Genomic DNA, 60,948 nt, shown 5'->3' on the forward strand with positions numbered 1-60,948 from the left:
GAGCAGTGTCGTTGAGCTTTCGATAAAATTGCTTCTCTGAGCGTTGAAAAAGTAAATTATCTTGTTTCCTTTTATTACTGGATTTCAAGGCCTTTGTCATCATTATTCAAAGATTGTAACCAATCATTGTACCAAACTCAAAAACACCCTGACAAGCCCACCCCCTTATTGTATCTTTAAAAGCAGGCTCAGCAAATACTTTTGATATTTCAAGAGAACCCTGGTATATTATTATTATATACAGGGTGTTCCGTTGATCATGTTACAAACTTCTAGGGCAGATAGAAAACGTCAAAAGAAAAACAAAAGTTCATATAAACATGGGTCCAGAAAAGCTTCAGGGAGCTAGAGCTCTTTGAAAATAACCTTTAAAAACTAGTTTTTTTTTAATAGCTCCGGAACTACTTTAGCTACCGCAACCAATTTTGGGAGGTAAATTATTGTTAGTACGTTTATTCTTTTGAACCTACTAAATAAAAAAAAAATTTACCAGGGGCTTCAGAATCAGGGGGGTATTTGGTAAATTTAGGCCCATTTCTTTAAGACTTTAATTTCTGCCCGTTTGGGCATTAGATTATGATGTTCCTATGCTTTTTACATAAAAAGGTGCTCTTAGTAAAAGTCGGTAAATATCACCGTTTTTGTGGAAATTGACTAAAACCAAACTAAGATACAGCACCTGAATTAATTATTTTAATAATAATAATGATGCTAATTCATTGCCACTGTCAGTATTTTTTACATGATATTAATTCCCTTTTTATTACGGTTAAGTAATGGAAGATTACACTTTTGCTGAATACGCCGATATGCTTTTAATTTATGAGGAAGTTCGATGTAATGGTAGAGCTGCTTCTCGACTATATGAAGAGCAGTTCCCGAAAGGCGAATCCCAGCTCACACACTTTTGAAAGGGTCAATCAACGGCTCAGGGAGACTGGCTCCGTTAAAATAAAACGCCAAGATAATGGCGCGCAATCGGATGTTCCTCCGAATCCCGGATTTTGAGGAAGAAGTGCTTCAGCGATTTGAAGATAACCCATCAGTAAGTACTCGAGCAGTAGCTGATGCGATGCATGTAAATCATGTTAGGGTATGGAACGTTGTTAAGGAACAGCTTCTTCGGCCCTACCACCTGCAAAAGGTGCAATTATTAGGACCCAATGATTTTATGCCCCGCGTGAATTTTTGCCAGTGGTTTTTTGACCGGTGTACAGAAGAACCTCAATTTCCAAAATATGTCCTTTTTACTGACGAGACTTTATTTACAAAAGAAGGCATTTTTAATTCTAAGAATAATCATGTGTGGAGTGAGGAAAACTCTTATGGTATTCATTTTAGGAGCTATCAACATAAGTTTTCGGTCAATATGTGGCCCGGCATTGTTGGAGAACGCTTAATTGGTCCATTTATGTTGCCTCCTCGTTTAACGGGAAATATTTACAATTTAAATTTTTTAAGAAATGTACTGCCAGAACTATTAGATGATCTGCCCCTTAATATACGACAGAACTTATGGCCACAACACGATGCAGCGCCAGCTCATTTTTCACTTATTGTCCGCGAGTTTATAAATGAAAATTTTGGAAGGCGCTGGATTGGCCGCGGAGGCCCTGTCACCTGGCCAGCGCGCTCACCAGATTTGACACCCTTAGATTTTTTTCTTTGGGGGCATATGAAAAGTCTCGTATATGAAACTCCAGTCAAGTCAGAAGAAGACCTGGTGTCCAGAATTTCCGCAGCTGCTGAAGTAATCCAAACCACGCCTGATATTTTTAACCACGTCAACCTTAATATGGTGCGTAGATACAATAAATATATCGATCGTGGCGGCCGGCATTTTGGGCAATTAATATTTTAAGTTTATTTTTGTAATACCAATTTTTAATAAAATTTGTTTACGTTTCTAAAATTGTTAATTTGTTGGTTTTTTATTACACTTAAAATCATTTAAACATTTTATGCCTCAAGGTAATTAAAGTGACAGTTAATTAATTTGAGTACCAATTTAATAAAGTGGCTACCTTAACTTTTTTTAAACATTTATTTTTTATTTACGCCAGATTTTTTTTTAATTGTTTATTAATAATAATAGGTAATTCATTTTTGTATCTCATAACTTACTGCTTTTCGTCAATTTTCACAAAAACGGTGATATTTACCATTTACCGACTTTTACTAAGAGCACCCTTTTTATGTAAAAAGCATAGGAACATCATAATCTAATGCCCAAACGGGCAGAAATTAAAGTCTTAAAGAAATGGGCCTAAATTTACCAAATACCCGCCTGATTCTGAAGCCCCTGGTAAATTTTTTTTTATTTAGTAGCTAAAGTAGTTCCGGAGCTATTAAAAAAAACTAGTTTTTACAGGTTATTTTCAAAGAGCTCTAGCTCCCTGAAGCTTTTCCGGACCCATGTTTATATGAACTTTTGTTTTTCTTTTGACGTTTTCTATCTGCCCTAGAAGTTTGTAACATGATCAACGGAACACCCTGTATATATTATTAAAATTCATTTCTCCAGGAATACCATTTTTTGATTTAGATTTTATGTGACTCGAAAATTTATAAGAATTAATGTTAATGTCAAGTTCAGTTTTTCTTTGAAAGCTGTTCATTGTCAGAGTTTGATGTTTCACTTTATTTTCTAGATAAAAACTATACTATGTTATACTGAGAAGCATTAATTGTTGCTGCTTTAATTAATTTATGGAGTTTATTTTTTAGGTTAATTTTATTTATAAGATCTTTGATAAAATAATTAGGGTATTTAACCTTTTGACTGATTGACATTATCCCTGTCCTAAAATGTTTAAGGAACAGAAAAATATTATATTACAATATTAGGATTGTCATCTCAGATTTCAAGGAAGAAGGCGCTGACACCCATGGTGTGAGATATACATATTACGTACCCGGTGCCTTAAAAAATACACGGGCTCTTAAAACTTATACCTTGTAATTGTGTTTTAAATATAAATTAATAACGTGCCGAAGTGACTTTCTACAAGTTCATGACATTACCAATGGTTTCATTACCAACCGCGTGTGCGCGTCCTCGCTTGGGAATTTCCGATTTATTCAATACATCAGATCTATAGTATCGTGACCACAGGAAAATAAACATGTTGTAATTTTGCATAGTGATTCTCTTATTGTTTTCACAGTCGTGCCTATTTGTGAGAAGTTCAATTATTTTTTGTTATCAGTGACTTGTAATTTGTTTGCCTTGGCTACATAATATTATGTTCATATTCTCCCATTTAAGCTAAGAACAGTATGCTATTAAAGTGCCTCGCATTGGTGGTAGGGCTTAAATTGATATTCTGCCAAGAAGGTACGTATTCATTTAAAATATACAGTACAGAATACCAATTTTTATATAATCCAAAGTATCGAACTTGTGTATTAAAAGACAGGAAGAACAGTATTGAATTTTCATTAGCCTTCTAAGATTTTTTTAATATTTATAAGATGTTGAAAGTCCAGATTGAACGAAAAAAAACTTATGACATAGGGTGTAATTCTATAGGGTGTAATAGAATTTTCAAGTAATTTTTTATTTTTTGAATTATACAATAAGAAAATTTGTTTTTGCTACAAAAAAAACTAAAAAATCTAAGCACATCTTATTAGTGATTATATAGAAGTAAACAGCATGATTGTTGATCTTTTCTTTGAAGTTTGTTTAGAATTCGATAGTTCTGAGAAAATCGAAGAGACAATTTTTTTTTTAAATTTCTGTTCTTTTAAAATTTGGCGGTAAAGTACATCATGGACATTTTTATACTAATCACAATATAATACTATATCAATTCCTTTACAGCAAAAGTATTCCAGCTCTTTAGAACATACAATTTCTTTTGGCACCCATGATGGATCAATATTTAGTAAAATTTACAAATTTTTTAAAGATGCAAAACTATCAATTAATAAAACCTCAATCAATTAAAGACACAAAGTGTAAGGTTATTGTTACCGAAAAAAAACAATATAATACGCTAGGTTCAAAAAAGCGTGTCTGCTATAAGTTTTGATATATTAAATATACCTGTTTCTTTAACCCTTTCAGTCACAACTTTTTCTTGATGATCAAAAAATTCTGAAATTAAGTACAAGGAATAATAGGCCAATTTGAAACTCCTTTTATCTATATATTTTATCTATGACTTAGTATAGAAATTTTACCAGAGAAAACAGATGTGTGCAAAAAAACTTTAATTTAAAAAAAAAGGTATTTTTTAGTAAAGTTTATATTTTTAATACTTATATATTAATAAAAATTAGGAACATGCGAATGATGGGCCTAATTAGTGAGTATGAAAATTATGAAAACAGTTTCTGCCACTTACAAAACACAAGTGAACGTTACAATTTACGCAATAAATCCTAGATTTTCCTTTACAACTTTCAAATTTACATCTTGTACTGTTTTTATTATTATCTATTTCAGGAAAATGCCCATAATTATCATACCTTTGCCATGAGTATAGCTGTTTTCTTATTGGGTCTTTGGGGTATATTATCACTTTCACTTGGTCTCTCACTCACTCTCTTAATAAGATCTTTGTGGAGAATTAAATGTTGCGCAATATTCATTCTAAATGCCCATAAATCCAATATTTTGTTTGTTCCTAGTTGGAGAGCTTGTTTTTTATATTCAAGCCACGAATTTGCTGCCGCCATATCCAAAGCATAGTTAATCATGCTTACTGTAGCATTTTCTGGAGCGTCGATAAGACCTATATATACTCAGTAAAAAATATAATTTGTTAACCCCCCCCCCATATTTGCATTGTAGAGTTTTATAGACTCTGGGCGTGGGACATCATTATAATTTTTAGATGCCTTATCCCACCTCTTGCAAATACATATGTAATTTTCCTTCTGCAACTAAATTTGAAGCAACCAATACCACTTTGTTGTCAACTATATTATCAGTACTAACTGCAACATCAAAACTGCTTCTACCTTTGAGTTTTAATTCCTTATCGCTTTCCAGTTTTACCCCAGCAAATTTGTTATTTGTTACGCGTATTACAGCCATTATAGATTTGCTGTAAACAAATTGTAGTTGCTTAAGTAATTATCGAAATGAAGACCATATATACACTCGCCGGCACAAAATTCCGCCACCCTGAAATATTGGCCAAGTTTGACGTTTTATAAATTTTTTATTTTTTATCAGATTCTCACGATTTTGCCATCAGTTTTTAGATACATTTGTTGTGATTTTTTAAAATCATTTTGTAAAGTAGCATTTTTCGATTAGGCTATATTATACAGAAATAAAACAAACTGTTGTTTTTTCTCGTAATTTCAAAAGACCCTGTAGGAAAATAAAGGTGGATAATTCGTTTTACATACTGTTCCTTGTAATCTTTGATGTATTCTAAACATTTCGATTTTTGATTCATTCCATTATCTCATTTCTGCTGCGAGCTGCAAATTTTTTATTAAAACGCTGATTTAAAGCGTATTTTTATTAGGAGAAACAAACACTAGGTATATCATAAAGTTAATAAAAAAAAAACAATTTTAATAGCGTGTATTTCCTCCTCTCGCAGCAATAACAGCTTGCAGTCTTCGCGGCATCGAATGAATTAGGTTCCTTATTCTTTCTTGAGGAATAGTCTCATATTCTTCGATCAGCGCTAGTCGTAAGTCTTGCAAGGTTTGTGGTTCTACAGGACGACGACGAACGGCGCTTTTAAGTTGATCCCAAAAATATTCTATTGGGTTGAGATCCGGTCTACATGCGGGTCATTTCAATCTTGGGAGTCCAACTTCATCCAGATATTCGCTCACTACATGTGCAACGTGAGGTCTAGCAATATCATGCATTAATGTAAATTGGTTCCCAATGAATGGAGCAAATGGGACAACAACTTCTTGAAGGATTTCCTCAATGTAACGGTAGGCGGTTAGAGCTCCATTTTCAATAAATACAAGATTGGTGCGTGCTTCGGTAGAAATACCCGCCCAAATCATGACTGAACCGCCACGATATGAGATTTGTTCTGAAATGGTGCAGTCCACATATCTTTCATTTCTACATCTGTATACCCGCTCACGACCATCCGGCGTCCTTAAACAAATCCTGGATTCATCTGTGAATAGTACGTTTGCCCACTGTTCTAGAGTCCAGTCAAAATGCGATCTTGCAAACCTTAGTCGGTGTTGTCGATGCCGAGAAAGTAATTGTGGACATCTTGCTGACCTTCGTGAATAAAGTCTAGCTTCTGCTAATCTTCTACGTATCGTTCTTTCACTTACACTTACTCCATGAAGTATTCGCAAGTCATTTTTTAGACACACAGCAGTAGATCTTCGATCTCTTAAAGAACTAATGGTGACAAAGTGATCATCAGCTGCAGTGGTCATTCTCTTTCTGCCAGAGCCTTGTCGTCTAGTAAAAATTCCCGTCTGTAAATACCTTCCAGGCATCTCGAACTGTAGACCGCGGAAATCTCAGAGTACGGGCGATATAACCTTTTCTACGGCCATCCTCTATTAACGCAACAATTCTACCCACGTCTGCTGGAGTTAATACCATATTAAAACACAACAAATTATAATAGTGACACTGTCAAACTTTATGTCACATTAATTGCGTCCTTAGCCAACGTCGATAATTTTTAACCGAAAACTCTTATCTAAAAATAAGCTTCAAATCAGCGTTTTAATAAAAAATTTGCAGCTCGCAGCAGAAATGAGATAATGGAATGAATCAAAAATCGAAATGTTTAGAATACATAAAAGATTACAAGGAGCAGTATGTAAACAGAATCATACACCTTAATTTTCCTACAGGGTCTTTTGAAATTACGAGAAAAAACAACAGTTTGTTTTACTCCTAATTGAAAAATGCTACTTTACAAAATGATTTAAAAAAATCTCAACAAATGTATCTAAAAACTGATGGCAAAATCGTGAGAATCTTTTATTTCAGTTTCTGACCCTTGGTATATGATAAAGTCGTAAATTATCCCACTTTGGCGCTTGCCAAAATCCATAAATCACTTTTTAGGCTTATTTGGAAAATATTGTTTGATATTTAGTTGTCCTTTGAAAGGAATAATTTGTTCGTCCAGACAAACATTTGTTTCTAGTTCAAGTTCCAAACAACGGTTTCTAATCGCATTAGTTAATATTCCTGACTTTCCATAAACCACCTGGATTGTCATCTCTTGCTGTAATATCAGCTGAATGTATTGTACTGTGCAATTCGCAACACGAGAACCGGTTAAAAGTCACGTTATCTCTTATTATGGAAATGTCAGTAATTTGATTCGTAACAATATGAATAAATCATTTCATTTCTTCTTTGCATGTTGGAGAAAATAGAGCAACGGTTTTTTGGTTTGCATACAAATTGGTTTTTTCTGACAATTGTTGAAAAAAAAATTATGGGAGCAAGTAATTCATGTATAGGCTCGGGTATAAATCTTTTGACTGATCGTACTTGATTATGGATGCCGTTATTCCATATGATATTCTTTTTGTCGGTAAAACTACGAAATTTATAAAATTCTTTTCTCCTATTCGCAATCTCTTTCACATTTATATTTTCGTTTTCTTCATGTCCTGTTTTGTCGTCATTTTCATTCTCTTCTGGTTGTCTTATTTGATCGTAATTTTGTTCTCTGTTATTTCTAAATCGTGTATAATATCATCATCAAGTTCTCTTAAAACTCGAGTAAAATTAGTTTCCTCATCCCATTCTTTCAAAATTATCGTCATTCATTAGACAATCTAAAGGTTTTTTTTCTGTCATAGGCTGGTTCCATTTCTTTGGTTTACTGGTTGAAGGTACATCCATTGCGTATTATAATATTATTTAAAAAGAAAACTAAACGTAAGCCTACTGCGAAAACCGTTAAAATTTGAAATTGGTTTTTTGACGTAGGTATTATGTCCATTATGATAAACACACTAATTCAAAGGTCTAAAAGAATATTTTGCAAAAAATATTTCCACATTAATATTTTAGATTAAATATTAATATATATAATAATATTTTAAAGTAATGTTAGACTAAATATATATTTTTTTATTGAGATTTTGCTTTCTTACTACTAATATAGACTGCTCAAGCAGAATCATTTTCTAGCGAAATTAATATCTTAGAAAGAAAGTTTTTTTACGCAATAATAGCAAAGTATTAAGGTTGTATTAATTTATGATCAAATTAATAAAATCTTACGCGTAGGTGGGTGGTTACACAATTCAGATTTTCTATATTCGAAGAAATACCCCATTATGCTAACTAACCCCTAATCGACTAACTCTTTGCAATATTCGTGAGGTGTTTTGTCCTATAATAGATAGGAATCTCGCCCAAAAAATGGTAAAAAACTGTCAAATGTGTTTTAGATATAGTCACAAGAAAATGAATCCTATCATGGGGGATTTACCTGCGATGCGTCTGCGGCCAATGACACCATTCTCAGTTGTGGCAATTTATTACGCGGGACCGTTTGTCATGAAACAGAGGCCGGGTAAAGATTTCAAAGCCGTCAAGTGTTGGGTGACTCTGGTTATTTGTTTTATTACACGAGCGATTCATTTGGAACTTATTTTATCATTAACATACGCGGATTTCCTTTAAGCTTTCAATCGATTTATAAGTAGGCCATCCAAAATATTTTCTGATAATGGCACTAATTTTATCGGAGCACACAAAGAGCTGAAGGATATAAACGAATTTTTTACGAATAGCCAAAATATTGTTGCCTTTGCGGCAAATCTAAGTATTAAATGGCATTTCTTTCCTGCCAACTCCTCTTATTTTGGAGGAATTTGGGAAGAGGGAGTTTCATTTCAGACATCACATAAGGCGAGTTTTGGGAAGTCATTCTATTTATCATTTTGATTTTCAAACGCTGTTGATTAGTATTAAATCAATACTCATTCGCATATATATCCCTAAAGAATTCGAGTCAAAATGATCTGATGGCCCTCATACGTAAATTTACTCTTCCTTGAGATTAAATCCTAAAAATTTGATGCTTCACTTTCTGTTTTGAGATCGGAGTTCTGTTTTGAGATCAGGACTAACTTTTGACCTTATATATAGTTTTGGCTGTGTTTTGGCTTGTCCGGCGATTGGTCGGATATTCTTTGTCGGATATCGGATGATGCCTAAGAAGACTTACACTGTTGATTGAATAATAGGCTAGACTATTATTCAATCAGTGCTTACACTTTTTATAATTTGAATTTTGAAACGTATCTGCGTTGTCGGGTTGATAGCTTCCGAGCGTTAATTCGCTAGAGGTTGCTGGGTATTGGACATTGCGTCTCTGTTTGATTTAGTTTTAACATCTTTAATAGTATAAGCTTGCCTGTTTACGTAAAAGGTGTTTTTCTTAATATAAGCCGTTTGGTTATTTTCTCGTGATAGCTTTAAATGAGGTTTTAGACGCTTATTTCTTTAGTTTTCTTCGGAAATATAACCCTGAGATTTACATATATTTGTCTCATTTTTACGAATGTCGGTTCTGACAGTGTTTAGAAGCGAACTGACAAGTTTTACGGAGATTGGAGGAGTTTTCTTTTTCTTGACGACCAAATTTGTAAATATTCCTTATGTCAGAAAAGCCACAATTCGCTCTGACTCTGGAGTTATTAATTATACTATTAGAATCTTTATATAAAATTATTTATTTGCTTTCACATGCTGAAACGAATCCTCGTCAATTTTATATCTCGACCAAAACCCGATTTTGTTCATGTTATTTTTCGGTGTCTGATTCCGCATCTCTTTATTCATAAATTATCAATAATATATATTAAACAGTTTATATTATTAATAAACAGTTTTTTTAATTTTATATTTGGATTTTTACTATCCGTATCGTTATTTAAAGATTTTCACGTGCCTTCAACCTTTTTCAAATATATATTATTACGTCGTACTTCCTCTCCAGTATTATCATTCTTTAGCCCTACATCTCCTTCTTCGTCATCTATCATTGTCTGAGTTACTGGATAATATAAAGGTATTACTTTATTCTCTACTTAGTTCCTTCTTTAAGCCTTAATTTTTTATCAGCGTAATTTATTTATTTCTCTTTTTTTCCCTTTGATCCTTGTCTTTAACCTCCTTGCTTATTATAGAATGTTTACTGTCTCTAATATGGGCAATCTTACTTGTAGAAGTAACAAAAAACAAAAAAAAGACACCACACGACTGAAGAAAAAACTTCTTTAGCTCCATTCATATGTATATACGTATAATATATGCATATGTATAATATAGCAATTTTCCTGTGATGGTATGTGGTGTACTATTATACATCATTAAATAATCCATTAGTTCTTATTTCCAATCTTTCTTTAATACTTAATTAATTTTCAAGCGTTTTAGAATGTCTTGGCTCTTAACGTCCCCATTTTGCTGGGGCTGATAAGGAATACAACGGGATAAATTTATGCATCTTTCTTTGCAGAACTTCTTAAATTCAGCACTTGTAAATTGCCTCCCATGATCTGTGGCTATAGACAATGGATTTTCTAAACGAGAAAATATATCTTGCAATGTTTTTACAGTATAACTGGTTGATATGTCCCGTGTGATTTTGATTTCATCGTAGACTAAAATAGTCTATAAATAAGTACTCTCCAGTTGGGTATTCTCAGTACTCTCCAGTACTGAGAATGGTCTTATGAAATTAATCGCTACATCAATCCAAGCTTCTTGTGGAAGTTCTCTTTTTTTAATCGGATTTGATAATAAGACAGTCGAAACTAACGTGTAACGTATAGTTTTCTAGGTATGATAATTCCCATTCATCTAAGTAGCATATTGTCTTGAAACAAGTTAGGTTTATAGGATCTTATATTACTTAATGCTCTCATCCCAAATATTTGTAATCAACCCGTCCCATACTTTACGAATTCCATAATCCATTTTGGAATGTGCCCTAATATCTTTTAATGGAACTGCTACTGGTCGAGATTATTTGATAATTTGTTAAAGTGTTCTTCCTCGAATTCTTAAATAGGTCTTTATTGCACACAAAACCTAGGAATAGCTTGTGCAATATTATGCAACTCTAAAGTTAGGATTGCAACCAAAACACCCATCTTTCAATTGTTGCACATGGTCTTGATTTTGGGTGAAAAATTATTTCTAACGGCGTATGATCAGTAATTAATTCGAATGAGTCGTTTCCGTATAGATAAACTGTAAAGTGTTCTACCGCTCAGACTAATGCGAGTGTCCCTTAATATTTATTTATATCATCCGACTGGGCTAGCATCTGCATCTTTCTGCTAGCATCTTTCATTTTAATTGAAATATCCCAATGTTCTTATGTGGACTATCCTTGAATTGTCGAAACAGTGGGCTGCCAAGGCAGTTGTGCATATAGGTCTCCTAATGGACCCGTCATGCCTCACCGGGGGTTACCAGAGCCCAACGGCCTTAGAGAAACCGATAAGGCTCTCTGGTCTGAAGGACTTAAAGTCACTCGGTACACTAAAAGTGTTACCCAAGTATTTGAACTGAGTGCTGGGCACTCCCCGACTACATGTCAACGGTTTCATCCTCCTCACAGCACCATCAGCATTCCGGGTTGTCTACAATACCGATAGTATGGAGATGGCTTCTTAAGTGCCAGTAACTGGTTAAAAGACCTGTCACTAGCCGAATTTTGCGTCTTTTTAGGCGTAGTAGATTTTTGGTGAGACAGGCAGAGGGCCCACCTATGTGCGCTTTGGCCTGTCTCATACCAGGGGACTCAGTCCATCTTCGGTGGGTCCACTTGTCCAGCAGACCCTTCATTGACGCGACCGCAACGCATTTGGCGATACCAACTATGGGTTCCGGCCCCATCGGCACATTCGCGGATCCCAGTCTGGCAAGAGAGTCCGCTTCCTCATTACCTGCATGGCCTGCGTGGCCAGGTATCCAGACGAGCTGGATCCTGCAGCCAACCTGCATCAGTTTTTTCAGGACTTTTATGCACTCTAGTACAAGCTTGGAGCTTACCTTTGCGGCCGTGATAGCCTTAATGGCAGCTCTGCTGTCCGAGCATATTGATACAGTTGTATTCCGGTGTCCGCAGCTTAGGATTTTCTGTCCGCCTTTTAACTATCATTGTGGAGTATCCTTTTAGTTTTTTAAATGAGCTCCCTTATTTTGTCGTCCCATATTTTTGAATTTTTTCTTGTTTTGTTAATGGTAGTCACAAAAACGTTCTAAACGACTCTGTCAGTGTAGGGAGATTTGGAATCCATTTACCAACATGATTTATTAGTCCCCTCAGAAGACTTTCAATTTCTTCTATAGTGTTTCACTTCCGAAACGATAATATTACTAGAGCTGTAACACTCTGTGAATTTAGTGTATCACCCAGACAAATTATTTTCGAAATCCGTATTAAATTATTTTATCAATATTATTTTCTGTTGCTAACCTCTTCTTTAATCGTTCGTCATGTTCTTCATCTTTTTTTCCAAATATTACTATATCGTCAACAAAATTTTTTGTGCCCTCACATCCACCAAGAATTCGTTCTAAAGTTTCTTGAAATATCTCTGGAGCACACGCTATACCAAACATTAAAGGTTTATAACGATATAAAGCCTTGCTGGTTATGAATGTTGTAATACATCTACTTTTTTTTGTTTTGAGTTCTATCTGATGAAATGCATTTCTCATATCCAGTCTAGAGCAAACTTTGGCATCCCTAAAATTTGGTAGAAGTACATCTGAAGGGCACAGGCTAAAAAGAGGGAATGTCACTTTTTGCTCATTTTGAGCTGTTCAACTTTTAATAGACAGAAGTATCACCTAGTAACATTATACAGGCGAAAAAAGGGAAGGGTCGCCAGATATCGACAATTTAAATTAAGCTGTACTGGCTAAAAAGGAGGAGAGTCCGCGCGCCACATGCTAAGAAGGGGGAACGTCACAAATGCACGTTATTCAGGAACTGTCAGAAGGCTCTCTTGACTGCAGTTACTTTTATTTTCTGATTGTGTTTACCGGTTCTGGTATTTATTTATTGTTCGTCAAACTAACTGGAAATATAAGTGCAAGTCGTATTTTAATATTGTAGTGCTAATAAACAGTATAAAATGAATCCAAGGTCAGTGACAGTGAAGACTTTGTTATTATGCCAGTTCAGGGAAAAAAGAGAAAAAGTTACGGAAGACTAACCGATGTTTCTAAAAAACTTAACCTACAAAGCCACGTGACAGGAAGCGACTGCCAATGTAAACGTCTCAAGTGTTATGATAAAGTTCCACTTAGTGCAAGACAAAAGATAATAAGTGAGTTTAATTTATTAAAATCCGTGGATGAGCAAAACATCTATTTGTGTGGACTTGTTAGTGTCTGTCCTGTACAAAAGCGACGTCCACGTAACGCAGAAGAGGTCGCAAGATTACATGAGAGTTCATTTGCTTATCGTTTCAGAATCTCTTTAGATGGTGAGACAACAGAAGTACCAGTTTGTTTTAAGACTTTTCTTTCCTTACATGGTATAACCAAAAAAAAGCTTGAAATTCTCCAGAAATCTTTAAAAATGATTGGTAGCGCCCCAATTGATAAACGAGGAAAACACTTAAATAGGCCTCTCAAGCTAGGAAGTTAAATATCTAGTAGTCAATCATATTAGTTCTTTCAAAGGACGACAAAGCCATTACAGCCTAAAGGATTCTTCAAAAACCTACCTGCCCGAAGATTTAAATATCAGAAAAATGTACAATATGTACAAATTCGTTACAGATCAAAAATATTGTGTGTCATATGAAACATATAGATCTATTTTCTCACGAGACTTCAACATTTCATTTGGTTACCCAAGGTCGGATACGTGCAGTATCTGTGACGAATACTTGGCAAATATTAGGTCCGTAGAAGCCAAAATGAAGAATGTGTCAGAAAATGCCATAGAAAAAAAACAACTAGATGGCAAAATCACTACCCTCCAACAGGAAAATCTACTTCACAAGCATAAAGCTGAAGTGTTTTATTCAAGAAAAAAGGCTGCAAAATTATCTAGTCGGGTAAATGAGAACAAAGAAGCAATATGCATAGATTTTGCTAAAAATCTGCCAGTGCCCAACTGCCCAACAAATTAGCACAAATGATGTTTATTATAAGAGACAGTTATCTGTATTTTCCTTTAAACTTTTTCAAACTAAATCCATTAATACATTCAATACAAAGTAATAAAATAATAAGTTATTGGGTTTTAAAATTAGAAATTGATTTCCTGAAAATCAACGATTTTTGACATTCCCCCTTTTTAACCTGTACCCTTCATCTATAGTAGGCAATGGATGGTTTTCCCTCATTATGGCTTTGTTGGCTCTCCTCATGTCAATGCAAATTCGGAGCTTACTTTTTCCTTTTAAGATTGGCACCATAGGCGAAACTCACTTAGATAGTTCATTTACAGCTTCTATAATATCAGATTCTACTAATTCCAGAAGTTTAGCTTTGACTTTGCTTCCAACGGAACTGGTATTCGACGATAAGGCTTGGACTACTGGAGTTACAGACTCGTCAACAGGAATATAAATTAGTACATTTTTAAATTTAGGAAAATATTCTACGACATTAACATGAGGACCAATTTTTAAAATACCCAACGCGGTCGCTGTTTTTTTCCAATTAGATTATTTGTCCTATTTTTATAACATAAAATGTGGCGACATTTTTATTTCGACCAATTTCATACGTATTTCTGCTTCAAATAAACCAAACCATGTACTAAAAATACCTTATCTAATTTCTTAATTTGGTTGAATACTTTTTCTTTATTTTAATTCAAGTAAACCCAGGGTTTATCGGAAATCAAATTATTTTTATTACTAGAATCGATAAGCATTTGTATTTCTACCAAACCTATAATACCCGGAATCTGAGTATCGTCATCGAGATGAAAAACATATTCGTGATCGTCATTACTTTTATACTCTAATGTATTATCGTTATTATGTTTGAACGTTTCATATCTTTTATTGTTGGATTGCGAGGATGCATTTTTTCGCTTAAAACTAATTAAAACTAGTTTTCAGTTGTAATTACTAGCGCTACGAAACTGCTTTCTACATTTAAAACATTTTTTCCTAATGCTGGACAATATCTAAGTTATCTATAGGTAAGATATCCGTAGCTATGATATCTAAGGTAACATTATCACCTGAAACTAATATTTTCCTTCTTAACTCAGAATTAAACTTCTCTACAATTTGATCCATTAGGTATTCATTTATATCCGAAAATCTACATTTATTAGCTTGACTATACAGGGTGTCCTATTTGTCATGTGTGGCTATTACGCGGTTAAAAAAAAAATCCAATTTTGATGCTTATTCAAGTCCTTTTGCAGCGTTGCAAAATGTTTTTTACTTCGTGAGTTAGAAAGTGATTTATAAAAAACCCCAAATTTAATTACTATTTCTAGAAGTATTGAAGTTAGAAACTTACTTTTAATTACAAAGTTTTATAATTTCTTGTGCTCTACAAAACTTCACCTTCAATTTTTGTTATGACGTTTGGTATTTTGGCAACGGCTATCAACTTCTTTTTTTTTTTAAACACAGACCTGACAAGCAAACTTATTTTGAAAGGATTTGTTATTCCCTTTAAAATGATGTATCTGATTCATATGTTTCCCAACATTTTAACGCATTAATAGCCACTATCAGGAATTTGCGGGCATGATTTTTTTAAATTGTAAATTAATTACTTATTAAAACAGTAAAAAGTTTATCTTTTTGGTTGTTATTTTAAAATATTTATGATCGCTAAAATAATATAAAAATGGTAATATTAATAATAATTCCATTTTAGACACAAAATGACTTGGTTTTTTAAATATAACCTTTAAAGAGTGTACAGTTTATTTAACTGTCATCATTTTATTTATTCAGTGATCATCTGCTGAATAACATTATTTCTAAATGTTAAACATCAGTATTAATAGGAAGTAATTAAAAAAATAAATATTACAACAATGATCTGACTAACTTTATAATAAATTTATATTTAATAAACAATTGGACAAAAACATATGGACAAATCCATGGGTGTTATATCAGGCGATCTTGCGGGCTAATTTATAGGACCGTTATTACCAATCCAATAAATATTACCATGAATAAAAAGTGGCACAAAAGCTTGATGACTTCTGTCAAAAATATTGTTTTTGTTTGGTACCATGACAACGTAGACTTCAACTACTGTCACAGCCAACTAGATTGAACCGATAATATCAATAAGTATCATAATTTAAAACTACATTTTTTAACATTTAGATGAGGGTTCATCGGGTTTATCACAAATAACCACTAGTTTAATAAGCTTAAGCTTTTAATTAATTAAATTTTAAATCATGAGGAAAAGAATAAACATTTAAAAGTATTTAAGTTTTAAGGAATTAAAAACGTCAGATCCGCACTAAGAAATTCCTGATGATGGTTGATAATACGTTAGGAAACATATGAATGAGATACATCATTTTAAAGGGAATAGTCAAGTTAAGTCAAAGTCAAAATATACTTTATTCGCTAAGTTTACAAACTTGTGCTAAAAGCTTCCTAATCCTAGAATTTATAATACTAGTATTTATTTGGTTATACAGGATACAGGATAAAAAACAGAATACAAAATCGATTTTGATTGTACATAGAAGCATATTTTATATAATCAAAGAAAAAACCAAAAAAGAAAAAAAGAAAAGGCAAGAACCAACATAAAACAAGAATAATAAAAAAAATCTGATCAACAGATACATAATTAATTTTAAATGTTAAAATGAGTAAATGATGTTAAGGAGTCCCTTGAAGCACAAACCCCAAAATGGCAACCCATAACGGATATAAGAGTCTATTAAAGCGAAATCAACTGAACAAGCAAACAACCCCCCTAACTCATGCCTGGCAACCCTGACTGCAAAACAACCAGAAGAAAGTTTAGCAGCGAGGCCCAAAACGTGGTTGTCAAACCTTAAACTCTCATCAATGAAGAGGCCGAGAAATCGACAATAATCCCCACCATGTAGTGGGTTCTGCTCATCAAACAAAAAACCCTCTACATTACACCTAAAGCCTAGAACAAAAGTCTTATCAACATTGAATACAAGCTGATTAGTAGATGCACCACTTTTTAATTTTGTGAAGGTCATCTACTATGAGAGATCTGACTACTTTTTGATCTTTATTATGCCACAGAATTGTAGTATCATCGGCAAAGTGAACCACTAGTCAGTGATAGAGAGCTTAAGTCATTAACGTATAATAAAAATAAAATAGGATCAAACACTGACCCTTCAGGTACACCACATTTAAGGTGTGTTATTCCTGACGAAAATCCAGATGCAACCACCCTCTGGGTGCGACCAGACAGGTATGACTTCAACCACCCCAAAGCTACTCCCCTGAATCCCTAAAAATCAAGCTTTGACAGCAGTATTACATGATCCACATAATCGAAGGCCTTGGACAGATCACAGAACACCGATGCTGCAGCCTCCTTGGAATTCATAGATAGATACACACTCTCCAAGAATCTGAAAATGGCATCCTGAGTGCCCTTAGATGACTGAAATCCATACTGGTTAGGGGACAGCACATTGTATTTGGTCAAAAAAGAGACAATTCACTTTTTTGCAAGCCGCTCAAGAACCTTGGAGATAATAGACAAAATTGATATGGGACGGAAGTTAGAGGGTCGGTCCAAGCTACCACCTTTATGAATAGGGATAATCATAGCTTCCTTTCAAGAGGATGGGAACTCGCCCTGATGAAATGACATGGCACCTCTGGTACATCCTGTCTGTTGAGTCGCTATGATACTATTTTGGTCACAATGTCTGTAAATACGTACTGTAATGCGGAAATGTGGAAAAAATTCACAACCGAATAATGATTATCAAGCCCCATTTTTTCATAATAACTTGTTTTTTGATTCGTTCCGATATATGTATTTTTAAAGAAAAAGCACTGTCTTAAATGAAACACTGCGATAATGCTTTATTAGCAACACATTTTTAAAAAAAAACATGAATAACGGCGGTATTAAGATTTATTCGTTTTTTCTATCTGTTATTTCCCCCACGAGCTTGAATAACAACAACTCTCGGGCATAGACTTATTTAAAGAAGCAATCGCATCTTAGGATATTTATTGTCACTCGTTCGTCAGTGCTTCTTCTAACGCAGCCAAAGTGTAAAACTCGCCATAGTTCTGACTAACTCTTCTTCCCAGTATATTCCACAAGTGCTCAATAGTGTTGAGATCTGGACTGCTTGGGGGCCAGGCTAATACATGAACGTCAGCGTTGATTAAATATTATCTATTTTTTTTGTACTATGTGCGATCGAGCGTTATCGTGCATCAAGATAAAATGTTCTATAAATGGCTTATAAGGCACCCCATGTTCTTCTAGACATTCTCTAAGGTCTCTATCGGCGGTAATACCTCCTTGAAGTGTAACAAGGTCTGTAAGTGTTTCCAATAAAATATTACCCCACACAATCACCCATCCGCCCCCAAATTGCACTCTAGGAGAGATACAACATTGAGAGTATCTTTCCCCGGGCATTCTCCCTACTCTTTGTCCGTCTGGTGAATATGTCGTAAAACGAGACTCGTCTGTAAAAAGAACATTTTGCCATTCGTCCATGCCCCAATCGGCATGAGTTCGAGCAAACTCCAGGCGCAGCTTTCGATGCCCCGCATCTAATAGAGGACCTATACGAGGTTTACCCCTACACGAGATGTTAAATTCTAATCGGCTAACCTTTGTACGGTATCAGGTGAAACCAAGGTACCATGAATACTTGCCTGTCTTCTTACCAAAGCTGGAGCAGAGGCTGTTCGCTCTCGAAGAACTTAAAGACAAGGACATCAATCCTCAACTGCGTTTGTGACCATTCATCTTCGCTGTCAAGGTTTACTTGAATAAAAACCAATTGTTAAACCTAATTAAAATTTCGATGCCCTGTATCTTCGCAGGGAAGCATTTTCCGACATAGATTTATAGGAAGTTTTTTCAATATTTTGATCCAATGAATACGGTCTTAAATATTCGTGGAATATTATTGACTCACCTGTAATTTTACATATTGCACTACTATGCACAGAATTTTTTTAAAAAATTGCCATGTCGCCAAATTTTTAAAAAAATTCTGTGCATAGTAAAACTGCTTTCATGCATTAACATTGTACTAACTTGCTTACCCACACTAAATTGCTTACACATATTTTAATAAATTTGATCCTTTTTAGATACATATATTAGATATACAGAATATAGGACCTTTTTTACCATTCGTTAAGTGTGAATTAAAACACTCGATCTAAAAGTCACGCCAATATTTTGACTTAAACGGAACTCCTGGCGGCAAGCCCTACTTGTATTATATTCGCTAGACCATGGTTCCGGAAGATTTGCTATTCTTCAAAGATCGGATCTCCAATAGCTGTTATATTCGCGATGTTGCCAATATCATAACAAAACTTATCATAATTGAAGTATTTAAGTACACTGAATTAACTTAAAAGTTTTTAAAAGAAATAGTCTCTTGGGGCTGTATGCAGCTATGCAGCTCTTATAATTTTTTTTTAATCTATAAATAAGATTAGATCAAAAAGACATGCTGTAAACGCTGTTTAAAAAAAAACTTTTTTTTTTTTGATAATTGGTATACAGATTGGCGAATAGAGGACTACACATAGGCATTATAAATGGCAACACCGCTTCTCGCTTACTTTCCGGTTGATAAGCGGACAGTAAACGCGCGGCGGATTGCATTCTGCACCGATTTCTTATGCTAGAACTATTAAATATCGTGTCTAATTTTAAGACATGTTTTTGCCTCCAAGAATGTAGAAATTGTCACATCAAAGTTTAAGAACCACCTATTGGAAGGGTCCAGGAGAACGGCGGGAAGAAATGGTTATAAATGTAATAAATTAGAAATGTACAAGGCAAAAAAATGCACAATCATCTGCCCTTCAAAATCAAGTCTAGATCATCTTTTCCCGCATTTCGCAAGGCTTTTTTTTTAATTATTTTACTACCTTTGTCTACAAAATTGTTTTAACATTAAACATTTGTGTAGACCACGCGACGTTTCGATTGGTTAGTAATTTCAACAAGTACGTAGTAGTTTCAAGAGTAAGTTGTGAGTGTACGCTTGATACTGGCCTGAGATAACAGTCGAAACGTCACGTGACTCAAAAAAAGTGGCTGAGCTACCCTGAGATTGTTTTTAACAATTTATCTTGGTTACCTAACTAATAACTCACTATTATTGATTTATTTAGTTGGAGAAGAATGTACACTTAACGCAAACGAAGGAACCGGAGTATGTCGCATACATGCTGATTGTCCAGGAATAGATGAACTTAGTAAAAGGCAAGTTCCCATAAAACTTTGTGGTTTTTATGAACTTACAACACCAGTAGTTTGCTGCCATGGTAAGTTAAGTGAACATTAAAATAATTGCATATCATATACAGAGTATCTTAAATAGTGTATGCCACTCATGCTCTTAAGAGGGCTCCAAAAAATGTTCAAAGCAGTAAATGATCCAAGGTAACGACCTAAAATAAAGAGGAATTATCTTTTTTTATGGTTCTTCGTGATATTTGTACCGTATTACGAAATATCTATTAGTCTCGCGATAATTTGTAAAAAATATTCGCAAATAACATTTCTAAATTGAAATTTAAAGCTTTTATATTTTTTAACGGTACAATATGGGATCGAAAAAATTAGAGTCTATAAAAACAATTATGTTTTCCAAGTTTAGTATCATTAATATTCAAATTTCTCTGAAAAAAGGCATATATATTTGTAGATACATTCTTTTTTAAAATACATATTATACACACTTTTTTTTCTAAGACATTATCTTACTAATTAATTAAATTGTAAATATTTAATGGTAAAATAAATATGTAATACCAAACTATTAGTTTAATCTTTTACAATTTTATTATTTTTTTTTATTTCATCGCCGAGTGCGGTTATTATAAAAAAATCATTTTTTTTATGGTAGAACTTATTTTCTAATATGTTCCGGTCCAATTTCCCGGATCCTTTGGTCCCGCAGTCATTTTGTTGAACAATCGTTCAATCGAACTACTCATTTCCCGAAAAATCAATTTCTTGACCGATCATTTTCCAGAACATTTTTTTCTCAAAATTATTTTACCGAATGGTATTTCTCCCGAACAACTATAGAATTTTTTCCAGTATAAATTTATTCACGGTTGAAAGAAGTTATAGCCACTGTCGAATGGCGCAACGATCCTAACGAAAGTTGGACATAATGCCCTATTCGACAAGATACAGGACCTCGAGGGAATGGCACTAAAAACGGTAAAACCAAGATCACACAGCCAGACAAACTTTTGGTAATTAAAGAGGGAAAGGGACCACTGGGCACAGAAGTTACTTACGGCTTAGGCTAGGCGGCTGCTCAGTATGGTACACTGCGGCCCTACGATAGAAGATCGGCCAGGCAGCTTACGCTGAACTTGGGCCTGGAAGCAACTGACTTACACGCAAACATAATAGGTATCCAGACCTGTGTCCCACTGATATGGGACGCTAAGGGGCCGAACCTTCGCAATTATTACAGGAGACCAGTAATAAATTCTTTAGGACAGTTTGAGACTAGATCAAATACTGTACAAGACTGCTGCGAGGATCTCAAACATAGCCAAAGATAATTCTGAATCACAGAATGTGGGTAACCATGGTGCTGCAAGAAGGAGGCCAACAACAGACTCATAGGCCCAGACCAACATGCTTTGTCAGCGATAAAACCTGTAAAAGGCGTATCAGACACTGGTTGGAAGTTGTGAATAAAAACTATTGGGAACAACTGCCAAAGCTGGAACTCTCCAAACAACTTTTGGGCAACCTGCCTTTCAGGAAGGGTGAGAACATACTGGGCCACTCCAGGCAACAACTGCGAAAGGTATCAGCGCTGCTCACAGGCGATGCACCCTGTAGGAAACACCTGTCTAAACTCGGGAAAGTTACATTGCTATGTAGGGGTTGTGAGAAAGAGGAAGAAACCACTATTCACATTCTGTGCTTCTACGAAGTATTCTATATAGTATTCAATGTTGATCGAGAATACGAAAGTTCGGGGAAAAAAACGGGACAATTGCAATTCGGGAAAATGGCTGCTCAGGAAAATTGAAGTTCGGAAACTGGAATATGACCGGAAATCTTCTTAATAAAGTATTTAACCAATTTAAATAACAAATTCTTGTAAAGAGTATTTTTATATACTCTTGGATGTGAAACTAATGCATAATCTTACACTGATCAATTATTTAAGTAATTTACTTAATACATTTTTTATTTGTTCCATTTTAGATGAACCAGCAAGCCCAAATGATTTAGTTTTTGAAGAAGATGTATCGCTTCCATCTGGAAATAATCCCAACGTTATTCAAGGAAATTTTTTTAGCCAAGTTGGAAGAAAAAGCCAAGAAAGTAAATAAATACTAGTATATTAGTGGTGTCGCAAAAATGTATTGTTCTTTGGAAAATATATGCAACCTTTTCTTATTTCTATATAAGCAATGTAGCGAAACCCATCCAAAGAAAATACATTTGTATAAATAGATTTAGATTTGTTACTAGATTTAGATTAGATTTGTATACACTCCTTTATTTATTTTTACACTTTTTTTACTTACTTGGGTATTAAAATATACGATAAATCAAATTTTCTGTCATTGTAGAATGCCTTGAATATACTAAAACAGTAACAGATAGTGTTCAAGCTATCCCTTTAGTAACGAACATGGATCCTATAAATATAAATGTAACGAAATGTGAGTATAACAGTGTTGCCCTTATTGTTGGTGGGACGCCTGCTTCTAGAGGTGAATTTCCGTTTATGGTAAGTTACAAATATACTCATTCACAAAATCCTTTTTCTACGATATTTTTAGAGCTTTCCGTTATTTTAAGGTGGCTATTGGTTTCCCAGATAGTGATAATGCTGTCGAATGGAGATGTGGTGGAACACTTATAAGTGATAAGTGGGTTATGACAGCAGCTCACTGTACAGTTTCAAGAGAGTAAGTCATTAATTTTAAGAATTAAATACAAATTTGTATTAGACCTAGTTTATTCATCTTCATATAACTAATCAGATTTCCACTTATATCGAATATTTTGATAATTACGTATTTGAAACAATAACACTACAGAATAAGTAGAAAATCAAAAAATACGAGTTAATATAATTTAATAAACAATCCGATAAAGTTGCAATCATTCTATCCTAACTGGTTTGTTGACTGTTGCTTTTTAACTATTAACGAATTAGACGATAGTTGATTTAATTAGTGATGGCTGTGCGTAATAACCATTAAAACATTATATATTTTAACATAATATCTAGAAACTGAAGTATGTAAACGCAATGTTTTATATGTTAACTGATTATTGTAGGTGAAAAACATTATTGAATACCTTAATAAGTAGAACTTTTGAAGATGAATTTCATTAGTATAAGATATATATCTCGTATAGTATAATATATATATAGATATAAATCAACCTGGGGTGTTCAACAATCAGCTTTGTTATTAAAGAGACTGTTATAATACGTTTTAAAGTCCTTACAACACTTGTTGTTGTAGGTAGAGTGAAATATATATTGTTGTTATGAATTATACAATAATTAGTTACTTACTATATACTGGGTACGACGTCAATAATGAAATAATTATCAATTTAAAAAATACTATTGTCAATTATTGTAGAGATGATTCACGTATTGAAAGGGTAGAGACCTTTTAAATAGCACAAGTAACTTACATTAATAAAAATAGTAAAATGTTCATAACTCCTTTTTGCCAAAAAACAGTAATTAATGGATGCTACTTTATGGATTTCAGAGAGATTGGCCCTAAATGGATTCGGATGGGTGCATTGGATATCGGTAGAGATGAAGAATATGGCCGTGCTGACTACCTGGTATCTAAAGTAATTCATCATCCAAACTACAAATATCCTCTTAAATACCACGATATTGCTTTACTAGCTACAGATCAAACAGTGCAGTTTTCAAAATTTGTGAGGCCAGCCTGCCTTTATTTAAATCCAGATATTTCTCAGCGAGTTGTTCTTGCCGCAGGTTGGGGTCAAACAGGTAATATAATTGTCGTAATGAAAAAAAAACTATTTTGTATTTGAACATTTTTGGACTATAGCCAGAAAACACCAATAATCGGTGACTGAACGTTTCTTCAACGTTCGAACTAAATTATATAAAATGACTACCTAACGATAATTAAACAATTTTCATCTTCAGTTTTCTTTGTCTGATGTTCCTTACTTCATTGTTTGGACTAACTCCTGTAGTCTACATTCATATAATGAATCCTTTCATGATAAAGCTAATGATATTCCACAAAACCGCCAAATGCAATAAACTGATTTCATGGTAACTTCAATGAATCGTTTGCTTTTGCTATAAGAATTTGAATTCTAAGGCAGTGGTCAGCCAAAGCGGCTCTTATGCACGTAGGTCTCGTAATGGACCTATCGTAACCCACCGATGGTTACAAGGAGCCAATAGCCTTGGAAAATCCACTAAGGCTCTCTGGTTCGAAAAACTTAATGTCGTTGGGTAAAGTGTAGGTGTTTTGAAGTATTTAAACCCGATATTTCAATCTAGTGAGCGTGAGTTCCGTGCACTCTCCGATCACGTGGTTTATCTAACTACGGCTTCATCCTCCTCTCAACAGCAGCGGTATTTTGGGTTGTCCTCAATGCCGATGATGTGGAGATGGCGTCTTAAATGCCAGTGTCCGATTAAAAAACCCGTCAATAGTCGGATTTCGCATCTGTTTAAGCGCAGTAGTTGTTTGGTGTGACAGACAGAGGGCCCATTTATGTGTGCCTTAGCATATCTTACGCCAGGTGCTTCTGTCAATCCCCGGACCACTTGTCCTAGCACTGTTGAATTGAACAGCTACACATTTGGCTATACCGATTAAAGGTTCGAGGCCTATCAGTCGTTTCGCAGATCCCAGTCTAGCACTTTTTGAAACTCTCCAATTAATGACTTGAATAGGAGAGGACGGGATGTGGAATTCGAACATTTGCGGACATAAGGGAAGGGAGGGTTCAAATCAGCCTAAAATTAGCAGATGTCTTTTATAGACCTCCCCTCCATAGCCTTAGTGGCACCCAGGCTAGCTGAACCCTGCAGCGTATCTTCACCAGTTCTTCCAGGATCTTTATGCACTCCAATGCGAGCTTAGAGCTCACTTTTCGGCCGTAATAGCCTTAATGTCAGCCTTGTTGTCCGAGCAGATTGATACAACAGTATTGCGGTGGCCGCAATTTTGGATTTTTTGGAAGACATAGCGTGCTCCCCTAGCGAGAATGCCTTGATGGTATATGGAACCCCATCACAGAACCCTGCACCAGTTCTGTTGTTCATTCTGGAGCCATCTGTATACTAGAGGGTTTCCCTGTTTAGCAATGAGGCCCACTGAGGTTCTATATGGCAGATTTCTTTTAATGAAAAAACATTGTCGAGCCTATAGAAAATATTATCTATCTATTTGTATTTATTTTAAACGAAATACATTTATTTCTTTTACAGACTATTTTGGCGCTACCAGCGATAAATTGTTAAAAGTTCCATTAAGCATCTACGATAACAATGTTTGTCAAAGGGCTTACAAAAAAGAAATAACAACAAGTAGAGATATTCCCAGAGGTATTATAGACTCAATGATTTGTGCTGGAGATCTTGCGGGTGGAAGAGATACATGTTTGGTAAAAAAAGTGCACATAAAATTTAATTAATAAATAAAATCGAATTTACGTTTTAGGGAGATTCTGGGGGACCATTATTTATTACTGAAAAAGAGAACATGTGCAAATTTTATATTTTGGGAATCACATCTTTTGGAAAGCTATGTGCTCAAGAAAACATCCCAGCCATATATACTAGGGTTTCGGAATACATTGAGTGGATAGAAAGTATTGTTTGGTAGTTGATTTTTTTAAGGACTTTATGTACTTTATTTAATATTATTATATTAAAATAATAACTACAAAATGCTTTATTTGTTGACTTTTAATTGACTTGATTTTGTTGATTTTGAAGAAATATGTGATGCTTTAGTTTTTTCCTTAACTAAGTTGATTTTAACTAAGGTGTTACTATTTAAGTACCCCGTGTAGACTTGATTGAGATGAAAAGAAATGAAAAGGTGCAAATCGTCAAATTGCTAGTTCTCGACTCATTGATTTAAGTCTTTTGGCAGTTTTGATATCTATTTAGGGCATCACCACTGGTATTGAGGCTTAAAGATGAGTTCACATGTATCATTACACACGCATCATTGATCACGTGACCACAATCTTTATCAATTGATTGTTTAAGGGGTACATGATATTATTCGGCACAAGGCCTCACAGTTGCAAATGACATGTTGGACTGTTCCTGTCTCTGGTTCGCACAATCGGCATGTTTTGCCAGTTTAAGTTTATGGTTCTTTTTCTATCTTGATTCGTTAGCTGCCTCTTGTATGCATCTCCTAATTATATTCCAGCTGTCTTCCACATCTTGTTGTTATATTTCCGGATGTACGCTTTCCACTTAGTCTGCTTTTATATAGATATTTGGTGCAGTCGTATCCAATCATTCTATGTTGTATTTTTCAATCATTATTGTTTTTTGCTTTTTTCTTCTATGCCTCTTTATAATATTTTATATTATCTGAAGAATTATTTAAATAAATATAATAATTCAAAAGGCAGGTGCAAATATTTTGAATTTTTTTTTAATTGTTTTGATATTATTTACATAATGACACATACTCGGATGGGATTTCTTGCACCCACTTATAACTAAATATTATCATATTAATCAATATAATCGATAAATAAATCAATTGGTAAAATACAGGAATTTCGTTTATTATCTTATACAGTCTTTTTATTTATTTAAAAGTTAATTAATTCTATTCAAAGGGGCAGCCTTTTTTTGTTTCTGTATGAACACAGTATGTCCCAAAAGCCCTAAAAGTAGGAAGTAAATAACAAAAATATTTGACTTTTTTATTCTTACTAACCCATATGGAGCTTCCAACCCCATAGGTATCGATTTACCAGGAAGTAATCCCCAATTACGGCCTTTTTTCGGACATGATTGTGTACATGGCTTCCCAATTATTGATGTTGGATATTTTAGTGATTTTGCAAAAAAACATGCGGACTGAAAATGACTGCATCGAGATACACCTTAAAAGATTTAAAATTAAAACGCTTAAAAGTAAAAACATCATTTAAAAGTTACGTAATGCATTCCCTTTACACCCGGGCTGGGTAGTGCCTCCATTGACACAAAAATCTACATGTCCAAGCTGATCAACTTCCCCCAAAAAACCGGCGTTGGTGTGAATAATTTGAACATGATAAGCATCATCTTTGGTTAGTCGAAAGTGTTTATTCGAATATCTATCTATAAGAGGCCGGGCTGGATCTAAACCTATGTCAAAGTAAACAAAGACTTAAACTTGAAACAATAAAAAATACAGTTCCTTGAATAAAAATAAGAAAAAAGAATATTATGGTCATAGGTCTTAAGCTTCACGGCTTTTTAGCTGCAAGGTGGTGAAATTTAAAGGAAAAAGTTCTTTGTTACGCAGGTACGAAGCATTTATTCGTCAAGGGGTACTTCTTACTAAATTTAATAAGCAAAAAATGATATGTCACCATGATTCCCTAACCATAATCTCAAAAATTGTTGTAGGTTTGTACGCTCAAGAAAAAGGAATAACGCAGTCCCCCCAGTGACGACTATTTTGAGAATTTCTCAAGAAACTGGCCATGACATTGGTCTTTTTACCTTTTATTTCTCAGATATGTATAACACATCAACATCACACCATCATGATTCTACGATTCTAGATAATATAAATATCTCTCCCTGGTATCTTTTGTTGGTTCTGTGATAAGTATGATACACAATTTAGCTTGGTGTCAGGCAGGTTCACTGAGTGAGATGTTCTCACTTTTGTTGATTTTGTTATCCATTCATCTGAAGTAGTTAGGTACATGCAGTCTACACTTCCTTTTCAAAATCGTTAGATCATGTGACATAAAAAACATATTGTTATAGTCTCTGTGGTTCATTCTATAATTGGCTGGGAAGTAACTTAATAAATCATAGGTAGATGATCAAGGTAACGTAATGATAAAGGTACCCTGAAGTTCCCACCTGGGACCGCTTTTATTTAATATCTAAATCAAGGGTATTGGTACTTGCTTTTTTACATGGTTACTATCTTTTATTTGCAGACGATCTTATGTTTTATTGTAGAGCTACAAACGAGGCGGATTTTAATAATTTCTGACTAGATCTGGACAACTTGGTGCATTACCAACAATATGAACTTAAATATTAACAAATCCATGATTTTTAGTCATACTGCAAAACGTTGAATGAATGAATTATGCCTATTCTATTAATGACAGTCCTTGAGGTTCTGCCTATTGTGGTGACTTGGGAATTATGGTGGATTTCAAACGTAGTTTGTCTTCTTATATTATGACTACTGTTTCAAAGTCCCTATAAATACTGGGTTTCATTTACACCAAGAAGAAGAAGATTCACAAAACACTTTGAAAGTGTTCATTCGTTAGTGTCTTAGTTCGTTCTTACCTTGAATATAGACCATGTATATGGAGCTTTACAATAGAACCTAGGAAAGGCGAATATCATCAAAATGCTGATGCTTTATCCAGGCGACCAGCCTTTCTTTCCAGAACTTAAGAAAGTCCAGACCTAGGAGCAGTGTGATTTGGTCTTATTTATGAACTGTCAAGGCTCAAAGAAATTTGAAAGCCAGAATGAACATATATTTCCGGCAAATCTACAGAACTAAGAGCTTACTGGGCTCAATGGGATTCGTTGGTTATACAAGATGGATTATTAAAAAGATTTTGGAAGAGCGTAGATGGAAAAGAAAAGACAGATCAGACAGTCCTTCCTCGGAAACAAATTCCAAAAGTTCTTGAAGTTGTCCATGACAGTATTGACGGAAGACATTTTAGAACCTACGCCCTCAGTCTGATCGAATGGTTGAAAGATTTGATCGCACTTTGAAACTAATTTGAGAATTATGATAAACTCGAAGCTTATTAACTGAGATACCTATATACAACCATTCTTTTTAGCATATAGTTCTTCTACCTACGAGCCTACTCGAAAAAGGCCGGCAAAAGCTGTCTTCGGTGATAAACTTTGCTTACATTTGAACATTATTACTGGGAGACCCGACAAAGCTGAAGCCCTTGAAGTACGACTCTACAGCTCTTGAGTACGTCAACAAGAGTATTTGCAAATGGTCCTTGAAGAGGAACGGGATAAACTTCACCTAGAAAGTGACAGAATGAAATCACGTTATGACATAAAGGCGAGTTATAGCGGCTTTAAATCTATGGACAGAGTCTGGTTATATAATCCACGGAGAACAAAGGAAGTCACTAAAACTCCAGAAGGATTGGGAAGCTCCATTTCATGTGGTCATCGGAATCAATGACGTGGTGTACCAGATTCAGCGACATCCGATAACGAATATAAAAATTGTAAATATCGTCCGGCTAGCGCCTTATTGTGATATGTGGTAGTTTTTAGTTCATTTTGTTTGAGGGGCCCCATTTGGGTTCCAACTGAGAATATTTAGCTTATTTTGTTGTGAATCGCGGTATTTTATATTTTCTAGAATTGCTTTGACTGTCCGTATTCTCTTGAAATTATTATTCTCCATCGATAAAAAGAATGTAGAAAATTCTAAGCATTTTCAAATTGTTTTATGGGTCTTTAAAAGCGACCGCGTTTCGTGATATTTTAATCAGATTTATTGTTTACCTTGAAAACAGTTAAACAGCAGTCAATGCGAGTCAAGTTAAAGTTTTGACCTCAATAAAAAGTGTGTTCATGTGTTCCTAACATGAAAGAGTATTCCTGGAGAACATGTGTTCCAGAAAGGAGTGTGTTCCTGAATTACGCTACAATACTTAGGAAAGTTTACAGACATTTATCTCTATGACTGCTTCTGGCGCAGTACTAAAACGAAAAGAAGAGAAAGTTTGTCACGCATCCGACAATGCTGTCTAAAAAATTAGGTACATAAAAAACTGATGTTATTGACCATCTTTTGTTTTTTGCTTAATCGAACAAAGTTGGTTTTTATTCAACAGTTTAGGAAATTAAAAAAAAATACTTTTTTAAATATTTAAATATTGTCCTACCAATGATTGTATGCTGTTTTACTGTTAAATGGTTGCTAACCATTCCACAAATGTGAGCTCCGAGAGAATGTCCAACACAAGTGGTTTTTTCAGCTTTTCCTCCATTGGCCATTACAAAAGCGTAGAGCTTTGCTGTACATTGAGCCACAAGTCTTGTGTTAGATAACGAAGATAAATAACACGGAAAGTTTGTAAGGTCACCCCAATTGATTGTAAATATATTATGGTCAGCTCTAAATAAGTATGCTAAAATAAATATTCTTTTGTTTTATTATAATTATACAGGGTGCTTAAAGAGTCTACCGACAAATTTTAGGATATATACACTTGTTCATCTAATTACAGTGAATGGCATTTCAAAATCAAGTACTGATTTTTGAAAAGAATAATTGAACGTTTACAATGCAAAATATTTTTAAAAGTATCTAATCTATAACAATAAACGAGATTTTCTTAAAACCTCAACTCCTTGTAGCTGTTACATTCTTGTTATGATTAAAAACAATATATATGAAAGATGTCGGTTTTTAAATACCCTGTATAACATAAGTAAAAAGTCTGTTACCATCTCTTAATATTGTCATAGGTGTTTTGCTTTCTGTTCCATTAAATCCATGAATGATGAAAACGTTTCTTTTGTCAGCATTAAATCCTGACAATTTCAGCGATAAGGGATTTCGTATATCGATTCGAAGCCTCCGACGACCTGAATGACTAAATAAATCAGGTAAAAAATCAATTTTTCAAGTAACTTACTGATTATACTTACGGTGTATATAAGTAGTACTGAATATCATCATCTGGACAATCATATTCTTTTTTGAGAACACATCGCCAATACCGTAGGTCAAAATATGCTCCTATTTGCCCATAAACTACAAAAAAAACATGTATATGTATATACATAAAATGTAACGAATCAAATAAAACACGGGCAGTAAAATTTGCTCAATTATGAGCAATACTGATCAGTTGTATTTGTAAGTTTCAATCTGAAAAAATGTTCTAGAACAACAATATTGTATTGATATTGGCAAAACCCCGAATATACCAGATTTTCTCCTTAATTCCCGAATCATTCGGGTGACGTAAGTACACCCACAGATGTAAATAGGCACTAAATAAGCTCCGCACTATTTAGTGCGGAGCTATTTACATCTGTGGTACAGCGCCCGACATTTTTGGGAATGCGTGGAAGGTTAGTGAATGGTCTGCCGAGTATATAAGCAGTATGAAACGAAATATCGCCGTCAGGAGGCCAGTTCAAGTAGAAATGGCGGCGACTACTGGAAATAAAACTATCTCTAGTTGTTTAAGTGATCGTGTTTAGTGTGTATTTGGAAAATAAATCTGTTTACTATTTTTGTGCATTGAGGGTTTTAATTCACACCTAACAAAGAGGTAAAAACGTTACATTGGTGTCAGGTATGAGGGGTGAATTACGCATCAGTCAACTGGACATTGGTGAAAAATAAATAATAGTGAACTAAAATAATTCGGACTAATATATGTGAAAATGCCAAAGTTGGTGAATTTAAAAGTTGCTGAGCTGAAAACAGAGTTGGAGGGAAGCGAGTGTGATACGTCGAAAAATAAAGCGGACTTACAGGAGCGGCTTGCATTACTTGAGGAATACGATGACCTTGACAGCTTTGTTTTTCTGGTATATGCGATATCGGTCAATTGTTGCAAGATTGGAAAATACTGCAAAGATGCAAGAAAATTGCACTAACTTAGAAGGATTTTGAAAAACATTCATTGGTGGAGAAGAGGATCAATGAAGCTAAAAACAAAGTCGCAACATTGGACATCAACACTTTCGATGAGCTGCCCTGTACAGCAGTGGACCACAAGAATGAAGTTTGTGCCAATACGAAATCTGTTGGAGAAATGAGGCCTTAAACTGCCTCAATTTGATGGTACTACATCATTAAATATTTATCAGGGCCTGCAATAGAAAACGGTTGGCGGTCCTCTCCTCTATCAAACCAGGAAGCCTCCACTGTCGCCGACGCTTTACTAAAAAAATGGATCTGCCGAATTGGTGTACCTTTAAATTAACGTTCAGACCAAGGACGAAATTTTGAATCCAGCTTGTTCCACAATATAAAAACGAGGACTACTGCATTACACACGCAGTCAAATGGCATGGTAGAACGAATGAATAGAACCATTAATCGGTGTTTCGCCAAAGTAGTCAGTCTAGGCACCAAAGAGATTAGGATAGATTTCTTCATGTTCCTGCTGGCCTATCTTCCGGCCATGAAAGCTCCGTCTTTGTAATTTGAAGTTTGGCTGTCCGCTAGGAGTTAACGCCAAAGACCAGAAGTATAACAATGGTTACTGAGTTTGGCTCTATCACCCTAAGAGATAGAAGGGTCTGTCATCGAAACTTCGAACATCCTAGGATGGGCCATACAAAGTACTCGAAGCAATCAACGATGTTCTTCACAGACTGCAAAATTCGCCGAGGGGTAAAGCTCGAGTAATTTACTTTACTCACAGAGCTGTAATTCTAACCACAAAATTGGGCAAGCACTTTTCTATGTGGTTATCAAAGAGGGATCCTATCAGAAGCCAACCTATAAGGATGATTGGGACGCTTTGTGTTCTCTAAAGGGGGAGTTCCTTGCCGAGGATCTGAAAAGCTTAACAATTCCCATACTCGCATGCGGGCTCGATAACCTGGACTTAAGGATAATTCGGAGCCTGTTTAATTAAAACGAAACGCCTACTTATAGGTGTTACTGGTACATATACGAAAATTTAATATATGTATTATTAAGTAAATGCCCGACCTATTACATCGAAATGTTACAACGTTACTCGTACGACACCATTCGCCCCCGGACTAAGCAATCGAATGACCTCGGTTCGTCGCGCTGTTTCTCGTGCTCGTGTGTTAACGCGTACTTCGGAGAAAATCGTCTGGCTCTCCGAAGTTTCTGAGGAATTCGAGATGATTCGATGGTTGCTGGTATAATATAAAGGAGAATTGTTTGGCGCGGAGAATTTATTAATCAAGCAACGTACCGCAAAATTTACACACACCGCGCTCAGTATTTTATGTTCGCTTGTCTTGTTGTTGTTCGTAGTGATTGTAAAATCTTGTATTTCGTTCGTCAAGAGATTCTATTTGTCATAAAATTGACCAAATCAAATTAGTGTCAAAAAAGAATGGAGCGCTGGCTTAAAGGTGTTGCAAAAAATGTGGTTCAAGTAGTAAAACATCTAATGATACACTGAAGGTGAAAAAACGAAAGTATGACGAATCATACATTAATCTCGGATTTGTTGATTCCAACGGCTCACCTCTTTGTATGTTGTGCAGCAAACTCCTTCCTAATAGTTCGATGATACCTGCCAAGATACGCCGACATTTAGAAACTGTACATCCCGGCTTTAAAAATAAAAGTAAAGAATTTTTTCTACGTAAAAAAGAACAATTATTAAGAAGCCAAAAAACTATGACGTATGCGACTCAGACTGTGAATGAAAAGGTCACGGAGGCATCGTGTTTGGTTAGTTACCGCATTGCTTAAGCAGGAGAAACGCACAATATCGCTGAAAAGCATGTGTGGTAGACATAACAAAATGTATGCTCGACGAAAAATCTGTAAAGCATCTTTCTACAGTGCCGCTTTCGAACGATACAGTTACGCGCCGAATTGGGGATATCGCAGCAAACATAAAACAAGAACTGGTTTCACGGCTTCAAAATAACAAATTCGTCTTGCAAATGGATGAGTCGACTGATGTTGCTGGACTGGCCGTCTTGCTAGTAATTGTTCGATATCCATATAAACGTTCACTCGAAGAAGACTTGCTTATGTGCTCATCGCTGCCTACTAAACAACCGGAGAAGACATTTTTGACACGATTAACATATTTTTTGAAGAAAACCAACTCGATTGGAATGATTGCATTGATATATTTGTACCGATGGAGCCAAGGCAATGACAGGTAGAACAGCAGGAGCAAAATCACGAATAAAAATGAAAGCGCCAAATTGTAGTTCCAGCCACTGCATCCTGTATAGACAATTACTCGCGGTTAAGAAAATGCCACCAAATCTAAAATTGGTTCTTGATGAGTCAGTAAAAAGAAATAATTTTATCAAGTCACGGACACTACAATCCCGATTGTTCGCAATATTATGTGAAGATTATGGGAGTGATCATAAAATACTATTGCTCCATATTCTCAAATGAGATGGTTGTCTCGGGGTAAAACTTTGACAAGGTTTTTTAAACTAAGAACAGAATTAGAAACTTTTCTTACAGATGTTCCTTTTAATTTAAAAGACCGTTTGTCCGATAAAAGCTGGTTATTTAGACTAGCATTTTTAGCAGACATGGAAAACTTAACGAATTAAACCTGTCACTACAAGGAAAACAGACACAGGTTTTCAATGCTAACAACAAAATAACTGCCTTTAAAAGAAAATTAGATTTTCGGATTACTTGTTTTGGTAAGAGAGAAATCGAAAGCTTTTCATTGCTAAGTGAGTTCCTTAGTCACCATAGTCTTAGTGATACAGAAATATTTGTGGAATTGGTGCAATATCTCAATGATCTGCAAGGGACTTTTAAATCTTACTTTCCTGAAGAACAGAATACAAAACTGAAAATAAACTTATCGATTCAAAACCCTTTTTTATCTAAATTGTAGAAGCCTGAAAATATGTCAAATCAGATCTATGAATCATTTCTAGAAATAACATCGGATACAAGCATGGAATCATTGTTCAAAACAATTTCACCAAATGATTTTTGGTGCAGGGTTCGTGATGAATATCCACAACTTGCCACAGAAGCTTTGAATGTTCTTCTGCCGTTCCCAACAATGTATTTGTATGAAACGGGATTTTCAGCATATACAGCTACAAAACCAAAATACCGCAATAGACTGGATGCCGAACTAGACATGAGAATTCAACTTTCTTCTATCAAGCCCAGTTGATGAGGAATAAAAAACAATTACATGCCTTGCATTAAATGAACTTAGTGTTATCATTTGCTTACTAACTCACTACTTACTGTATCTATCTTTTTTTGTATGATTATTAATAAACAATTCACATATAACTGCTTTTGCTTTTAGTGTAGAGTTTAGGGTTCCGTTAAAAATTTAGTTTTTTAAAAGGGTTCCGTCACGAAAAAAGTTTGAGTAACACTGCCTTAGAAGAAAGAAAGAAAATGTGCGCGCGGATGATTCTTGCTCCTACAGTAATATACGAACTCTCTCTCTTTCTATCTCTACTAACTCATATCTCCTTCTCAACTACCGTTCGCGTCTCCCCAACTCAAGCGTGCGTAAAGAAGTTTTACTTGAAAAATGGACTTTAAATTTCTATGTCCAATTGTCCAGTGTCCAGATATTCGGCAATTCGTGTTGGCGACATTAAACAATATAGAATACATGAAGCATTAGGAAACAATATTGCCAAAAGAATTGCAATATTTTATTTGTAACAATTTCTTATAGGTTCCATTAATTGATCGAGATTGATCCATAACCAAGCAGTAATTGCTCGAAAAATTGCCCGCGTAAGTGGATTTTTAGGTAAGCAATGTATGTAAGACAATTAATAATGTATGAATCAATGTATTAGAAATATTATAGCACAATGTTAGAAGTTAAAACTTTCAGCGAAAATAAAAATCGAATTTTACGGGTTTAAAAAAATTCCGCTTCCTATAACATACAATTGGTATTGCATTGCGAGTGTGTACTATGGGATAATTATTGACCTCGCATGTTGCTGTTTGGAGTAATAGATCAGAGGCACAAAAGGGTATTTGTATTCCAGAAAAGATTTATGAAACTGATTTTTGGTTTTAAATATAATGAGAGTTGCCGTCAAATATTCAAAAATATAACAGTTTAACAAAGCCCGCAATTTATATATTTAAATTATTGTTGTACATATTTAAAAATCAAGAACATTTCTCCAAAGTAAGTGATTTTAATAAATATAATGTTAGATGTAAGGATGCTCTTTATCTTCCAAAATTTATTTTTGTTTATTCTAAAAAAACCCGCTTTTATGAAGGAATTAGCTTTTTTAATCAACTGCCTGCTTCGTTTAAACGAATAGAAAAGTTTAATTTGTCCTGAAAGTCACTCCTGCCTAGTCAGTGTCAGTACTTTGTTTGTTGGTACTTTTGTGGTTAATATAGTTTCTAAGTTTTACATGTGTGTAATTAGGTTTTTTTTATAATAGTTTTGCTCTTTTAAATAAGTAAGTTAGGATTATCAGTTTCTTTCTCCTGACTTGTCTTATTCTGTTGTATATGTAGTAACAAATGACCAAATAAATAAGTAACCAACTAAGTAATCAAACTTCTTCAGTCGCTTTTCCTTTTATGTAATACGGAACTGATTATTAACTTGATTACTGCCATGAACCCTAGAAATCTCGAGAAGAGAATTGTAGAGTACGTGATTGTTGCTCAACCTGAATTAAAATCAACTTTTATTTGAGTTGTATCGGATTGTATTATTCTAGTCTAAGAATTACATTTTAATTATTGACAATCTTTTGTCCATTTTATGATGAAAATATAATTGTTATAAGTGTTCTTATTGGGATAAAATTATCTTATATCTAGTAAAAAAATCTTAATGCTTTTAAACAAATAATTCTTTTGCGTTTAAAGTCTTTTAAAGTATAATTATCATGAAGAAAAGCAGAAGTTTTTTTTTAATCAGTGATGTCAAGCATAATTATTTCTTAAATTAAAATCTTGTTACTTCTATTTGCTACCTACCTTCAATAAAAAGCAACCCACTAACATAAAAACAACCTAGACAATACACTATATCTATTTTCATTATTTAAAACAAGCACTTCTTTTCACAGATTTTTTTAAATAAAATATCACAGAAATGTAAATAAAATGTCAAGAACCTACTAGTGTTTAAGAACAACAGATAAAAAATGATGGTCAACGGCTGACCGAGATTTAGTTTAATGAGAAAGAAATTGTATTAAGTAGTAACCCAATGGTCTACTTAGAATGACTCGTTCTTCGAGCATAAGAGTGTATGAAGTTCTAATATCTCAAGTGAATGTTTAAGCATATAATTATGGTTAATTCTTGTCTATTATACAAGGAGGTAATTTGAAAACTTAATAAGGAACTAAAAAAAAATCGCTGAAAACAATTTCTATAATAGGGCAAAGGAAACAAAATAGTGTAAAATTAATAAATAATTTTACTTTAATTATTCATTAGATATTTGAATTATAAACGACCTGCTGTGATAACTGCACTATTACAAAATTAATTTAATATAACTAATAATAAGCATGCAATTTAATAATAATACACAATCACAGAACATAAACAAATAAACCTAAACCATAATTCTTTTTAACTGTTTTGTGAGATTAGCACATCTGTTCAGATAGAAGTTTTGTCCATAGTTGAAGGGTTAAGGAAAAGAACAAGGAATGTGACATTGTCTTTCTTTTAAGAAAATTGGAAATATAATGCTTGCGACTGGATAACTTCAAATTGATGCATTAAGGAAACACTATATATTTGTATTTACCAAAGTAGAAGTATATTCACGCATTCTTTCAGACACAAATCTTTGAAGAACAGAAAAATTTCAAAATATAAACCACCTACAAAGAAAAAAAGGTAAAAAGAGGGAATGTCCGAAAATCACGTTGTAGAGCACTAGTTGAGTGGTTGCACAAACTTACAGGAAGAAAGCCTAGAGCTGAAAAAGAAAACACTGTTTTTAATTTTATTACGAGCTAAACGAAGACGAAATTTTTTGCATACCCTTATTGATAAAATAAAACCTACTGGTGAGATAAGGCAGTGTAATAGACTTGCGCGTCATGTTTACAAAATTTCATCAGCGTCATAAGGTTTTAGCATTTTGCAGCAGAAATTGGATAATAATAAATAATAGATCCAGAAATATAGAAGCTTTTATAAAAGTTAAAAAAATAAATACTTTCATTGCACACGTTTCTAAAAAATCAAAATGATTTAGCTTTCTTTAAAAAAGATACATTAGAACTTTACCGGTATATGCAGTGTTGGAAGCTCAAACTGCCCTTCTGGTAGTACATTCCTGATTGCTGGTTTTTTTTTTGAAATTTACTGGAGTAATAGGGTTTTGTGTCCAGGCACCTTAAAAACTTGTTAGAAAACTAAAAAGCCTGAGATGTTCCTGGGTTGATTCTATTTGTTTAATTTTTTGTATGGGCACATCCCATTTTTTAACAAAATTGTTCCTTGTCTTAAACATGGCATAGTTTTTATTTTGGCCACCTGCGGTATATGTGTAACTGATTCCTGTTGTGATCCATAAAATTTGTAATGTAAAGGAACAGGAATGATAACTCTTTATTTGGCCCTTTCTTTCCAAATATTTCAGGATATGTGTAAAAAATGGATTGGCCTGTAGATAACACGTGGATATTAAAACTGTACATGGAAAATTGTCTTAGATAGTATATATCGATGGTGGAACATGTGTCCGATTTTGGATAACCCACAGACAAATTAAACTTTGTGTTAAAAATTTCCCTCTATGTAACGTAAGAAACTTTAATGGTCGGATCTTTTTCTTTAAACAAATTGAACATTTTCGTAACGTTCAGTCTCTGGCAAATGCTTTTTCTTAGATTCGTGCAAACTGTAGTGAGATAATCTAGTTTTAAGCGAATTTATGTGATTGTATATAGCATGATGAGTTTCAGGACACAACTTCCTATTGAACCTATGCTTACCTCGCATGTCATTCCTAGAAGTCTCCGTAGCTTTTAAATTTGTCTGTAGGTATTTTAATTTTGCCCCTAATTACACCATAAATTGACTGGAAAGCTTTAAAATGTTAGAAATAAAAAATGTATTAGCAACGAATTAAGCGTTTACTTAGTGTATAATTTGTACACGGTAAAAGAATATTTCTTTGTAGTCGCGGCAACACCGATAGCAAGAATATATTAGGTTCTATTTTAAGATGTCGATTTTTTTGACACACAGTTGTTGTTGCAGTTGCAGTTAGAGTAGTAGTATAATTTTCGACGCTAATAAAACGTTTTAAGTTTGTACGTGGGTGTTTTATTATCACATCCCTGTGTACCTGTATTAATATAAGGTTTGGTTAACAGGTTATGGGCCCAGGTGACGTAATCTAGTGATAAAAAGATGTGTTAAGGCGGGAGAATTATTAGCGGGACAACGGGACTAATAAAGGATTAAAAGATGGCAGACACCGGTAAATATAATATCGAAAAGTTAAATGGGCAAAATTATGAGTCTTGGTGTTTTATGACAAAAATGTTGTTGGTTAATGCAGATCTGTGGGACATTGTGTCAACAAATGTACCAGAGGAGAGTAAGCGAGATAGAGCTTGGAATAGAAAAAGCGATAAGGCGCTATCGACAATAGCGTTGGTTATCGATGCTAATCAAATTGTGCATATTAGAAATAAAACTTATACTTATGATGCCTGGAATGCTCTTAAGGATTACCATCAAAAATCAACTCTTTCAAGGGTAGTGTTTCTTTTAAAAAAGTTATGTAAGCTTTCCTGGGATGAAGGTGGTGATATAGAAGTTCATATCAGCACATTTTTGGAAATATTGAACAAGTTAGCTGCACTGGGTGAAGACATTAAAGATCGGTTTGCTGCTGGTTTATTAGTTTTTTCGGTTTACAGCTTTAGAAAGTCGACCGCCTAAGGAATTTACTTTGGAATTTGTAAAAGGTAAATTGATTTTACACGGCGGAGTGCAAAACAAGCTGGGGCAAGTCAGGATGAGGCAGCCCTAAGGGTTTTTCATAAAGGAAATACTTCAAACAATTCCAGGAATAAGGATTCTCGAAAGGAGGCAAGACAGTGTTACTTTTACGGGAAAAAGGGCTACTTTAAGAGGGATTGCTACAAGTAAAGCAGTAAAAAGAAGCAAGGACAAGGCAAATGTAGTGACTGAAGGAGAATATAGTGAAGCTTGTTTTACCGTGACTTCAAATATGGAAAAATATGAGAAATTTTTAAATGGAAAATCTACTTCGTGGTTCATAGACTCTGGTGCAACGAGTCATATGGTAAATGAAAAATATTTTTTTGTGGATTTTGACGCAAGTAGGGATGGTTTCGTGCAATTAGCAGAAAAGGGCCAATTATCAAAAATTGAAGGTGTCGGTTCGGGTTCAATTAACTGCTTAATCGATACTGGAAAAGTTGTTAAATTAAATCTGGATAATGTATTGTTTACACCACAACTTGACTGTAATTTAATATCTGTTAAGAAGTTGACAAGTGCTGGTTACAGAGTAAATTTTAATTGAGACACGTGTGACATTTCCAGAAACGGAAATCAACAGGCAACAGCTGTATGAGTATCACCAGAGCTGTATGAGTTATTGGTATATGATAAAGTGTTGATGGTTAGTGGCCATTAGACAAAAATATTGAAGCCATTAAGGAGCTAGAGAAAAAGGATTTGGCAATGGGAATTAAAATGAATGACTGCGGAATAAGGGAAATTTGCCAATGTTGTGTTAAAGGTAAGATTACACGTAAAAGTTTTCCTAAAAAGTCGTATAGTTGCTCAACAGAAATTTTGGATATGATTCATACGGATGTATGTGGTCCTATGAAAAATGTTACTCCAGGAAATAAAAAATATTTACTTACCCTCATAGATGATTTTTCACGTTTTACTATTATTTACTTAATGTCACATAAAAATGAAACATTAGAGAGTTTGTTGAATTAATGAAAAATCAGTTTAACAAAAGACCGAAAATAATAAGATCAGATCGAGGAGGGGAATATATAGGTCATAACTTGCGTATCTATTTAAAAGAGCAAGGTATTAAAGTCCAGTATATACTGCAATATTGCTGTATATTGTTCGGAGCAAAATGGGGTAGCTGAAAGAAAAAACAGGTCGCTAGTAGAAATGACAAGATGTATGCTTATTGATTCTAATCTGCCCAAGAAATTTTGGGGAGAGGGCGAGTAGTAACAGCAAATTTTTTGCAAAACATGTTGCCAACAAGGTCTAAAACAAGACTCCTTACGAGCTTTTGTATGAAAATAATCCAGATGTTTCAAATTTGCATATTTTTGGTAGTGTGGTATATGCTCACATTCCTAAAGAAATACGGCGTGACAAGCTGGAGGAAAAGGCACAAAAATTAATATTTGTGGGTTACTAAAAAGAATCAAAATCGTTTCATTTGTTAGATTTAGAAAACGAAAAAATTAAAATTAAAAGAGACGTAATTTTTGTGAAAATATTGAATATGAAAAATTAGAACAAAAGGCCCAAATGGATGAAATTTTTCCGAGGTCAATATCGAATAGCGGAAGGATTCTGTTTCCCATGTATAATACAAAAGATGATTGATTTGTAGTGTAGATGGTCTGAGAGCCCAGGCACCCAGACCATACAGCCCACCTTTACCAGTTCCTTTTTTATGCACTTCAATACGAGCTTGGAGCTCACCTTTTCGGCCTTAATAGCCTTAATGGCAGCCCTGCTGTCCAAACAGATAGATACGACTCCAGTTTAGGATTTCCTGTCTGCATTTCAAGACAGCGAAACAAAAGCTTCAGCGCGAACTGAAGTTTTTGTTTGTGATGAAGGGGGATGTAATGAGGGGACCATCTGTATACCCATCAGAAGGAGAGGGCACTGCTTTACGGCCTATGACCAGATTTTTACATACACTACCGCTCAAAAGTATTTGCCGACAATGTATTCTTTTTAATATTTTAAATTAGATACAAAAATCTTATCTTTATACCTATATTTAGATTGTACCTCTTTTGTAAATTGCATATATGCTTAAACAGTATACCTATCAACTATGGTTCGTTGAAAAATACTGAGTATTTAAAAATAGTCTTGCAAATAACAAATAATGTAGTGAAAATATGCAGTTCTTCTAAAAAACTAATCTGTTTACAGCTCGTTTCCGATGAAACTTGAAACATTTAAAGGTGTCTAGTCTTCAAGAATTGATTTTGTGTAACATAGGTAAATAATTTCGCTTGCTTATTGACGATTGTCACCGTTTCTTTGCTGGTTTTTCCACATTCTTTAAAATGGCTAAAACAAAAGAGTTATCGGTAGAAACAAAAGGTATTATCATTGGACTTCATAAGGCTGGAAAGACTAACCGTCAAATTTCGACGGATTTGGGAATTTCAAGGCAGACTGTCGATTATAATGTTAGGAAATTCACCAGAGAAGGGACTATTAGCAACAAACCTCGATCGGTAAGGCCAAAGGCAACAAGTTCAAAGGAGGATTTAAATATTATAATTACAAGCAAACGCAATAGAGGCCTTACCGCCCCTGAAATCACAGCAAAAATCAACAAGGAGCGTAAAAAAGCGGTCAGTGTTTCGACAGTAAAACGGCGACTTTATAATGCTGGTCTTAAAGGACGTTTAGCTGTATCAAAACCGCTACTGAAGAATGTCAACAAAAAGAAAAGATTTGAGTAAGCAATCACACCATGGAAAAGCAATCACAAAATGGACCATTGATGACTGGAAGAAAGTTCTCTGGAGTGACGATTTCGACTCGTTCGAGGTTTTTAGAACGAAGAGGCGAGTTTTTGTTCGCCGTTATGCCAATGAAAGGGTCGCTGAGAACTGTACGGTGGTGGTTCGGTGATGGTGTGGAGTTGTTTCGGAGGATCTGCAGTGGGCGATCTAATTAGAATAGAGGGAATTCTTCGAAAAGAGGGTTACAAAACAATTTTAAGTGATAATGTACTTCCTTCTGGTACTCGAATAATTGGGGAAAACTTCATCTTTCAACATGACAATGACCCCAAGCACACGTCGAAATTGTGTAAGCAATATTAAGGACAATTACAAAGGCAACATCTTCTGAAAGTGATGGTATGGACCCCACAATCACCGGACCTCAATCCTATCGAATTACTGTGGGATGAACTGGATAGACAAGTGCGAAAATCCAACACATCAAAAGAAGACTTGTGGAGGATCATCCAAGAAGAGTGGCACAAGATACCTCCGGAAACTTTGGACAAATTAATTAGAAGACTACCGAAACTCTGTGAAGCTGTTATTAAAAATCGAAGCGGACATGTAGATGAATCCAAAATTTGATTTTCTTAAATTTAATTAATTGAAAAATGTATTGTTTATATTCATTTTGTTATAAATAAACCGTTTCATAATAATAACTGATGGGCTTATTATTTTTAGTTATAACTTTAAAACAGCCATATGTGGGCAAATACTTTTGAGCGGTAGTGTAGCTAGTCTCATCAACCCGTAGTTCATCAAGGCGATGTAGCCTATGCGCAGTCCTAATTGCCTCAAATTGCACCACTAGGTCCAATAACGGAAGACTCAACAGAGTTTCTAGCGCTCTAGTTGGCGCCGTTCACATGGAACCCGTTATACTGAGACATGCAAGGCACTGGACTGGACTCTATCGGATTGTGCCCGAATTTTTGCTTTATTTGTACGTGTCCACTCAACGATAGAGGTTTGATAATAGATTAATAGATCCAGTGAAGGATCTCAAGGATAGAGCCCTGGTGTTGCCGAAAACCTGTCTGCAAGCCAATGGGGGGCAGGTGGCCTTCTTAATTCTGGTGTTTGCGTGATCGTACCGGGAGAGTTTGAGTTTAATATAATACCCAGAAATAAAACTGTTCTAGAGTCTTGCAACTGCACTCCGCCCAGAGAGACAGCAGGTGGTATGTAAAAGTTACTTCTCCTGGTTAATACTAGAAGCTCTGCTTTTTTGGAGTTGATCCTGAGACTCCTCGAAAGACATCATCTGTCCACTATACGAGTCTTCATCATCGGGCCCTCCATTGTGGAAGCTTTCCCAGGTACAAGATTACCAGGTTATCAGCGTAGGTCTATGTGGCCAGTTATAGGCCAGCCTTGTTTAAATATTTGATCAAGCTGTCGACCACTAGGCACCATAAGGTTGGTGATAATACTCCTCCCTGTGGGCACCCCCTACCCGCCAACGTTCAGCTCAACTCCCTGTTGAGCTGGGCAAATATATAACGCTGCAAGAGCATGACCTCTATTCAACTCACCAAACAGGGTTCTGACCCATGGCACTAGAATGCTTGGCAGATTATTTTGTAAATGCGTAGAGCATCCTCCACCTTACTTATGAGGTGGTGTAGGGCCAGGTTCGTGAATGGTTGGCATGGTTTCACAAAATTCTACTCTTTGCCACTGGTCTTCGGGAAATATCTCCTGAGTTTTGGAAGATTTCAAATATTTCTACCCACGTTTTTTCCAAATACTGGTAAAAGTTTTATGGTGCATACCCAGTTTATCTCCAACATTTCTACTTAATCGTGTTGAATTCACTTCTAAGGCTATAGAAACCATTTCTTCCATTAGCTCTTGCTCCTGGACCTTTTCGATAGAAGGCTTTAAATTCTTGTACTTTAGTGTGGAATTTATGATAATCTTGAAGACAATAGGATGTTAAAAAATTCAAAGCAAGATTTAAAATTCTATGGTCACAAGGAATCGGTCTATTTTCAAATGTAATTGAAAACAAATCCCTACATTGTACTTTTTTCGACAAATTTTCTCCATAAAACCATTTAATATTTTGAACTCCTTTGGAAAAAGTATAAAGAGTTATATCAAGGACTAACATAGTAAAATAAGATAAAAACAGCAAAATACGTATCAGAGGGAGCCGCTAATTAACGAGAGGAAGCCGTGTAACCATTGTTTTGACTATGCATCTTTAATTCGCCAACCTGTATATTACTAATATCAACAATTATTTTATTATATATTTAAGAACGACCGAGCCCCCATATTATCATGCAAATCTTATGTGGGAAAATGTAAAATACTTTTTAAAAATTAATTTTTACGCAGCGCTCTGATAAACATCAACGTACAATATCGATTAAAATTAATAATATATAAACCGCATGTCGAATCAAAACATTAATTTTTGACCCTTTTTTCTTCTAACACCTAATGGTGTCAATTAGGTACATTGATTCGAAAATATGAAAACATTTTTAGTAAACATTTTCGAATAAATTATTCTATAGAAATGTTAAACACGAATAAAACACGATGAGTGCATCTGAGATTTGGGAAAGTTTTTGTAAAAACACCGCAGTCCCCACTTGTAGTTTCTTAAATGAAAAATCTACATTTGAAAGGTAAGAATTCATATTGTATTGGACTTCTTACTTAATATGTTCGTTTCAGAGTTTTTTGGATATCGTGCATCGTTATTGGCTTAAGTTGCGTCGTATATGTAACATATGACATTAAACAAAATTGGGATAGAGAAGCTGTTTATATAACTTTAGATGTATCTAGTTTAAAAATTACTGAAGTAGATTTTCCTGGTGTAGCAATATGCGATATAAATAAAATTAGCAAACAGCGAGCAATATTTTTGGCAAACCATTTGTATGTATAAAACTAAAACCTCTTTTTTCTCACAATTTTTTCAACGGCAATACACAACAGGCATTAAATACAATCTATTCTTGTATGTACTTCACTTACGATATCACTTCCTGCTGGGCAAATAAACTTTAGGTCACACGAGAGACCAAGTTCCAACACAACTGCCGAGCTATCTTCTGTTCTTCCATGAGGATAGATTGATATTGATCGATAAGCCAGGTGGACCACATGAAATGTATTCCAGTTTTTTTAATGGCTATAGACTAGAGTGGTCAAATACGTATTAATGCTCCGACTTCAGTCGGACCATTCATCAGTCGATCAGTTCTACCACAACTGATGCCAGTGTAATGCATCAGTCTGACTGTTTTAATGTGGAAGTAAATTAAATTCATTCAAATTCATAGCTTGCTCTGAATGGAACTCTAGGTGTTTGCGCCTCAGTAATTACTATATTTTGAATCTCATCTTAATCCAAAAGGTTTCTCTATTGCTACGATTTAAAGAGTAAGATAGGAGAAACTAACATTGCGTACTACTCAAGAAATTAATTTTTTCTGCCTGAATTAATTAGACCGTTTATTTTTATTCTTGATTATTTGGGGCAGGAGACGGATGTGATATTTAAGTGTTGCCAAGCTAGACTCTTAAATATCACACGAACGAACATCAAGTATCAGTTTCGAAAAAAAAAATTCTCCTAATTTTTTATCGTGAATTGATCTTCTCTGCCGATCAATTTAAGGAGCATTTTTAAAGGTTTGCTTGATATAACTATTTTATGAAGATGTCTTCTTGAAACATTCTTGAGTCTCTAACTGGTAACAAACAATTTAGCATTGATTCAAAATCGCCAAAAGTATGCAAAAGGTCGAGACAGAAAACTCTAATTTAATAAGTGCACACTTTAAAATTGCTAGTAAGTAAAACTTTCAAAAATATGTTTTTAATTTATAGGAGCAACTTAACCCCTAATAAAAACATAAATGATACCTTAGAACTAGTAAGTTTGTTGGGTAGTCTTTATGACAACAACATTAATGGGGCAACCAATTTTCCATTACTCCAAGATTTGCTTGATATCTACGACAATGGAACAACCAAAAATGACATAGTTTTTCGTCTAGCGACGTTAATAACCCCTTGCAGTGATTTACTAGCTGACTGTAGCTGGGATTCTGTTCCAGCTGATTGCATGAAGTTATTTCAAACCAGATTAACTGATAGTGGGTTTTGTTGTGTTTTTAATTATATTAGAACTTCTTCAGAAGCTGAAGTGTAAGGGTACATTTTAAAGAAGTATGAAAATATTATTATTTTTTTGTACATTAGGCTAAAAGATACCAATACTCAAGTACCAAAAGTATCAAAGCAGTTCACAGGTATAGGGGTATCTAATGGGCTGTCAGTATCAATAAACATAAACGCTTCAGACTATTTCTACACTTCATTATCCGCAAAAGGATGTATGCTTAAAATCTTTTTGCCAGGAGATTTTCCTGATTTAATTAGTGGATCTTTAAGACAAATTATTGTACAAGAAAACTCAGAAGTATTTTTAAAAGTTGAACCAAATGTATTGCAGACTTATGGTCAAGTAAGAAGCTTGAAAAAGAAACAGGTAAGTGAAAACAAAATTTACTATTGAACAAATGCACATATTCCGATAAACAACAACAATATTCTTTTAGAGAAAATGCAAGTTTTCTGATGAGGAGAAAACCGCTTTTGGACTGTATACTTCAAGTAATTGCTTTGTTACATGTAAACTTACTAGCATGCATTTTCTTTGCAATTGCATTCCAGTTGTTTTGCCGATCGCCGAATTTAAAATAGAGAAAGAGGATGTCATGTTTTGTAACCTTGTGGATATACCATGCCTAAATAGATATCAAGGTACCATTACTATTTTTAATTCCATTTGACATGCGTGTTTTTATGTTATTTTAATTTCGTTTTTATTTAAATTTTAGTCTTTTTTTTTAAATATCATCAGATCTAAAATAGAAAGTCACAGAGATGTATCCGACACTGGCACAGAGTGCCAGTGTCGGATAATTTCGAGTAATATTTATTACTTGAGCTGTAACAATACCATTTGCTGTCATATTTGATAAAAAATCGTTATGTTTGTTATACATTAATCATTGTTAAAGTATTAGCAAGAAAAATATTTGTATGCCAGTCTATTAATTAATTTTTTCTTCAACCAAGTTTTACAGAAAAAAAAATAAAAACCGAAATTTTTTATATTTTTCCTGTGGATTTTTTGAGGAAGATTTTTTTGAGTATAACTTTTTTCTAGTAGATTTTCCAAAAAAGTTTTATGCGCCTTTTTTGAATAATTCATCCATTTCCAAAAAATATATATTTTTATTTGTGTTTTATACTTTGTTGTGAATATTGGTACGCAAATAATACTTGAGATTAATATTCAAGATTTTATTAACTCAAGACACCAGAATACATTCTGAACATTTTACGTTTTCCACTACCTGAAGCCTTTGCAAATGCTTGGGCGAGATGTCTGCCCAAGTGTCGGCGGCGAAGGTAATGATCGGGTGGATGTAGGTTTGGTAGATGGGAATCTTGGTCTTTTTAGAGAGCGGACAGCTGGCCTTTGGCCTTGGCAGCTGTTTTTTCCAAGTTGGCATATGGTCGAATGTTTTATCTGATGCTCTAAAAACCTTAAATGTCAAAAAAGGTGCAGGTCCCGATAAAATTGCTCCCATTTTTCTAAAAAATACTGCAAGTCTAATAGCCGGTCCTCTTACACATATTTATAATCTTTCATTAAAAGAAGGGGAATTCCCAGCGCTATGGAAAACTTCGATGATTGTCCCAATATACAAAGGAGGGGTAAAGAGAGATGTTACTAATTATAGGCCCATAAGTAAACTATCTACACTATCGGACAAAAGTAGAGAAACTTCTAAAAATTCTTTGATTTACGGAAACCATGTATTTAAATTAAATATTTACTACAAATATTGTAGTTCTCAACAACTGCGTTTTTTTACCGCATTTTACATGCCTCTTATCAGTTGTTTATTTACAATAAAAGAATTCAAATATTTTCGGATGGACATAAGTAGAGAAATCTAAATATCAATCGTCCAAATTTAGTATTTAGTTCGCTTTACGTGAGTTCTGTTGATAGTTTTGCATAGTTTTTTTAATCAACATGCCTCGCGGAAGATATTTGTCTGAAGACCTTCGTAGAAAAATAGTTGATGCACACAAGAGTGGTATACGACAAGTGGACATTAGTAAAACGCTTAATTTGCATAAGTCCGTTGTTAGCAAGACAATTTCTAATTTTAAAACACGAAATTCAACAAAAAGCATTAAAAAAAGTGGCCGCCCAAGAAAAACAACCAAACACATGGAAATGATGATAAAAAGAATTGCCCAGTCTGATCCTCACAAATCAGCAAATAAAATTTTAAGTGAATTACCTGGTGTTAATGTTAGTTCTAAGACCATACAAAGACGACTGAGGGAAGGAGGATTATTTAGTAGAAGAGCCGCTAAAAAGCCGTTTATTAGCAAGAAGAATCAGAAGGCCCGACTCAACTTTGCACAAAAATATTTGCATTGGACAACCAACGACTGGAAAAAAGTTCTTTTTACTGATGAAAGTAAGTTCAATTTGTTTGGGTCCGATGGAATCTCATGGGTACATCGACCACAAGGCAAAAGATTCGATCCAAGATATACACAGCCTACGGTAAAGCATGGTGGTGGCTCCTGCATGGTATGGGGTTGCTTCTCTGGGTTCGGTACAGGACCATTACACATCATTGAGGGTATCATGGATCGATTTGTGTATTTAGACATCCTACAAAATGTAATGCTACCCTTTGCTGAGGATAATTTACCTTTGACTTGGATATTCCTACAAGATAACGACCCCAAACATAAATCAAAGGTTGTCAAAGATTGGTTTTTATCGGAAAATATAATGGGGTATGGACTTTCCTGCGCAAAGTCCCGATCTTAACCCGATTGAAAACCTCTGGGAGGAACTAGACCGGCGTGTAAGGCAACATCAGATCAGTAATAAAAATGATCTTATAAAAGTTTTACAAGATTCCTGGAATTCTATTGGAGAGGAAACCATTATGAAACTGTTGGAATCCATGCCAAATCGATGCCGCGAGGTGATTGCCAATAAGGGATACTCTACTTACTATTAATTTTTCTAAGATAGAAATAAGAAATAACTTGTACTTTTGGAATAAAATTTAGTTTCTCTACTTTTGTCTCATAAATATTTTGTTTAATTAAATTAAATCTTAGGATTTTCTTCTACAATTTATTTTACTTTATACAAATTAAGTCTTAACAATTATTGTTGATTTTCATTATGTGTAGAACTGCATTAGTTTTGAAGTATTCAAATAAAACGCAAATTTAAAAAGTTTCTCTACTTTTGTCCGATAGTGTATATTGGCTAAGCTTTTTGAAAGGTTAATTTACGATTACTTTTCTCCCATTTAGGACCCCTTTTTTTATTATATACATTAATAATATAAAATCTTGTTTACGTTACACTAAATTTCTATTATACGATGATCTTAAAATCTACTGTACGATATTTAACATCGCCGACTGCCTTAAAATCCAAAGTGATCTGGAACGACTACGATGAAAATAGTCTCTTTCTTAACATTAAAAAATGTCAAAGTATAACCTTTTCAAGAAATAAAAATAAAATAAATTATCAATATAAATTTAATGATATTTGCTTACCTAAATTGAACTACGTACGCGATTTGGGAATTACATTGGACTCTAAACTGATGTTTGACATTCATATTGATCTAATAGTAAGCAGTTGAGTTCAGCAGTTGGAGCAGTTAGCAGTTAGTTGAGCAGTTCCGGGTCGACAGCAGTTAGCAGTTGCACCCAACAGCGTGATACACCCAATTTACTTATCAAGCAGAGAAGACTCCAAAGCAAAAACGGCGGAGAAAAACGTCGACTCGCCCCCCATCGTCAGTTGGGGGCACAACCATCGCCGGAGAAAAACGGAGGACAAGCAAAAAATGGACATATCGGATGGGTACTCAACGGATAGATCAACCAAAAGTGAAGACCATAAGAGAACAATAAGCAGACAAGAGAGAGAGCGGGATAAGACTTCGGACGACTCCTCTAAGTTCCTAAAACCCCAAACTAAATCCCGTACTGATCCCAGATTATCCAAAAGACCCAAAAACACTCCAAACCCCGACCTGGGAGCTGGCAAAGCGCCACCTCAGAGGGCGGAAATTGAGCAAAGTGAGGAAAGAGTACGCAAACTCGAGGAGAAAATTCGGGAAAGAGATTTGCAAATTGATAGTAATGCAAACGAGATGTACGACATTAAACTGAAAAACTCTCAGATCACCGAGAGAGCAGAACTATTCGACTATAAGATAAAAAAGTTGATCTCAGAAAACCATTCTCTCAATGGGCAGATCTCGGACTTAACGTAAACTCGGGGCGGTGTTGACTCAAAACGAAACCCTTACTATTCAAAACTCCAAACTCAAAGAGCAACTGACGGCACAGGGGGGTCTGGCTAGTGTTGGAAATCAAAAGGAACATAAAAATAATAAAAGAACCAGGGAAGAGGCGGGCCTGTCTCCGCCTTCACAAGAGGAAGGCGAGCCGGCATCGGAACCGGTTTACCCTAAAATAACAACAAACAGGGAGCTAGTCCCCTCAACATCGTCAGCCTCAGATCCTATCCAAAACTCCACCGAAAATCCCACTCCAAAATTTTAAAAAATTCACTTTACATGCCCTTAAACAACCTTTCCTTAGCGGAAAAGGGGAGGAGCACTGATTCCATTTCAAATATTAACAAAGTTCCAAAAGTAGTGCTAAGGGGCACAAAAAAACTGGGCCACAAAATACAAAACATTTTGTGAAAAAAAAAATCAACATCGTAAAAGTGCAGAAAGACAGATTAGGATTAGCGCTCTTCCCCAAAACCCCTAACGACCACCGCGAACTAACAGGACTTCTCAAGGAGGAGGGAATGGAATTCCATTCTTTTTTCCTTGAAGAGGACAGGAAGCTAAACGTGATGCTGAGAGGACTTGACCAAAACTTCAAGTTAGAAGAGGTCGGGGAGGAGCTGAGAGCGATGGTTTGAGCCGGAGGAACTCGGTTGGTTTAAAACCGGCCCAGGCCAACCAAGACCCACAGACCTCATCAGATTCCTCGTAACTAAAGAGCAAGAAAAATGTGTTTGAGATTGATAACATTTTAAACATCAGGGTCCGCGTCGAGCGCTTAAGGACTCAGACTATTGCAAACAGGGAGCAAATTGGGCAGTGTCATCGCTGCCAGGAACATGATCACGTCCTGAGCAATTGCAACGCAAAGCCGCGTTGCCATAAATGCAAAGGCGAACATTTCTACTCAGAAAGTGTAAAGAACAGAGCAACCCCGGCGGAATGTTGCAATTGCGGCGGTGACCACCCGGCGAGTTATTGGCGCTGCCCAAAAAATCCTAATATAAAAAACATAAATAACCAAAAAAAAAGCTTCGCTGAGACCTTGAAAACGACCGACACGGACTCTAATAACAGAAGGGCGGAGCCAAAGGATGGCAATACATCATCACACATGAAACGCCCCGAGCTATCAACCAAAAACACAAATCTCCTAAACCTCTTAAGTTTGCCTGAAAAGAAAATCGACAATCTAATGGCAAAACTTGAGAAATTAAATACCAACCCGGCGATCAAGCTATCGCTGGGAGTCGAGGCCTAAGCTCTCGCAGTGTCCGTTCGTTTCCTTCCTAATGTGTTCAAATCCCAATTCCCATCCTTACAAACCACATAAAAATAAACCTCATACAAAACACAATCCAACCGCCAAAAACCTAAAACATTACCAAAAAGCACCGTAAAGGACCGGTTACGTTCACACCTCCGCCCGACCTTTTCTCACCAGCCAAAAGTTCCGTAGCCTACGGAGCAGAGGCTCGCGTCCAATAACATCACACCCAGACCTCATAAATACAAGCAACCAAACCTTAATCCGACCAGTCGGTTCCTATTCACAAAAAACAGACCAATGAGTAAAAACAGACCAAGTTTTCCTCTTTGTGTTCTGTGTTCCTATTCTCTGAGTGAGTCACAAGTCTAAGCACCTAGATGCGACTCAGAATTATAAAAAGATGGCGCCTAATCTCGACAAAGGATCATTCAAAAGACCGGCAAGAGCAGTACACGCTAGTCCGGAAGTACAGTGTAAAACATCACATCATATAAATATAATATAGTATATATATTATAATAGTAACATAATCTTCTAGATTGTTGGGTTATATTTTTCGTAAATGTGAAATGTTTTCTAGTTCTCGAGCTATTAAATGTTAATTTAATACATTTAATCTTGGCAAATTGAACTTTGAAAGCATTATTTGGAACCGTAGGTATGGAATTTACATTGATCGATTTGAGAGCATCCAAAACAAATTTTTAAGATTTCTTTCTTTTAAAACCCGCTTCGGTTCATATCATGATGTCAATTCAATTCGAGAGCATTTTGACGTGATTTCACTTTTCGACAGACGTTTCATAACTGATGTTTCGTTTTTATATAAAGTAATGAATTGTCAGCTGAACACTCCTCCTATGTTTTCACTTTTTAAATTCAACATTCCTCAAGTCAACATCAGATCGAGCGAATAATTTTTTATTCCATTCAGGAAAACAAATCATGGTCAGAACTCTCCATTATGTAGAATAACAAAAAGTTATAATTTGTACTGCCGTTCATTGGACGTTCTTAACATATCACTTAGTACAGTCAAAAATACTTTAAAACGAAATATTGTCTTTGAAAGTTTATGAGGCTAATGTAGAAATTTAGCATTAGAAAGTTGTTTTTTTTTTAAGTATATTCTTTTATATTCAAATTATTTTGATTTATGTACTTAACCATTTAGTCTTAATAAAATAGTATATTTAAGTTAGTTAAGATAAGTTTGTAGCTACTTTTTTGGGCTTGTAGCCTGTTGTATCCCTATATGGTCACCAAATAAATAAATAAATAAATATATCGGACTGATCCCAGGTCCGAGTCTGAGATTGCTGCCTTCAAATCCAGGTGATGGCTTTTTTCCTCTTAGAAAAGAAGGGGTATTTTTGCAGTTGATCTCCAATACCCAGCGGTTCATCCAGGAGTGGATTAATGTAATGCGTCTTTGCAGTTAGATTTAATAAACAATTTTGTTTTGGGAAATTGTGATAATCGCGGTGTCATCGGCATATTAAAGAGAAGTTTATCATATTGTAGTCGTAATAAATCTCGCATGAACCTATTGAACAATAGGGAGTAGAGGGGAACCTTGTGGAACTCCTGCTCTTATTGGGCGGTAGGTGGATGCAAATCCATCTGCACAGACACTAAATTATGGAAGTCAAAAATTAATGGACAAGTTAATTAAAGCAGTGGAAAAAAGGGCAGCGACTACTCATGCCATATCTTATCGAAAGCCTTGCTTATATCAGGACATACAACCCCAGTGAGCATTACACGATTTGCTCCGGAGAGAATGTGGAAGGCAAGCGGAGTTCTCTGGTGGGTGTTTGGTTCTAAAATCAAACCGACAATTGAGGATTATTTCGTGTCTATTGCAGTACAAGAGCAGGTTAATGACGTACGAGAATTGAAATACACCGTTGATTATATTGGTAAGATCACTAAGCTGAGGTAACGACAAGGTGTTTCAAGGCGGAAGTTACTTGAATATTGGGGGATTCCGTTGAGGTTTCGAGGGCTATTTGGACAGAGTTTAGGATTATGCGGGCTATTGCAAAAGAGTGCATATTTGCATTTTTTTTAATTACATTACTGGATTTTTTAGGGAGTTAGGGAAGACCTTCGAGTGAGTTGCAAAGATCTGAACTTTTTGTTGCAGTGCGGAAAGGGATAAATTATTGAAAAGATTTCCTATCTCCTTTAACTAGTTGTAGTAGTAGTAGTAAGGGTGGGGGAGCTAGAACTCGGCAAGTAAGCCTGAGCAGTCCCTTTTCGCCAACCCCAGAATCACCCACCCCCACGCCTCCACTCCCAATGCGCGGTCTTCACTGAGTCGGTCCTTTTAATAAAGGCTTGCACATTGTCCCAGTCCAGATCTTTAAGATCTTCCCGTTGGAGTGTCGTTGCTCCGAAAGTTTTGCTTCTCAGGCGACTCCCCCTATCACAGATACCTAGTATGTGGTATAAGGTTTCCTCCCCTATACCGCAATTCGGAGAGTAGGCTTTCTCTTATACCAAGAAGGTGTAGATGCCTGTTTAGTGCCCGGTCAGGATTTCCACCAAGTCTTTGATACTTTGTCGGGTTTTGTTAGCAGTCACCTTGCTTTAGAGCCGTCATGGTTTGGTATCATTTCCTTGCCTGTCTACATCCTTCTGTCCTTCTCCAATTCTTCCTTGTTTTTTCCCAGGCCCACATATTAAGTGCTTGGGAGATTTGTTTTTTGTTAAGACCGGGACAAGGTTTGGGGCCTACGAAGAGGTTAACGGATCCTTGTCTTGCCAGTTCATCGGCCCGCTCATTGCCCTCTCCTTTAACTAAGTTCTGAGCTTGGCGGAAGAGCTCCAATGGATATTCAATATTTTTCTCAATATCGTTGAGTTTTTGCTCCCACATCGCGAAGTTGGATACTTCAGGTGTTTACACTCGACAATTAGCTCCATAAAACATTAATTTAATAAAAGTATCGCCTGATCTTAAGGCATGTTTTCTAAGATGGTATCGGTGTCTTTTCCTCTCTGCTATCGTCTGGGATGGGGGTTTTATTAAAGTGTTGAGGGAGCTCTCTCTTAGCTGATGACAAAGCTTCAGAGATGTTCTGGGTCAACCCGTTTATATCATCGTCAAGGATTGAAGGATCGTTTATTGGTGGGACTGGTGCGCAGGACTGCATATAATTTCTGTATTGCAGCCAGCCTGGGAAGACTCTGAGACAGGAGAAAGCGATTTTGTTCGTAAGGTCAATATAAATGGGGAGGTGGTCCGAGAAAATTTCATATAATACATGAACTTGTGTAAGATTGGGAGTGTTAAGGGGACAATACATTAAATGTAATGGTTTCTGCCATTTCCTGTATAAGGAGCACCTACATCCCCAAACTTGGTGTTTGGAGTTTAGTTCGCCTCCTACCAAGATGGGTATGTCAGAGGAGAAGAGACTACTTTGAAAGGTCTTGAGTAAACGGAACTTAGCAGAATAGGACCCTTACTCATTAAAACTGTTACAAAGGTGAATTCTAGAGTAGGATCGGGGTTTGGCGAGTGAAAGTGGAGAACTGACTTTTTGATCGCCAGAGAAGACAACCAATAAGTTTATATGGGAGACGTATACACAGAGTGTCCCGGAAAATGTGGGAAATCTCTCGCATTCAGGTAGAAAATAAAAAAATAATATGGAACTTTTTTATAAAAAAAATGTCAATCAAAAGACATTTCAACGAATTGACCAACGTCTAAGGGAAACTGGTATTGGTACGGGTAAGTACTGATGCTGGCCAGAGAAGAACAGTACGGTTTACCAAAAATGATACTGTGAATTTACATAACTCGCATGTATGGGCTGATAAAAATCCTCATGCCGCTGTTGTTTCTCATCATCAACATCAGTTCCAATCAATTAATATCTGGGCAGGAATCATTGGCAATTTTTTAATTGGGCCATTCGTATTACCGCTACGATTGAATGGAGAATAACGTTTTTCCAAACCGTTGGATAGGTAGAGGAAGATACATTACCTGGCTTCCTCGGTCTCCCGATTTAACGCCATTGGATTTTTACCTATGGGGTCACTTCAAAACCTTGGCGTATGCAACTCCTGTCGATATTCGGGAGGAACTTCATACAGAGAATTAGAATTCAGTATGATATACGGAACAATCCATGGTTGTTGTGGCGAGTACAGCACTCCACGATTCGTTGTACCCGCGAGTGTATCAGACGTCACGGAGTGCAAGTTAAACCTACACATGAAGTTTTTAGTTGTCTCGAATTACTAGCTTTTTTATTTATTACATTCTATTTTCAGGTTGTTTTTTTTCCTTCAAAACGATTCATTTTATCGATAATGAACAAGAGTGCCTGTTCTTCAAAAGTTCTTTATCCAAAAAAATATAATCAACTTCCTTTGCATTTTCGACACAATCATATATATATATATATAATTGCATTCCCTCTTATTCATTAAATTTATTCGTAAAATCCCTTTTAAGTATATAAAAAGTAGGTAACAGGTAAGATAAACAATAATAATCATTCTCAGCATTTTCTATTTGTCTGTAGGTAAATGGTTAAGGTACTACCCCCAAGAAGGAGCTGACCTTAACGAACTAAGCCTCGACCGAGAAGACTCACTTTCATGTAGCCATTGCTATCCTAATTGCGACGATGTTACTTACAGTATAGATACAAATTATTTTGAGTTTTTTTCGAATAACCCTCAATACCCGTAAGTAAAAAATAGTTATTTTTAAATAGATTTTCTAGTATTTTATTTCCCAGTATAGTTTTTAACTCATTATAGGATGCAGCAGATACTTTTCTAGCAAGATCTGCTGTATCAATTCTCCCAACTCCGCGGGATTCCAAGACATCGACTCTTTATATCTCTTAAGAGTATTTCATCTGATTTTGTATGGTTTGATCTAAAAAAAGAATAAGGTTTACTGTAGTAAAAATTCTTGGCAACTATTACAGATCCAGCTTGAAGGGGTTGCAGATACTCTCAGCGTAACGCCGCGGATACTGGATATTTTTCCTAGATTACAAAATATTGAAGTAGTTCCTAAGAATCAACTCTGTTGGAAGGCCTAGGAGAGCCCTTAAAGCCGATCTTGTCAATTGAACATAGACGCTCCACACAACATGACAAGCGTGGACCGATGATGTATATATAGGAGCAATGTGAATCTACAAGAAAGGGACCATCCACATCATGATCTACACGACCCTTATTAAGCAATATCTGAGAAACTATATAAAGTACCTTAACGCTTTGGATATGTACGAACTCCATAATAGGAAATAATCCCAAACTGAATCAGAGCCGGATAAATGTAGTTATAAAATGCAAATATCAAGCTAAATTACTTATTATAGATGCAATATAGTGTACAGTGTGATCAACTTTTAATACATGAATTATAACTACATATACTACAGTCGACTTGTGGTGCAGTGGGCAGCCGGGGGCTGTTATGTACATGGGTCTCCTAATGGATTTGTCGTGCCCTACCGAGGGCTACCAGAGGCGAATAGCCTTGGACAAGTCAATGAGGCTCTCTGGTTTGAAGGACTTAAAGCCGCTCGGTACACTGTAAGTCGCCCTCCCCACGTTATCGAGACTGATAACGTGGTCTGCAGTTTCGTTATCCTCCCAAAACCACCGGCAGTCCGAGTTACATGCCAGTGTCCGGTTAAGATACCCGTCACTAGTCGAATTCTGCGTACTTCAGGCTCTCCATCGTCTTCAGCAAAAAACTGGTAAGGCTGATTGGTCAGTATCATTTAAGGTCAGTGTAGTCGCTTTTCCCTGCTTTCGAAATAAAGACAACTTTCAACTCACGCCATAACTTTGGGACGTAGCCCTAAGCGACGAAAGTTCTGAATAGTATGACGATATGTGGAGTTAGTATATTTAAGCCATTTTGTAGAAAGTATTGATATAACCCATCGATGGTCGGAGATTTAAAGGGGAGGGGGAGGGGAGAATGATTTTATTGCCCACTTCACCCTCTCGTATTTGATATAAATCGGAGTCCCAGAACTGCGAGGGGAATCGTGAGATGAGTTGGATCCTGGAACTGCAGCGACTAAGTCCCACTGTTGGGCGGAGTCCACAGGATGGCCTCGAATTCCAGCAGTAAAACCAACTTAGGTCCCGCTCGGCTCACTGCCAACTGCAATTTTGGACTCACACTCGGAAGCCCCAGGCGTTCGTTCCGCGGAAGGAGTGGGAGTCAAGGCCCCCACGGAAAGCGAACCCAGAGGATCTTTGGCTTTCTCGGCAGTCAAAGCCTTCCTCCTCCTTCTCTTTTCTGCACCATTTAGGTTTTTACGTTTTAGCTGTGCCCTATCGAGAGCTCCAGCATGATTTTCACTAACTGAAGATAGGGAGCCCGGGTCTCCTGCCAAGGCAGAGCGCCCGGAGGTGGAGATATTTATGAGCCCTCCAAAGGAAGGTGCCGCAACAAGAGCAGAGGCTATGGCAGCTTAGAAGTTTCAGGGCCGCCTTAATGAAGGGGAATTGAGGGAGGAAGAGGTTATTTTACAGTGTGTGCACATGGACCATCATGTTGGTCTCACGAGTACATCGGAAGTAGTAGTCCACCCAAGCAGAGCCGTATACCTGGGTAAGGCTGAATACTCTGGAAGATGGCCGGGTATTCCAGAGGGAACGTTATCTACCGTGTGTTATCCCCCACGGCCATTCCTCTCTCGGCACGTTGCATGCACACCTTCGATTTTGCTGAAGGAGAAAAGATGAAAGTGTCCCTTTTACACGCAGCCACTAAGAAAGAAGAGCAAGCCGTGGATGGCAAACAGAGAGCAGAAGCACACCCAAGAATAACAGACGAAAGGTGCTCTTGTGACAATCACAAGCGTTGTCGCCTGGGAGTTTATCGACGTCCAGTCTAAAATCACAGGACTTTAATAGACTTACCACGTATAGGATGCAAGCTTGCATAATCCCGATCAATGCCGGTGGGATGAATATCCGGTAGTATTTTTGTTTGATGACTATGAAGGTGCAAAGCCAATAAGGGCTCCGTGCAGGTCCCGAGGTACATCTACATCCTAAACCTGTGGCAGGATGTAGAGTTTTAATAATAGTCTATGATGCCACATCTTAATAAATGCCTTGAAGATGTCATGGTTTATTTCAGCTAAGATGTTCCGTGTCCTCTTCCGGACTCCAAACTGTCCGGAAGGGAGAACTAAAGTCTTTCAGTGTGGCTTCTAGATCCCTTAGGATTCGTTTTTCCACGACTCTCGACGGGCCTGTAACTTTTCGTCTGTTAGTGATTTCCTTTTTTGCGGATCAGGATGATTTGGCTGATCATTTCCATTGGAATGGGAAGCTGTGAAGCAAGACTGCTTTAGAATTTCTAGAGAGTTTGTTTGCAGTTTTTAAGCGCCTTGTTGCGAATTGGATCATGCCCACTGCTTTTTCATTCATTTAGACATAGTCATTAACACAGCCTATTTGAAATAGTCACGCGTGATGGGTATCATTTTTCTCATAGAAAATTCTTAGCGCCTTCCAGGAAGAGCCAAAGATTTCTTCTACATTGTTCAGGTCTAATCGGGACAGTCTCTATTTATACAAGATTCTCGGCTGCATCTCGAATTATCTGAGATCTTCGGAATCCGAATGTTCAAAGGTTGAATCTACCCATGCCGGGGCTTAATTTATTCACTTTAAAAACTTATTTATATTAATTATATTTTACTTTTTGCACTTCTCTAGCCACTCTTACTTAATAATTATAATAAAATGTATATTTTAACTTTATTTCTATACGGATTTTAGGAATCAATCCAGAATTCACGTATTTTCAAATAAGGCTTACAGCAATTTGTACAAGAAATTTGTGACCGTAACATGGTATGAGGCTTTAAGTGAGTTCATTTTTATTTAAACGTTATATTAGGAATTACGTTTTATTTTAACCTGCGGTTTAAGGTAGCTTAATATCTTATCTTCTTTTCTTGAAAAATACTGAGAAAGTAAATAAATTTGGTGTTTTTCCTGTTAGATAGAAAATCTTATATAATTTAACTATAATTTTCAGGTAAATATTTTTTTTTTGTTTTTTAGGTACCTTTGGAGGAATTGTGTCAATCTTACTGGGAGTTAGCATTATTAATTTTGTGGAGATTGGTATTTTAGTCGTAAAATTATTTATAAATAATTGTAAAATTAAAAAATAAATGTTCTTCTACAAAATCTTTTGAATAATCTTTGCAAATCAGTATGCTATAACTAACGTGAATTTTTCAACCTGATGGAAAACGGATATAATGGATAAAGATGGTTTAAAATTTTGGTTGAAAAATTTTGAACATTGTAATTATACTAAAGCTACGTCCGTTTATACAAACTCCCAATCCCACATTTAAAAAAATTCAATAACATAGTTAGAGAAATCCAAAAACAAAATAATATC

General features: G+C 35.5%; 3 protein-coding genes across 3 annotated transcripts; 2 read left to right on the forward strand and 1 right to left on the reverse strand.

The window, feature by feature from the left end:
• The first annotated feature begins 3,077 nt into the window (after nt 1-3,077).
• On the forward strand, nt 3,078-26,091 carry LOC126748542 (serine protease snake-like). The gene is made up of 8 exons (XM_050457858.1): nt 3,078-3,337; nt 20,296-20,448; nt 22,367-22,486; nt 22,738-22,898; nt 22,970-23,079; nt 23,905-24,158; nt 25,623-25,798; nt 25,855-26,091. The coding sequence occupies exons 1-8, from the start codon at nt 3,280-3,282 to the stop codon at nt 26,017-26,019; spliced, it is 1,197 nt and encodes a 398-aa protein (XP_050313815.1). The 5' UTR covers nt 3,078-3,279; the 3' UTR covers nt 26,020-26,091.
• Nucleotides 26,092-26,926: 835 nt separating this feature from the next.
• LOC126748543 (lipase member H-A-like) lies at nt 26,927-37,309 on the reverse strand. Its single transcript, XM_050457859.1, has 7 exons — nt 37,060-37,309; nt 31,056-31,161; nt 30,852-31,000; nt 30,287-30,532; nt 27,327-27,518; nt 27,103-27,271; nt 26,927-27,049 (listed from the first exon to the last, which is right to left on the reverse strand). The coding sequence occupies exons 1-7, from the start codon at nt 37,121-37,123 to the stop codon at nt 26,992-26,994; spliced, it is 984 nt and encodes a 327-aa protein (XP_050313816.1). The 5' UTR covers nt 37,124-37,309; the 3' UTR covers nt 26,927-26,991.
• Nucleotides 37,310-41,191: 3,882 nt separating this feature from the next.
• Nucleotides 41,192-60,720, forward strand: LOC126748473 (pickpocket protein 11-like). The gene is made up of 6 exons (XM_050457726.1): nt 41,192-41,196; nt 47,067-47,355; nt 47,426-47,630; nt 57,062-57,227; nt 60,312-60,400; nt 60,600-60,720. Exons 1-6 carry the CDS (start codon nt 41,192-41,194, stop codon nt 60,710-60,712), a joined length of 867 nt encoding a protein of 288 aa, XP_050313683.1. The 3' UTR covers nt 60,713-60,720.
• The last annotated feature ends 228 nt before the right edge of the window (nt 60,721-60,948 follow it).

Source organism: Anthonomus grandis, chromosome 22 (genome assembly GCF_022605725.1).
Source record: "Anthonomus grandis grandis chromosome 22, icAntGran1.3, whole genome shotgun sequence".
NCBI classification, from domain to species: domain Eukaryota; kingdom Metazoa; phylum Arthropoda; class Insecta; order Coleoptera; family Curculionidae; genus Anthonomus; species Anthonomus grandis.

Coding starts and splice junctions, on each gene's coding strand:
- LOC126748542 (XM_050457858.1), top strand. CDS start 3,280: ATGCTATTAAAGTGCCTCGCATTGGTGGTAGGGCTTAAATTGATATTC. Junction 23,080..23,904: donor CACTGTACAGTTTCAAGAGA/GTAAGTCATTAA, acceptor TATGGATTTCAG/AGAGATTGGCCCTAAATGGA. Junction 24,159..25,622: donor CGCAGGTTGGGGTCAAACAG/GTAATATAATTG, acceptor TTTCTTTTACAG/ACTATTTTGGCGCTACCAGC.
- LOC126748473 (XM_050457726.1), top strand. Junction 47,356..47,425: donor GAAGCTTGAAAAAGAAACAG/GTAAGTGAAAAC, acceptor ATATTCTTTTAG/AGAAAATGCAAGTTTTCTGA. Junction 57,228..60,311: donor TCGAATAACCCTCAATACCC/GTAAGTAAAAAA, acceptor TACGGATTTTAG/GAATCAATCCAGAATTCACG.
- LOC126748543 (XM_050457859.1), bottom strand. CDS start 37,123: ATGAAAATAGATATAGTGTATTGTCTAGGTTGTTTTTATGTTAGTGGG. Junction 31,001..31,055: donor CAGTACTACTTATATACACC/GTAAGTATAATC, acceptor TGATTTATTTAG/TCATTCAGGTCGTCGGAGGC. Junction 30,533..30,851: donor TATGACAATATTAAGAGATG/GTAACAGACTTT, acceptor TATTTATTTTAG/CATACTTATTTAGAGCTGAC.